This window comes from Xenopus laevis, chromosome 7L (assembly GCF_017654675.1).
Source record: "Xenopus laevis strain J_2021 chromosome 7L, Xenopus_laevis_v10.1, whole genome shotgun sequence".
Taxonomy (NCBI): Eukaryota; Metazoa; Chordata; class Amphibia; order Anura; family Pipidae; genus Xenopus; species Xenopus laevis.
Window position 1 is genome coordinate 63,872,716 of NC_054383.1, and position 72,089 is coordinate 63,944,804.

A 72,089-nucleotide genomic window follows, 5' to 3' on the forward strand; every position below is an offset into this window, starting at 1 on the left:
GCCATATTCTGCCCTAAGCTGCCTGTGTGTGCCATGTGGGAGGTGAACCTGATGTGGGTTTGTTAGCATTTGAAAATACTTGTTAGGGGGTCCCCAAGGTGTTTAATCGTGTTCTGGGGTTTGCTGTGAGGCATATGATTTTAAGGGTATGTTTTACTATTACATAAACTTTGTACACATGAGTGATATTCCTGCACTGTACACCAACCATTTGTTTTTTTTTATGTGTTACCTCCATTAATGTGGGTATCATCTTAACATTTCTTGTGATAACATGGGTGTGTTTTAAAAGGGGAGTGATCACACTGGCTTTCATTATTGGCCCTGTACGACGTAGGCCAGAAAAAATCCTGCCCTCAGTACCACAGAAGTTGGACAGCACAGATTCAGAGCTTATTGCAGGAAATCAGGCAGCATCAGCATCAGGCATCTGTCATGATTGCTTCATTCTTGTCCAGGAGTATGTGATTCTTTGATCTGATGGATTTGTCCAGAGGAACCTTTTAGACACTTTGCAACAGGGAAGATGTTCTTCAAGGGGATGTAAAACATCTGGACCCCAGCAGGCTGAGTCTCACAGCTTGTAACTTGACATGGAAAGCCTTTTAGGTCATGGTATTTTGGATGAAGTTGTAGAAACTCTTATTTTTCCAAAGAAATCTTCACCATCTGATATATAAAGTACAATATATAGCAGAGTGTGCAGAATCAAAAATGGTGTACAAAAAGGAAGTTATTTGCAAGAAACGCTACATGTTTTCTTCAGTTCATACATGAGGGTTTTTCCAAAGTCCTAAAACCAAACACCATGAAGCCTTTTCTGCAATTCTTCACAAGAACATAACAGTTCAGCCACTCATAAAGTCTTCAGACTGAAACCTAAAGTATCTGTAGTTGTGGTGTCACTGGATCTTAATCTTGTGCTTTCAGCACTTTGTGCACACACTTTCAAGCCTATACAATCAATACCCATCAGATGTCTCTCTTGGAATACAGCTTTTTGGTAGCATTGACCTTGATGAGTAGAATCTGGGAACTTTAAGCCTTGGGAGCAGTTAATGATTTCACTGTATTTTTCCCTGGTCTTAGTGGTCTTAAGAACACTACATTTTTTGTACCAAAGTGAACAAACAACTGAACTGAAAAAAGTGTTTGGAAGGTGAACAAACCCTTTAAGCTACAAAATTTGATAGACATAGGTGTATCTCTGTGTACATTGAAAAAACATATTTTTGTTCTGTTTGCCTATAAAAAGAATTGGGCTCAAGGCCTCTAAACCAACAATTGCTGCTTGCAATAAAAAAACTATTTGTTTAGCTTATTAATTAGATGGGAAAGATCCCACTGAACATTTGAAGGCACGCACTACAAGGGCTATGTCTACTTCTTGGGCAAAGGGTATGCATTGAAGACATCTGTCGAGCAGCAACTTGGTCATGTGTGCATACTTTTGCCAAGCAATAAAATTGGACGTAGCAGCCTCTCGGAATGCAGCCTTTGGCAGCAGAATTTTGGAAATGGTTCTCAAAGTTCTATGATCCCACCCAAGATGCTTAGCTTGCTACATCCCGTGTGCTGACTGTATGATGTAAAGAAAATTGTAAATATTTTCTTACCTGAAATTTTCCTTTTTTTTAGTCCGAAAGGTAGTACAAATTTCCCACCATAATAAAGTGTTTTGCATTATGTGTGTTTTCCTATGTAAGCTTTGAAATAAACATTTAATGAGGGTGTTCTTTTCTGATCTACCAGATTTGGGGCTAGATTGCTATTATCCAGGCATGTGCTGCCTTTTGGACTAAATAAAATAAATTAATGTAAGAGCAAATTTCCAATATCTATGCTGCAGCTGCTGTCTGTTGTAGTATGCATAGAATCTCTGAAGCAAATAAGAGTACTTTTGTGTGTGTGTACCACTGCCTTTTGAAGTTTCTTACATAATGACAACATTCAACCCTTTCTTGCCTGAACCAGAGATATTATTTTTTTTAAAAAACTATCCAAGTGTGAAATCCACATTTCCTGGCACATTTACTAAGGGTCGAATTTCGAAGTTAAAAAATTTCAAAATTCGACCATCGAATTTGATAGTTCGAAAAAAACGGGGTTTTTGATCTAAGTAAAAATTGTTCGATCAATCGGTTAAAGGACCAGTAACGTCAAAATTTTTATTTACAAAATTCGTTAGTATACATCAAAATATAAACACCAACACACTTTAAAATTTTAAATTGCAAAGCCTTTATTAAAAAATAACTTTCTGAAACTCCACTTCCTGTCCTCTTCAGAAACGGCGACACGGCGACCATCCCTCCTGCAGCAGTTTATTTCTTCTCCCTGGCTATCTCTCCTGGCCACCCTATGTCTGCCGCGCTCTGCTCTGCCAGCAAGATTGACAGCCAGCTTCTTCTTCTCCTCCAGTCACTTCTTGATGCAGCCGTACTGGTCCTGGTGGTGATCATCTATGGGGCAGTTGTGGTTGGCACGAAACCCGCGTGCGCTGGCCTTCTCCCTGCACACTCGGTGTGCTGCTGCCTGTTGTTCGAATCGAACGATTTTACAAAAAAATACTTTGACTACTCTAAACTTAGCCAAAGTTTATAGGAGGTCCCCCATAGGCTAAACAGCAATTCGGCAGGTTTAAGGTGGCGAAGTGTCGAAGTTCTTTAAAGAGACAGTACTTAAATTTTCGAAGTTTACGTTTTTTCAATACAAATCAAATTTTGGCCTATTCCATGGTCGAAGTACCCAAAAATTACATCAAAATTCTACGTTTTTCAATTCGAAAATTCACTTCAACCCTTAGTAAATGGGCCCCTTAATGTGTGCAATGTGCCTTAAGTGTTCCCACAGTACTCCTGATGTGCTTGCAAAGCCTTAACCCACAGTCTCTCTTTATATAATGATTGGGGTATCGGTACTAACCCTTTGTTTGTGATGCCTATGTCCACTGCCTTTTGTTGAATGATGTGTTTGATTTTCTAACTGATCTCTCATTATTAAAGGGGCAGTACACCCCTTTTTCAACATCAGTTCAATGGATATAGCTTGTGCTGAACATACTTCTACGTTCTACTTCCTGTTCTCAATGAAAAGAGCAAACAAATCAGCCTTCCCTTTATAAATAAACTGCTCCTTTTGCCCAGCTATCGAACCAATATTGAAAAGTGGGCATAGAGTGGTGGGTGTGCTATGATATTACTATTATATTAAGTAATGTGTACAATAGATCCTACCCAACCCCTCCGTTTAAGATGCTCCTCCACTAATCCTGCAGGCTCAAACTGGCAATGAACTACACTTTCAATATCCTCAGAAAGGCAAAGGCTGTATGAGAATAATAAAATATTAATTTAAACAGTGTTTGGTCCTCTAAACGGTGGGAAACTGAGTGGACGTGCATGCACAGACTGATGCATTCAGATGATCTTACGGAGTGTGCATACACTTCTTGAGAAAAGCAGACAGTGCAGACTGCAAATAGGTCTAGAAATGTGACCTCTTTGTAGGCTTCCATTTTTCTCCTGCCCCTTTCCTTAAAGGGATACCGTCATGTATTATTTTTCAAAAATAATAATGTTGCTCCAGCAGAATCATGCACTGAATCCATTTTTCAAAAGAGGAAACAGAGTTTTTTATATTTAATTTTGAAATCTGACATGGGGCTAGACATATTGTCAGATTCCCAGCTGCTCCCAGTCATGTGACTTGTGCTCTGATAAACTTCAGTCACTCTTTACTGCTGTACTGCAAGCTGGAGTGATATCACCCCTCCTTTTCCTCCCAGCAGACCAACAATAGGACAATGGGAAGGTAAAACACCATTAACATACCAAAAAACAAATATACTACTTTTCTTTTAAATGGTTGTGGGGTCTGCTTCCTATTTTGTTACACCACTTTTTAGGATCACAAACAAATTTCATGTGCCGAGAAAGTAATCAGCCAGACAGATATTGCTGTCAACAGTAATTACATTTACTTAGTAATTACATTTGCTTAATCAATGAATAATGGTAATTTTATTTGAATTACATTTACTTTCAATATACAGAAAATGTGAAGGACTCCTTTATTAAATAGAAAATTGCACTGCATTAAGTTTGTAATTATCCCAAAAGGTAGGGAAGAAAATGAAAAGCTAACATCTTCAATAAATTGCTTTAGTCCCCTTTTAGCATATATAATATTCAACTTCTTGACCTCAAAAAGTGAGAATACTGTGAATATAGCAAATATAAATAATTACTGTACAGGCATTAACAGGACTTTGACTTTCTTTTACACTGGAATGCTTAAATAAGAATGCATCTCCTCTGCAAAAGGAGTGTCATATCCTGTAATACACTCACATACTTAAAGGGGAACTCCAAAAAACATAACTAACGCTTTTTGAAAAGTAAACAGAATTTCAAGCAACTTTGCAATATACATCATTTAAAAAATATGCAGACTTTTCAACAGTGTTGTCCACTCTCAGTACTATTATTCTTCATCTCCTCACTCATTTTTTTTTACATTCTATACTCTATTTAGCCTTTTTGTTCTCATAGAAATAAAGAATGACCATGAAATAGGCCAAATGTTTAGCAGCATGAGGGCCCACTGACACCTGAGCTCACCGGGAGTTTTCCTGGTATCCCGGTGGGCTAGTCTTACACTGATTTTAAACTGTTTCTGACAGTTCCCTAAGCCTAGCCCCCTGCTCTCCTGCTGATCTCTCTGACTACTTTGCTGAGCTGGCTGACTACTGCTACTTGGTATCAACAGCCAGCTGTCCTCAGCCTACATCCTCCAAACCCCACAATTCCCTGCACACGATTTTAATAAGGAAAGGAACATCACAGTGCAATGCATTTTGGGTTATGTAGTTCCTGCATGTTGTCTGTAAGCTGTGGAGTAGTGGTTAAAATTCGTAAAATCAGTGTTTTAGTCCCTCCTTCCCTGCCAGGATTTCAAATGAGACATAACAGAACTTGTCATAGCACAAAGTAAGAAAGGTTGGACTATTAGTTATGGAATACACAAGAACCAGGAGAACAGGAGATGAAATACAATTGGGCTTAACTAGACAGAACTGACCACTCTTACCACAATATTGGCATAGTCCAGTGGATCTTCTAGGAGTTTTTTTCTCTGAGGACAGACAAGTAGCTTCAAGCTGCATGGGTTCTTCAACTTGGAGGGGGTGACCCAAAAAGTCAAAAATGAGTATTGGAACTAGAACAGGCTTACAGATACATGGCTTCTGTTACTGCCTCTCTTTCATTCTAGTGTCACAGTTCTTCCAAGTGTGAAGGCAGACAACTCGGACAACTCATCTTTAAAACATTTGTTTAGACCTTATCAAAAAGCAGCTACTAATGCATCATTATTCCATGAAAATAGCAGCTAACATCATCAGTCATTGATCTTGCAACCACAACCACTGAAGATCTCTCAAAGGTAGACACAAAATCAGTGGAATTTTTGACGAGGTTTGTCCCATTCCCATAATGAAGAAGCCAGGGGCTAGCCCAGAAAGCATTGCAATGAAGTAGGCAACCTCTCTGTGTGAAACTGTTGAATCTTACAATGATTCAAACATCTGTGTTAGGTGTCTGAATCTCCCCCCATAATGCACTGGTGCTGGAATCTTGACTTCAGCAGCATGAGACACCACTGCATGTGTAACACCAGTGGTGTAGTAGCACTCTGGAGAGCATCAAAATGGGCTGCTAAGCCTGCAATAGATGAACTTGCTGAGCCTTTACGATCTTGAATTATTAAGGAAGTGCTTCAAATACATTTAGAGGTGCCTGGAACAGCAGCAGCATGAGAGCTCTATATAGGCCCACGCTAATTGTAACTCACTGTTAAGCAGGAGCTCTGGGACTGCTGAGGACACCTTCTTTAGTGAAGCAAGAGACCCCTTCTGACACCAGTCTTCGCATATTGCCTTTTGGGGCCATAGAACTTTCAGCACAGCAGAGATAATTCCAATAACAAGGTACAGTCAAGGTCATGAGTCACAGTCAAGAACAAGTACAAGGTCAAAAAATGAAGCAAATACAGGAACAAGGCTTAGACATGGAGAATAACATAGAGCCAGCTTGGGCCATGAATGGAAGCCAAGCGTTTTTGGTACCAAAGTGATATCCCGAAGCAGCATTTTGTGTCAGAGCATGCTTCCTGTCTCCCAGAACACATTTGGCAAGGAAGATATAATTAATAACTGAGATTTATAAAATCTATACCCTTTCATAAACTCTATATTGAAACCCGGTTTGCATGTTTGTGTTGCTGCTCCGACAACGATGGATGTTTTAATAAAACATAGAATTTTGGTTTCATATTTAAAGGACAAGCAAAGGGTACTAAAGAATTAATCCCCTCTAGAAGCATACCTCCAGTGGTGTCATCGGTGCACTTAAAGGGATACTGTCACGGGAAAACATGTTTTTTTCAAAACGCATCAGTTAATAGTGCTACTAGGATGGAACTACTTTCTGGCAGGCTGTTATCTCTCCTACTTAATGTAACTGAATCAGTCTCAGGGGGACTTGGCTTTTACTATTGAGTGTTGTTCTTAGATCTACCAGGCAGCTGTTATCTTGTGTTAGGGAGCTGTTATCTTGTTACCTTCCCATTGTTTTTTTGTTAGGCTGCTGGGGGGGGGGTAAAGGGAGGGGGTGATATTACTCCAACTTGCAGTTGTAATAAAACCTACCTGCCCTGGTGGTCTAGTGGGGTGGCAGGGACGCCCGCCGCACCGCCGTGTGGCCTCTTCCTGCGCCATCTCGCCTTCCTTAGGGCGCGCCTGCATGTTGTTTATCAGCGCAAACACGCTGGCGTGTTTGCCCCAGTGCGTTTTGGCGCGAATGTGCACGATTTTGACGCGAATTCTTTCCTCAATAAAGCCCATTCTGACTGCAGACAGATGCCCATGATAGAACTTGGTTTCTAGTGGTTTCCTGAGCCTTGTGCATCTGATCTGAATCCTGTTTGTTTGATTACCCGTGTTTGACCCAGCCTGTTCTTGACTACTCTGCATTCCGTATCCAGACCCTTGCCTGCCTACGACAACTCTTCCAGCTTAACCCCTTGATTGACAACCCGGTTTGACCCTTGCCTGCCTGACGAATCTGATATCCACCTGCCTCGACCCAGCCTGTCTGACCATCCTTCTGCCTAATCCTTTTGTACCGTGACCTTTGGCCCAAAAGACTTTGCTAACAGCCGTGCCCCTTTGCCAGCCAGAACATGTCGCCTTGTACCCCTCGTTAAGTCCAGGTGGCACCCAAGTAAGCTGAGGGCTCCTCCCGAAGCCCAGCGGTGGTCACACTACTGGTGAAGCCGAGACCAGGGTTCTTGGCACTTGTTCTGGTATTGGGTGCCAGTCGTGACAGCAGTACAGCAGTAAAGAGTAACTGAAGTTTATCAGATGCATTTTGAAAAAAACATGTTTTCCCATGACAGTATCGCTTTAAGTCTGTTTTCCTGATCTGTAGCCACATACAAAAAGAAATGCTAAGTTCTTTAATGGAAATATCCATAATTCAATGCTCCTCCACCAAGACCAAGACTGGTGCATGCACAGTATCAAGTATTTGTGAGCATGCTTTCACAGACAAGGAGAAATAGCAACAAAGATGGTTGCTATGGTGACAAGTGAAACGCAGAAGAGGCATATACACACCAAATGGCTAGTGTGAATACAAGCTTGTGTGCTGTAAATTTTTCTATTTGTTACAGCGCATGATAATCTCAAGCATGCTCAGATCTAGTGGAAGGCAGAAAATTGGTGCATGCGCATTTAGGTACACAGCACCATGTTCATTACATCTGAAGATCCAAGATGGTGGGTGCAATGGAGGGGGAACAGAGGAAAGTTAAAAGTGCACTGAGGGAGAAGGGAGAGTTATTCAAAAAGGCAGACAGGCACAAACCAAGTAACAGAAAAGGCTTCAAAACGGGGTCACAATGTGGGTAGGAACAGATTAAAGCTGGCCATAGATGTGCTGATTATTAGGTTATATTGGACGAACGGACATCCGTTCCAATCTTCCGACAAGCAACTAACCATTTAGATTAAAATAAAATAGCAAAGAGAACAAATCAAACGATGCTCAGGCCATTAGTTGACAGACATCAATCAAACGAAAGTCTGCCATTGATGTCGTCAGATAGGCAATAGATGAAGAGATATTATCGGTACCCGATATAAATCTTTTAACCTGTCCAATCGACTGAACAACCGATTGTACGAAAAATGTCAGGACAATCCACACACGGTTATCATACAAATCTTCATTTCAAAGTATTGTTATGTTAATTTTTTTCCTTCCTTTTCCTACTTCAACACTGTTTTTACATTTTCACTTCTATTTCTTCCTTCCTGTTTATGGCTAGAAATATTAATATATAACTAAAAAAAGGTGTATGCTGCTCTTCCAAAAAGTAAAGAATTACTGATCATATAAAACTCCACCGCATGGGTCAATTAAATCATCCCCAAATCAAGCAGCAGAAAAAGTAACTCACTGGCTTTTATTAAACAACACCAAGACACATTAAGGACCTAAACCTCCAGATGCTTAGACTTAACTTAACATGCATACAGTATTTATTGTTAAAGGGAAAGGAAAGTAATTTCACACTAGGGGGTGCCAAATGTTAGGCACCCCAAAGTGAACGTATTTACTTACTTGAAACCCTGGGCTAGTGGTCCTATCAGAAGAAAACTGCACCAGCCCGGGGTTATTCCAGTGAGCACCACAGAGCAATCCTCTTCTGGCTTCTTCTTGCGGCTGTGCATGCACATTAGAGTGAAAAGCTGAACTTTTACTAAAAAATTGGCTTTTCCATTTTACTGCGCATGCAACTGCCCTGGGAAATTTTAAGAAAAAAGAAGCTGGAAGAGGAGAGATCCGAGGTGCTCGCTGGAATAACCCGGGCCGGTGCATTTTTCTGCTGATTGGAGCACTGGCCCGGGGTTTCAGGTAAGTATATACATTCACTTGCGGGTGCCTAACGTTTGGCACCCCCAAGTGTGAAACGACTTTCCTTCTCCTTTAAAGAAAAAGTCAATTACAATTAAAAAACAATTATACCTTTAGCCAGCATTATTAAAAACACCCTAACCTATAAAAATAATGACAATGCAGATTAGATCAAGGGGCCCCTAGTATATATATATATAATCCCATTTAGATATAAATTAGTGAGTCATAGAATCCACTGTTAAAAGCTCCCAATTTCAATACCAGGCGATATTAGATGTATAGGTCTGATTCTGCAGATAAATTTTGTCCATTGGTTGATTCCAAAAGGCAAGTAGTAAATATGTATATACAGCAAGGATTTTAATGTAACATTATTGAAATCTTGACGTCTAACATCTTTATAGTTGTAGTGGTAATTATGTGGTCTATTTTAAACTTCGTCCACCAGTGCCAATTGCCATCCAGATAATATGAATAAACCCATTTAATGTGCTGTAGTTGATGGAGCAATTAGTAAATAAAAAAACAAACAAATACAAAAAGTATTGTAGAAATTATACCTATATTAGCTAACAATAAAAATACACTGCAAGCTTTCGGAGCACCAAGGCCCCTTCGTCAGGCAAAATACAAATGAAAGCTAGAAAGGCACAGCATACATACTGTTAGATCAGTGAAAGGTATTCGTGGGCAATAAATTAGGAAGTTACAAATAGATGGAGATTAAATGTAGAGATAATACATAATACAGGTCAGACTATGTGACCTGACTGAATCCAGACTCCTGGACTATTTACAACCCACCCTAATTCATTGTATTACTTCTACTTTTAGGGGGTTATTTACTAAGCTCCGAATACCTGAAATTCCCCGAAAACTGAAAAATTTGTGATTTTTTTAATAAAATCAGACTTTTAAAAAAATCACAAATTTTTTGGAATTTATTAAACCCCGAGGTCTAAAAAGCCAGAATATAAAAACACGGCATTTCAAACCTGTCGAGGTAGCATAAAAGTCAATGGGAACAGTCCCATTGATTTTTGGTTGTGTCGGGGGTTTCGGGCAATTTCACAATGTTTTCGGAGCTTTCGGGTGAAAACTCTGAAAAATATCGTGACAATCTGAGCTTTTCCCGCAAAAGGTGATTTTCTGGAAAATGTAATAATAAATAAGCGTTAAAAACACGACCGGGTTGCGGTGGAGTTTGTAGCAGCCGCCATTGAGATAAATTGGGACTTTGATAAATAACCCCCTTAATCTCTATCTATCTTTAACTTCCTAATTTATTGCCCATGAATACCTTTTACTGATCTAACAGTATATAAGCTGTGCCTTTCTAGCTTTTATTGGTATTTTGCCTGACTAAGGGGCCTTGGTGCCCCAAAAGCTTGAAATGTATTTTTATTGTTAGCCAGTATAGGTATCTTTTCTACAATACTTTTTGTATTTGTTTGTTTTTTATTTGTTATTTTTGCTACTGGCCAACACAGTACTGCAGTTTTTGTTTTGTGCTGGAGCAATTAGGAAACCTCAGTTCCCAGATACAATTAGCTAGATTATTATAGTTACAGTTAAAAAACCCCTACCCTACATAGACCCCCATGCCTCCCCCACAGCCTATATGCTACCCCGGACAAATGCCCCTAAGTCTTTACTTACCCCTCAGTGCAGATTCTCTCCAGCTGAGTTCACTAACGCCATCTTCAGCCGCTTCGGTAATCTTTGGGTCTTCTCCCAACGCTTTGGCAATTTACGTGAGTTTTGTCACATGCACAGTTACGAAACAGAAAATTGCTCCAACTGCACATGCGCAGATATGGCACTTTTGGAGCAATTTTCTGTTTTGTGACAACTGTGCATGTGCCGAAACTCACAGAAATTGACAATGCATCGGGAGAAGACCCGAAGATTACCGAATCGGCTGAAGATGGCGCCCGTGAACTCTGCTGGACAGAATCTGCACCGAGGGGTAAGTAAAAACTTAGGGGCATTTGCCCGGGGTAGCAGTTAGGCTGGGGGGAGGAGGGAGGGGGGTCTATGTAGGGCTACCATAGGTGTCAAAACTATAGAAAATGCCATCCCCTTCTCTAGAATCTATGCTATTAAATTACATTACTCACATCATTTGGCTTTGAATTCCCAAAATCCAGATGCCAGGGCATGTAACACTAGCCACAAAAGCTAGATGCAGCATTTGCAAGCCTTTGCTCTAAAGCCAGATACAGCACCTGCAAAATTCTGACACACAAGCCAAATACAGCTCCATTGCTGGTACCACTTACAGCAGTGGCACCCTCTTGTCAGCGTGCAGATGGTGTGGATTTTGGCCGAAAATGATCACTTTGCTTTTACTTCATTATGCTAATGACACAAATCTTATTTTCCCACCAGTGATGAAAATATCAAAGCACTCCTGACATGCACTCCTGACATGCACTCCTGACCTGCACATCTGTTTTTAGCACGGACAGGGATGGCATCCACCTGTCAGCACGCTCATGGATGGTTTTGCCTGAAAACAATCAAGTGTGCATTTAAGGGCCAAACATGCACACTTAAACTCCCAATGCACAGACTTGCAGATGGATGCCATTCCTTTCTTTGCTGTTTACCATGCTGTGGAAAGAAGCACATTGGCATTTTATCTGCTGGAAGAAAACCACAATGTGTCATTAGATTAATGATGTAGAAACAATAATTTAGATTACAGAAAAATTGGCTATATAAAGAAGGGGTGGTTCACCTTTAAGCAAACTGTTAGAAAATTATAGAATGACTTTTTAATTGGCCTTTATTTTCTTTTTTCATTTGTTTTAATGTGTCTTCTTCTTCTGACTCTCTCTGACAACTTTCAAATGGGGGTAAGGCTACAAATTTAATGTTTACTTTTATTACTCATCTTTCTATTCAGGTCATTTCCTATTCATATTCCAGTCTCTTATTCAAATCAATGCATTGCTGCTAGGGTAATGTGGGTCCTAGAAACCAGAAATTGCAAACCGGAGAGCTGCTAAATGAAAAGCTAAATAACTCAAAAACCACAAATAATAAAAAAACAAAAACAGTTGCACATTGTCTCAGAATCTCTCTCTCTCTCTCTCTCTCGCTCTCTCTCTACATCATACTGAAAGTTAATCTAAAAAGTTCAACAAATAATGTTTTACCTTCTGCTTCACTTTGATAAATGCAAATACTTATTTATGTCATCTTACTGTACTTACCTTAAAGACCTATAATATTGTTAATACTCTGGTTTAGTCAGTCAGACCTTGTACATAAATACACTCCCAGCTGACACAATTCAGTTTGAGTTTTCCCAAGGGTTTAAACAGCAATTTCTAATTTATGTGTCTCAAAAGGCACAGAATATTGACAATGGAAAGATGATGGGAAAGTGGGGGAAGTTCTGGGCTCTGTGCTGGTGATAAGAGGTCACACTGCCCCCAACTCATTAAGGATCTGCAAAACTCCACTTAGCTAAAATATTCTACAAGCCTGAAAGAAATGGGGGAGGACATGAAAGGGAGTCACAGGGTTTGGAGAAAAGGTTACAGAAAACAAAAAATGGCCTGGAACAGTTAAGAATGAAAGGGTTTTCTTTAAAAAAAAAAAAAAAAAAAGACAAATGAAAGAATGTGTTTGAATGTGTGACAGTGAGTAGTGAGCTGTGGGACTGTGTGAAAGTCAGAAAAAGTGACAACTTCACCATTTCAAAATAAAAAGTGTTGATGGGTAAGGGAGGAAAAGAATATTAATAAAAAGAAAGAAATCAGAGAAAGGGTTTATATAAAGAGCAAAAGTAGTAAAACTAATGTGAAAAAAACCGTTTAGGAGGAGCTATTGACCAGTAGGAGACAGAATACACAAAAGGCTTGGCAAGATTTGTCCTGGAGCCCGGGAGGAGGAGGGGGCTTTTAGTGAAAAGGTTTTGAAAAAGTCAGACCCTCGTCTGTCGCCTTCCCCCACTCCTTGTAGAGTTTAATAGAATGTCTAAGATTCAGCAGCCCGTGGCACAGTAGACACTATACAAATGACGCTCACCGAGACAAGAGAGAACGCGTCTCAGGCAGACCGTGTGGGTTACAAATGAAGGATATATCAAACATTTATTGCTCCAGACCCGGAAATTCTGGTTCAGAGGCTTGTGAGCAGATATGAGTGTGAGATTTGAGAAGAACTTAGAGTATGGGCAAAACGTCAATGCTAGCTTGCGTAAGCCTTTATTTCTAAAAGTATGGGCCCGTCATTAGTCTGGCAACACGCTAGGGTTTGACGGCCGGAAGAACTCGTTGTTGTAAAGTCCCATTTGGCAAAGAGGGCGAGAAATATTCTTCTGTGGATCTCTCAGTAACTACCACACTAAAGATGTTGGACCGGGGAACAGTGGTGGTTTGGGAATGGCAGGACGAGACATTTTGGAAACCTTACAGTCCACAGGTTACATCCTACGTGGAGCAGGTGATACAGGAGACGCCGCGTGCAACCTCTGTTAGTCTGGGAGAAGCAGATCCACGTTTGACCTCCTACATCCTGGACCTCATTTCGATGAACCAGTTTAAATTGGATACTGGTAAGTAATAATAGTGACCACTTTATTTTGGGATAGCTGGTCTGGCTACTATGAATAGTATAACAATGTGATGGATGTGGGACAGGTGTACATGTATATAGAGGTATACATATATAGATATATAGAGGTATATATCGCTCATGGCGCTTCGAAATGTTCGAGTTACGGAATTTTCGCTTGTTGATGCAAATAGATGCTCTATATTATCAATTACAAATGGCAGTTGTTTAAATGTGCGCTTACCTTTTTTATATAACAAACTGTTGGGGAGCTAGCAACTGGAGCTGTGATTATTTCCAAAATGTTAATGAATAAAAGGGGGAAGGGGATTACTAGTAAACTTGTTTATAGTGTTTCTTGTCATTGTGTGTTTATTTTTCTCGACTCCTGCATTGTATATAGGAAGGTTTATGCATAATGGTCGTGACAGCCTTTTGTGTTAAAGGGGCAGTTTACCTTTTAGGATGTTATAGAATGACCATTTTTAAGCAACTTTTCATTATTTATTTTGTATAGGTTTTTAATGATTTGCCTTCTTCTGACTTTTTCCAGCTTTCAAATGGGGGTCACTGGCCCCATCTAAAAACAAATGTTCTGTAAGGCTACACATTTATTTTTATTGCAACTTTTTATTGCTTATATTTCTATTCAGACCCTCTATTATTCATATTGAAGTCTCTTATTCAAAGCAATGCATGGTTGCTACGGTAATTTGGACCATATATTTTAGTTTAGATAGCACCTGTAACCCTTAATGTTTGTTTCTTCATCACAGGGAAAAGACCATTTGCAATGTTTTCTTTCCTAGAATCTTTTAAAACACAGTTCTGGGCAATAGCTTTTATTATTTGAATGCCACCAAGGCTATTTTTTTATTATAATATTTTTTTTTTTACCATCTAGTATAGTGCTTTATGCATCTGCCTCTTTTGGGCTGGTCAGAGATGCATTCACTGACAGGTAAAGCACTGCGTATCTTGACAGCGCTATATAAATAAATGATGATGATGAGGTAGGAGTTGTGGCATATTGATCCCAAAGTAGGATGTACTGACTGTACATATGGCACTTAGTGAAATGTGGCTGGACCATTTACGATACTTGTCCACCATTCAGTGTTTCACAGAAGTGCTATGTGCACTAGTTGTGTTTGTGTCAAAGATGTGTGGATACTCTGTACATTTTTTATTGTATATCCATGTTATGTACATTTATTGTTATATGGAGCTCTATGTTACAATGAAGTGGATATACAGTCCTGGGGATTTAAGAAATTGGTGTATATTTACTATGGATTAGTAACCTATAGCAACCAGTAGATACAGATAATTCCATATAATTATCAGTAAATCCACCTCAGAAAGACAATTGAAAGCAAAATTTAGATTTTCTGGTATGGGTTACCTCTCCAGAGTTAAGCTGACACCAGTTTATGAAATGTACACCATGTGGCAACACACAGTTTAGCATTCATAGCTCTACTTATTTTAGTACAACTTAGCCAACCCTAAGGCTTTTAGCAGGAATACAGTGTGCAAAGTGCCAAAAATGGCTGGCTGCTGCCAATTTTGCACTTTGCACACTGCCTTCTAATAAATTACCCCTATTGCGTATTTAAGCATTTACGATTTACGGCATGCAGATGTGTAGCAAAAGCTTCAAAAGAAAATAGTCATCAAATAAACAGATCAGATCCAAGGCCTAAGGGCAATGGCACAGGGGGTTACTTGTTGCCTACCTGCAGGCATTTTTAATGTAATGTGAGTAGTGTTGCCACCTTTTCTAGAAAAAACTACCGGCCTTCCTATATATTTATCTTTTTTCCCTATTAATAACATTGGGATCAACCATAATTTTTACTGGCCAGGCCGGTAAAATGCCAGCCAGGTGGCAACCCTCATTCAGTGCAATGATTAGGTGTTTTTCCCCATGTGCTATTGCCATAACAAATATTTTAGATAAGGGTTTGTTTATTCACATCACTTTATCTCCCTCTGAATAATTTACTCTGTTTATAAGGAGAGAAGGGTTGTGAGTTTAGTAAAAAAAAACAAAAACACAGTATTCCATTAGTGCTTTAAAATGGCAAAATGAATTATGTATATTTTTAATTGAAAGACTAGGCATTATACATCTCAAAGGTGTTTTAAGTATACTAAGCTATACTACATCTAAGTTTTTTTTTATGTGACTATTGTCTCTGAATTTGTTTTATTAGGGCATAACATCAAGAAAGTTGAAGCTTTCCTAATTTTGTTCAGGTAGAGAATCCATTATCGGGAAACCCTTTATCCAGAAAATTACGGGAAGGCCATTACCCATAGACTCAGTTTTAAGATAATAATTAAAAATTTTTTAAAATTATCTACTTTTTCTCTGTAATAACAAAACAGAACCTTGTACGGGCAGTCCCTGGGTTAAGTATGAGACAGGGTCTGTAAGTTTGTTCTTCAATTTAATTTGTATGTAAGTTAAAACATATACATTTACTTATTGAATGCAACTTAGACAGATGTTTTAACATAGTATTTATTTTTACCTTTCTGTGCATATTTATTTTTACCTTTCTCTGCTCCGCAGTAGACAACAGGGCCGGAACTAGGGGTAGGCAGAGTAGGCACGTGCCTAGGGCGCAAAGCTGAGGGGGCGCCAGGCACGTACCTGCTCTGTCACCTACCCCGTGTCCGGTCCCGTCTCTCCCCGACTGCCACTGGTGGCTTGCGCATAAATGCTATTCTGCGCATGCGCGGACACATTTTGCGCATGCGCGGCGGAGCGTAATCTCGCGCATGCGCGCCGGTGCAGTCAAGCGAGCACAGAGCCGGCGCCGTGGCCCACCAGGTTGCCTAGGGCACCTGGTCAGGTTGACCCGGCTCTGGTAGACAACACATAGAGGGGATTTGGGCAGGTGGTTTATTAAAGCTAAATGCTAATAAAAGTCAAGCAAACCATAGTATGTTACTGTAATTGCCCCCGTTTATGTGAGTTGTATGTAAGTTGGGTTTACGTAACTCGAGGACTCACTGTTCTTGATACCAACAAAGAAACAGTTAATCCACACTGGTAGCAAAACATTCCCATTGGGTTTATTTAATGTTTAAATTATTTTTTAGCATACTTAAGGTATGGAGATCCAAATGAAAAAGTGAAATGTGAAAATATCCCTACTCTGGATTTCCCCAAGTCCCAACCATTGTGGATAACAGGTCCCATACCTGCATTTAGTACATAAAGATACACTTTTTTTTCCGGCAGAAAATGTAAAAGCAGTAATACAGGGGGAAAAGGCTTATATGCAGAGAGGTGCAGCTTGTGAAACATAAGTGGAATCTTTTGTCTGTAACAGAGGTGAATACCTTGAGTTCTGACTTCGACTTTTATAGATGCTGGTTATAAATCCATCCAGAAATGTATCTGGATTTCTATGCAGTGTTCATGGAAAGTCATTTCTGTTTGAGGTCAGGGCAGGGGTCCTAGACAGAACAGCTGTTCCTTTATTATTCACTAATGTAACAGTTCAGTCCCAGCTGCATGGAAATCAGTTTAAAATGTATGCACCCCTTCTAAACAGCACAATTCAGATAACCACAGCAAATGCAATTAAGTTTTCCTTATGTATAGAAAATACAGAACACACTATTGTAAAAACTAAACCTATAGGAAGCCATAAGGATGTTCCCTTGTCGTATAAAGGCACAAGGCCACTGATGCATGGAGTGAGTATTTGGATTGAGTGTAATTTAGAAATTTGGAGACTGTAAGATGTTTTCTCCTGTCAGTGGGTCACAAACTTTGGTGCAAATTTAGGTATCACTGATTTTGATACAAATACTGTTGTCTCCATCATATATAAAGTTAGTTTTGAAGGGCACAAATTGTACAAAACTTGTTTCCTGGAGTTGAGGGCTAATAGAGCCTGCACTCTGGTTGGGGAAACAAAAGTATTTTACAAAGAAAACCAACCTCGCTATCGCTATGCCACACCCACTGGCAGTGAGCTGCTGGTGTGGGCGGCCATGTTGGGGTACATGAATTACAGCATTATCGCCAATCATACATCATGCTCATAATTTGTGAACTAAGAGACTCACTGATTATGTATGCTGTGCCCCAACATAGCCATCTGCATCCGAGCTCCCTTCCACTGCAGGCAGCAGAGCACTAGATGTGTGTGTGTGTGGGGGGGGGGGTTCTTTGCCTGCACTTAGGGTAGGGGAAACAATACATGATATATGATGACCTTTAAGGTGACCAGCTTGTTGCGCAAACAAATACTGAGCCAGACTTCAGGCAGGCATAAGCAGAGAGGCATGCTAAGTAACAAACCAGACATCAGGGCAGGTGGCAGGCAGAGATGCAAGTCTGCTGACAGGCCACAGGTTAAAACAAGTTAAACTACAGAATAAAGCAAAAACAAATAAGCTAGATAGTAGATCACTTGGTTAACACGTGGGTGTTCTTCATGTGGTGCATCTTTCATGCTTTCCATCACACAAATGCAGTCCTATAGTTATCGGATAGTACACCTAGTTCCGCAGTGAATCGCTAAACGCAGTGCAACACTGAAGCTGAATACAATGAAGATCTTGTGTAGTGGAAACTTGTATTGTCCAGGTTCTAGGCCTAGTGAATCTGAAAGATTGTTTGCAATAAGGGCGGAGTTCTGGAATAGAGTCCTGCGCGGGTCCATTTTTTGGGACCCGTACCCGTACCTGAAACCTGCAACCCGGACCAGCAAACCGAATTCTTACCCGCTTGGACCCGCAACCCGACCCCCAAGTACCTTATCCGCAACCCGCTGACCATCAAGAATCAGGAAGTGCTGTCATTGCAAACCGGAAATTACATCATCGGAAGTAGCCATGACCAGAAAAAAAGGAGTGAAACAGGAAGTGCTGTCATTGTAAACCGGAAGTGACGTCCAGGGGCGATCTGTGGGCTGCTGCCGCCCCCTCTCCCGCTCCGCGCTTAAAAGTTTAGGAGCGGGTCAAAAGGGGCGGTATCGCTGGTGCAATCAGTGCGTACTGTGCTTTCTGCACTAGCCAGTTTTTTGCCGCTCCTTGTAACTGGCCGTTTACTGCCGTCTAAGGCAAGGTGCTCACCTTGCCTCGTGGCAGGAACGGCCCTGGTGACGTCATCGGAAGTAGACGTGACCAGAAAAGTAAATATCTCTATTGAGAAGACCCGCAGAACTGCCGACCCACGTCTATACCCACACCCGGAACTTCTATCCGCAACCCGCAAGGTACCGCAGGTTTTTACGGGTAACCCGCTGGTAACCGACCCGCTGCAGGACTCTATTCTGGAATACACTTACAGTGGTAAGACACTGGCTTCCATTTTGATAAAACATAACCAAATACTGCCAGATCATATATTCATTATGGACTGACCAAAAGAAAACAAAGGAGGAATGGATTCAATTGACTTTTTTGGTGGTGGTGGTGGGGGGGGGGGGTTGGTAGCATTTCATTCCTCTTTGAGGCTTTATTGTCTGCTTACTGGCTGTGGTCTTTGTCTTTCTCTGGATTAACTTGTAGGGGTATATGGAGGTTGTAACAATTTTGAAGAAGCATTAGTGGAGAATAGTTTTCAAGATTATTCATTATTCATAGTTACTGTACTTTTTTATGAGTCATACTAGCATAACCAACTAGCATATTAAGTTGCAAGTTCTGGAATACAATTAATTTAACACATTTTACATCTATGACAGTGTACAATAGCTATTGTGCTGTGCAAACAGATTGGGAAACTTAAAGCATATTAATATAGATTTTCAAATGCTAGTGTGGTGCTCTAAAAATATAATCCATTGTGTTTTATGTTAACATGCATTGCTAGTGATATAAGTAAGCACCCATGCCTGGTATCCACCTGATCTGTGGATAAAGAAGTAAAGGTGTCTCCATACACAGGCCAATATAATCTACTGACAGCTTAAATCATTTATGTGGCCCTCGATCCGACCATCCGTATTCACCTCGTTGTGAACCAATCGTTGGGCCCTAGGCCCACAATCGGAACAGCCCGATACCGCCCACCTCAAGATAGGTATATTTATAGGCTGCTATTAGTCGTCATCTACACATCACTTGTATTTCCCTTACTTATTCTGTAGCTAACTTTTTAAAAACTAGAATAGATCAATGCAAAGTGTTGCTGTATTTAAAAAAAAAAAGCAGTGAAAAAATTTGATCTGTATTAATGGGATATAAATTCCATTGAGAATTTAAAAAAAGGCCCTTGTACACATCTAAATAACTCAATATCCCTTTATGACCCAGTATCTTAGGAACCTGTGCTGTGCGATTGTTTATTACACAAGAGCTGTGAGTAAACATTAGCTTTACTCTTTATGATATGGCAAATAGAAAAACATTAAAAGTAATTTTTTTTAATGCTGCGTGTAAGTTGTATTCATTACTATCCTTCTTTAAAGGACATACAGGTCTCCATCGGTCGTCATCAATTCGGGGGAGGGGAAGTTTGACCTCAAGGTCCCAGTCGCTGGGGGGACATAAAGGAATCTGGTGTGGAGGGAAAGCAGCTGGGGTTTGAATAGAAGACAGACAGATGCCCTGAAAGAGAAAGGCGAACTGAAGAGAGAGGGGGTGGGGAAAGGCATAAGGAGGGTGGGGGGTTCACAGACAATAAGTAGCGTTAATAATGTCCTGGGAAAATGGACTTTTCTCACAGCCAGAAGGGACCCTGGCTATTATACTCTGTTATGGAAATACTGCTCATGTCTAGCAAAGACTTCCCACAATTAATATCAGTCTTCTAGATTGCTACACCTGCCCCCTTCATATGACAGTTCAATAATATTTGTACATTTTCATAAAGACTAAATCTGTATCTAAGATATTGTTACCTTATTGTAAAAATAGTGGTGCTATCTTCTGTTTTATCACTGCACTGCTTGACTATAAAAAGCACCAGGGAAGCCAGTATCCATGAGTTAAAAAATTAAAATCTATTAAGTAATCATTAAAAATCACATCAGAATGCCTCTAATGTGGGCTACCCACTTTACACGTTTCGTGGCTCCCGACACTCCATCAGAAGCTAAAAAAACATACCCTATAGTTTCAGACTATCGGAACTTGCTCTCTACGATACATATGGCATTTCAACTGCTGTTGTGCTAAGGCAAAATATATTGACATTTAAAACTCGCATATCACCTGTCACTGTTTTCTTTAGAGCAATATGGGAACACATTGCCTAACTAAGGCATATATAACCATTACAGGCAGCATCTCTTATTTTTGTAATTGCTATTTCTTACCAGGGGCCCACCTGTCACTGCTACACCTGCTTTCGGCAGTTTGTCTCCTATATATCTCTGGATTCCCTCACAGATAATTATTTTGTTTATCTAAATGCAGCAGTTAATAGCAATTATCCATCGGAGTCCTGTACAGAAATTCGTTTGTAAAAACTGAAAACGTTGTCACAGCCCTTATGGCTAATACAGGTGTTTATCAAAATGCTCTTGGGTTTTTATTATGAAAACTGATTGTATCTGCTGTGTCTGGCAATTTAAACTGACATAAATAGGAAGAGGCATGGGTGGTATCAGAAATCTCAATGACAGCTAAAACACACTGTTGAAAAGCCAGTAGCTTATTTGGGGCGTGCGTGTGTGTATAGCACGTTTTAAATAACGGTACCGTAACTTCCAAGTACTACGCCTCCAGATCCTAAAAACATTATACAGAGAGAGGCAGATTGTAGCGACTCCCCATATACTTTAAATACATTGAGCGGCCATGGAAATTGATGTCCCCCAAGCTCTCCCTGACACCACTACTGATGGAGAAACTGTCCTATGTTTATCCTGTGGAGAAACAGCCAAAACTATCCATGCCACAACACAAGATAGGGCTTTATGTGGATGACCTGATAATAGCCACAACAGACCTGCAAATCTTAATCCCACATATTATCCAAATCTTATAGGACTTTGCAGCAGTCTTTTACTACAAAATGAATACTGACAAAATGCAAGCCCTACCTATAGATATTAGCCTGGAGGCGCTGTTTGTCCTGAAGCAGTCCTATGCCTTTGACTGGCGTACAGATTACCTTGACTACCTGGGAATTAAACTAACCAGATTGTTCCATACCCTCCACAAATGCAACCACAATAAGATGTTTCTCAAACTTTCTTTACTTACATGTCTTAGATGGGTAAGAAGCATATTACTTTTCTTACTAAGGTCAATTCCTTTACTCTCATGTAATGCTTCTTAAAAGTATTAAAGAATTAAAAGAATTGCTAATGACCCACTATACCGGCCCATTGATAAGTGTGGCCTGGGAGTGCCTAATATACATAAATACTCTATTTTAGAAGCAATTAAGTACTTCTCTACCAAACGATATCTGCAAATTGAAATACAAGGCACCCTGCCACAACATCTGGAATGTTTGCTTTGGGACAACCCCGAGCGAGCACCCCACAGATACCCAACGCAGCTCCAGACAGTCTGAGATCTACTCTGGGTATGGATTAAAAAGAAACCTCAATCTTTTGCCTTTCGTTCACTCCACAATCTGTTGATAACTGTTGACGACCCCCCCAAAAAGGGAAACCCATGTTTAAATGTGGAAAAAGATCTCCATATTCAGCTAGATATAAAGAACTGGGAAGCAGCATTTAGAGGTGTCAAACAAGCCACAAAGTATGCCAACCATTTGGAAAACAGCTCGGTGTTGTTTTTGAGTAGGTACCTCACCCCACAATTGATGGCCCACATGTACACTAAAGCATCCACTATGCTGGCGACTGTTGTGGCCACAGGCACAATAGTACATATATTCTGGGAGTGCCTCTGTATTCAAAATCTCTGTCGAGAACTGTCCCATTACATGTACATTCATGTTTTTGTTTTTTTTTTAATTCTGAGATATTAAGGGATACATGTACTGTTAACATGTGCACAGCGACACCTGATGGTCAGTTTCCAAACTTTCTGACCACCAAGTAGTCAAGGAAGTTGTCAGGAGAAAGAAAGAGGGCTGGTCTGATTTTCTTATGGTTAGAAAAAAAAATTAGAAACCTTTCTCAAAACTTTCCTAACCAGAAGAACATCAGACCAACACTTTACAAAATGTATTCATATTAACAGTACTTGTATCCTATTATTTAAAAACAAAAACAAATGTACACTGCAAAAGTTCATAGAATATCACCCTCATTAAATTTACATTATCTTATTTTAACGGTTTACTTATCATTTAAGAATCACCCGCACATTTCATTTTGAGAGCATGCATGGAAGTGAAGCCAGCCAATTTTTAGCACAAGCTTAGCAAATCAAAAGAAACGGCCTCTCAGCAGTTTTAAATCTTACAGAAAACTGCACTAATCTGAAGCACATTTAAACACAGAAATATTTTTATTAATGAAAAATTGTGGAAAAATTATAACCTTTGCCTGTTCCCTTATTCTCTGCAGGGATTTTGTTTCCGGTTAGAAGAGTGATTTTCCCTATATCCAGTGCACCAGGACAAGGTGTCACATGGGAAAGAGAAGTTAATCCAACACAATGGGTCCCATTAGAAACAAGATTATCAGCTCTGATCCATCAGGCACTTGAAAGAAAGCAGCTAGGAGTTCATCTTGGAGAATCCTGCACTGGCTCCCATATTTGCTTCCAAACAATGACCCACTTGGACTTTGCATCACAAAAGAGGGTAAGGGTTCGAGTCCGGACCCATGCCTCTTATCCTTCATCAGAGAAAAAATATGGAATAGCAAAATCCAATTTTGCAACTGGATTTTCGAATAGGATCAGAAACTGTGAAAAAGAAACATTTTTTAACTTAACACAAGGGAATCCCAGCATTGGACCTAGTTTTGGACATGGGAAAGCCAGCTCAAGTGAACCATACAGGTCAAATCAAGAAAGGGTGAACTCAAGCCTTCTAAACACTAACCAGGTTCTAGTGAATGAAACCAGTGGGGAAAATAACCTGAGTATTTATGGAATTGCAAATCTCAAAACTGAAGTAATGAACCATAGCCATTTACCTTTAAACTTTAGTAATGGACAGGCGAATGTCTGTTCTGGTCCAGTGCCTTGTAACGATGTCATAAATGGTAATGGTATATTTGTGACTTCCAACACTAACCATATGCACGCTACAGCAAGACTCTTTAACTCTGATCATGAACAATCTAATAATCAGTCCAGAGCATTCAGTCCCAGACCCATACGTCCTAACTTGAACCCAATACTAGTGAATTCTGAAGGAAAAAGTATGATTTCTAGTAGAGAAATGGTCAGAGTTTCAGTGGGTGGACCTAACAAAGTGTCTGAACCATTTGTTTCTGACTCTAGAAATGTCTTAAAGCCCAGAATGCTCAGGTCAGACTATAAAATGGCAGACTGTAGAGTAGATAAAGTAAATTCTGAATCTAATTATAATCCTTTTTTAGTAGGATTGAACACTGAACCTGGCTTATCCAGGTCTGACTTTAGACCAGTTGATCAGAAGCCTGAATTGGTTAGGTTAGGTTCTACACCAAATGACTCTTGTATTGAACTAATTAGGCCTCACTCTGGAACTGAGGTTTCTAACCCTGTATTGAATAGGTCTAATTATAGACATAGTCACAATCAACTTAGATATGGTAAATCTGATTCCAGATTTGATGATGCTAAGTACATATTGGATACATCTTTCTATAAATCAGATGATCAGAAACGCATAGTAGAAAACAACCATGGAATTCCGTTGGTTATTCAAAGTTCACCTTGCACTTGTCCTCAGTGCATTTTAGTACACAGTATAAAATCATCTAGCTGGCCAGTACAACAATTAAACACGAAGACTATAGGAGTCCAGAAGAGTAATTCCCAACGTACAGATGTAGCCAAAGGAAAAGAAAGGTAAAGATGCTTACTTTGATGGCTTTGACAGCTTAAATGAATGTCAATTAATACCTTATATATATTTATTTATTTATTTACTTATTTTTCTGTGATTTCTTTTAACAGAATCCTCCCAGTACCTCTTTGCAACATGAAAGGTTCGGGAATTATCAAGCCTGCACTTGCAGGTAACTGGGCAACAATGGTTTATATCAATGGTTTTGATTTGTGATATATGATCAGACTTAAAATCAAAACCTTGATTTGAATCACATAGTTATAAATCTGTTTGTATTTCAGGTATTGGTGGCCTTTTAATGAGTTCAGCAGGGTTTCCTGTTTGCCTTTCTATTTCAAGTTCTCCTGTGTTATCCCCCCCACGTATACGAAATAAAGACATCAAACCTGTACCAGGTGTATTGGGGACTTGTCGGAAAGTATATAACAAGAAAGGTGAGTATTAATTTCTGCTCCTTTTAAATTATGGCTTCATTGCTTTGGCTATTCTTAAGGGTAGGGGCACACTGGGCGATTCGGGGAGATTTAGTCGCCTGGAGACTAATCGCCTCGTCTTTGCGGCGATCAATCTCCCCGAACACCTTCCCTCTGTCTTGCGCCGGCTATAATGAAAAGTCTCCTGCGGCATGGCACACGCGGCGCTTCGTATTCCGAATTTGCCTCATGAGGAAACTTCGGACGACTTCGGAATACGAAGTGCCGCGTGTGCCATTAACAATCAGTACTACATCTGTTTTACTGTCCTTAAAGTGGTGGTTCCCTTTTAGTATGATATAAAATGGTCAAAGCAACTATTCAGTTGGTACTTACTTTTTATAGTTCTTTATTGTTTTCTTTAAACTTTTTCCAGCTTTCAAATGGGGGTAACTGACCCAATCTAAAAACACATGCTCTGCAAAGCTACAAATGTATTGTTATTACTCATCTTTCTATTCAGGCCCTCTCATTTTTTTATTCCAGCCTCTTATTCAAATCAGTGCATGGTTGCTAGAGTAATTTGGATTCAATCAACCAGATTCCTGAAATTGCCAACTGGAGAGCTGCTAAATATAAAGCTAAATAACTCCAAATCCACAAATAATAACAAATGAAAACTAATTGCAAATTGTCTCAGAATATAATTCTGTACAATATAATTCCCCTTTGTGTGGCCCCCACATGAAAGTCTGCCTGCTGTGCCTGCTTACCTGGTATAAGATTTTAAAGATGTCCGTACTGAGATTAACTGGCCTCTGCATTGTTTACACCTCAAATTCATACTGTAATCCCCCCTGCATTGTTCACACCTGTAATTCCCTCTGCATTGTTCATACCTCATACAAACTGCTTTTGGGGCACCAGCATTGTGTCACTGTATGTAGCCCAGTATGAAAAATTCATCTTAGAGTGGTCCTGAGGTTTCCCTGTCTTGTGTTTTATTTTGCCTTTCTATGCTACCTTTGCATGCCATACTCTGCCTGTCCTATGCTCCCTGTGTGTGCCATACTCTGCCTGCCCTATGCTCCCTTTTTGTGCCATACTCTGCTTGTGTGTGCCACGCTCTGCCTGCCCTACTCTGCTTGTGTGTGCCACACTCTGTCTGCACTATACTCTGTGTATGTCATACTCTGTCTGCCCTTTGCTCCTTGAGGGATGTGAGCCTGGTAGGGTTTGTTCTGGGGTATTGTTAGCATTTGGAAATTCTCGTTCGTGTGCCCTTAGATGTTTAATCATGTGCTGGGGGTGCTGTGTTATCCACAGTGGAGGAGGAGGCATACAGTATGTATATAAGGTTTTTTTAATATGACTTACAATTTTCAATTTAAAACATGGTCAGTACAGCACTAGCTTCCATTATCAGCCCTCTACCACGTAGGCCAGAAAAATTCTGACCCTCAATACCACAGGAGTTGGACAGCACTGCTCTACATCATACCAAAAGTTATCTCAAAGGTGAACAACCCCTTTCATTCAGTGCTGGCTTCTGATTAAATAGTGCCCTGGGGTGCTTGGCAATGTTCTTCAGGGTACTGACACTGTCCAAACTACCGTGGGTGGAGACCTCTAGGTCTATAGAAATACCCTTTTCCGTTGTTCTTATGCTCTTCCTTTTCTTTCAGGCAAGAAGCCAGAAGAAATAATCAAGCAGTTTTTGCAGAAAGTGAAGATTCCTTTAATGGAGGTGAGAGACAGTTTCTTTAAATACCTAGAATAAATTGGTGACCTGTAAAATCTGACTTTAGTTTGATGGCACACTGTAAGATTTGTCTTCATGAGTAAATCGCGGAACCACAGATTGTCCAGAAAAAGACTTTTCATGGTATAACACTAAGATCACTGCAAGTAAAATCTATTACTTGCAGCAATGCGGCTTAATCGAGTGAAATTGCCTTCTTTTGCATTTTCCACCGATTGTTGGATTACTTGCCATGATCTTGATGTTTTGTTTTTTTTTCAAGAAATTTTGCTGCTTATAGTATGAGGTGCAATGGTTATGGAGCATGGTGCAAAATATAGAACCTACCATTATAATTGAACCTGTTTGGAGAACATACTGTAACACAGCATACAAGGCAGCAATGCCAACCAAAATTGTGTTTTTATATACAGGGTAACCGTAACAATGCTGAATCCAATTTTTTTGGGGATAATATTCAGATAAATTCACTATCTTTGCTGGACTGACACTTAATCAGTCTTTAATGTACCTGTGTGTGATTTTAAAATAGAGGTATGGAACCTGGGGTTTTCCAGATAATGGATCTTTCCATAATTTGGCTCTCCATTACTAGAAACTCATGTAAACATTAAATAAACCCAATAGGCTGGTTCAATAAGGATTACTTTTATCTTCGTTGGGACCGAGTACAAGCTACTGTTTTATTATTACAGAGAAAAAGGAAATCATTTTTAAAAAAGTTGATTATATAGATAAAATGGAGTTTATGGGAGACAGACTTTCCATAATTAGGAGCTCTCTGGACCACGGGTTTTCGGATAACGGATCCAATATAATAATATTTTGAATTGTAATTTTAGCCCTTTTAGCCCACCAACATCTGGGAAACCAAGCTTAAAAAGCAGTGATGTAGCCCAATAATAAACACTGAATACTGCAGTAATTCTTTAATGGAGAAGGAAAGTCTAAGGGGCAAATTCACTAAGCGCCGAACGCTAGCGTTACTTCGCTAGCGTTACTTCGCTAGCGTTACTTCGCTAGCGTTTGTCATTTTCGTTACTGCGCAAATTCACTAACGAACGCTGGCGTAGTTTCGCTAGTGTTACTTCGCACCCTTACGCCTGGCGAAGTTTCGCTAGCGACGTAACTACGCAAATTCACTAACGCGCGCAGTGTACTGAACGCTACCTTTTACGCTAGACTTCCTTCGCCACCTCAGACCTGGCGAAGCGCAATAGAGTAGATAGGGATTGTTTCAAAAAAAGGCAAAAATTTTTCTAAGTCCCAAAAAACGCTGGCGTGTTTTCTACATTATGGGTGATAGGCTGAAAAAGATCGAAAAATTTTTAGGGGCTCCCCTCCTTCCCCCCTACATTTCCTGACTCATGGCAACTTACCTAGACAGTGGGCACATGTGTAGGGCAAAATAAAAATTTTATTTGATGATTTGAAGGTTTTCTAGCCATTTGTAGTGCTGATACGTATTCCTCCATTGAAATTTGAATTTCGCGCCGTATGCAAATTAGCCTTCGCTAGCGTAACTTCGCTTTACTTAGCAAATCAACGCTAGCGCAACTTCGCAACCTTACGCTACCCCTGAGCACAACTTCGGATTTTAGTGAATTTGCGAAGCGCTGGCGAAACTACGCCTGGCGAAGTGTGGCGAAGTGCGGCGAAGTTACGCCTGGCGCAACTACGAATCTTAGTGAATTTGCCCCTAAATCTCTGGGGGGGGTGATAAAGTCTTAATTGCTGGGAGGTGCCAATTTTTAGATTTCCCTCAGTAATTGTAATCACTTACCTGATACTAGGGGCAGACAATCCTTCCCAGGGTACTTCTCACCAATCACCATGGAGCATTCTTCTTCTGTTGCTTCTCTGTCTTCGATTCCCCCCAGCCAACGCGTGCTCGCATTTTTTTAAAGTGTGGAGAGCACTAGCAGAGCTAAATTTCCATTTTAAAAAATGGAAATTCAGCTCTTAAAGTTACCAGACGTGTTCTTTTCCTCGCCTGGTAACTAGCCGCTCCTTGCCACCCTGAGGCAAGGTTCTCACCTTGGCTCACGGCAGGAGCTGCACTGTTGGCACCCCCCAGTGATTTAGGCTTTAGTCATGCACAGGTCAAGAGTTTTTGACCTGCAAAGATTGTAATCCACCCGCTTCCAACCTGGACCTGGACCTGGTCCGACCTGCCATGCTGCAATCCCTTATATACCCCCACGCACCATGCTGGTGGCCCCATGGCTGACCCACTTATCTCTGATGTCACCAGAGGGGGTGCACAAGCATATAAATTAATGTTGTAGGTGGTGTTGATCCAGGGATGCAAATTGAAGGGGGCTGGGGCAGATGATTCTAGGCCTACAACCCACCCAAGAAGTAACTTTGTGTCCCCACCCTGTGGGTCCCACCAATATATCTAGATATTTGTGTGTAGCAGACAATAATCCAGTTTCTGTCATAGTAACCTCACAAGCCTAGATCTTCCTTACTAGATCTTTAGCCTTCTCTTTAAACTATGAGGCTGGCCTTCCTGGGGAGGGGGGGGGGGTGCTATAGTAGTAGCTGGTGGGGCTAGCCTAATAGCTAGAAAGTAAAAGAGATTTAATTTTTAACGCTTGCTATATAGATATTTTGTAATTACAAAAAATAGAATAATGAAAAATACTTCAACTAAATGTATTATACTGCTAAACTTGTGTTTTCTAGAAAATTCTATATTTTGTCATTAAATATTTCTCTTTTTCATATCAACACATATCAAACTTTGAAGCTTAGCATTTGTCACACTCTTTAATGTTTCTATTCAATTGCTTGTAGGATTGTGTTTTGTGTCTGAAACCTCTAGCAGATGGGAAGGTGGGCAAGTTATATCGTTGCTCTCATAGCCATCATGTGCGCTGTCTGGCCCAATTGTACAAGGTAGGTAGTCATAAGCAATAAAGAAAAATTTAAAGCATTTAAAGTATCACTAGCATTAATACATGTAAAAAAACATATCTCATGGAAGTTTTTGAGTGTCAGGAATTGAATTAAGAGATCATTTTGTCACACAAATGTGTTAATTCTGAATTCATATCAGATGTAGATATAGCTATATTATCTTTTATATGTAAAAGTTATTTACGTTTTTGACTAGTTCACCTGTTGAGATGTGGCCAATTTGGATCATAGGATTTTTTTTAATACTGATGCCCCCTAGTTGCCATACATTTTGGTCAAGCGTTATTTTTCTCCTCTAAAGGGTTACTATACACCTTATACAACATGAGTTCCATTATCTTTTTGAATTCATGCTGAACAAGGGGCTATATTACCCCTTAAGTTTAAAAATGATATATTCCTCAACATTAGCCTTTTAATTATTGGTGACTACATTGTGAAGAGTTGTTTAAATTCTACTACTTGCTCCAGCTCAGACCTTTTGAACATTATATAACATATATAAATAAATTACCCTTGCTGTATGACTACATATCATTTAATGAAAATCATTGTTCCACAACCATCTGTGTTATGGGAAGACTATTTAACTAACCAGGTTTGTGACCTGACTTATATCAAATGTATGAGGTAATACAAAGAAGTATATGGAGCCTCAGGTCTGTAGCTGGACAGCACAGATCTAGACAATTGACAGTACAGGTGAAGTGGGGCTAATTATTATGGAAGTTGTCATTAGGACCACAGAAACCCTCCAAGTATCTGTCTTCCATTTGCTGTTTACTGTGTAAAAGTAAGAGGTTGTATGACTTTAGCCTGCCCAAAACCTCACACGTGATTGAATGTGGACCTAATGGATTCATTATGGAAATTACATGTAACGAGGCATCTAAGATCCCACCTGTATTAGCAGATGCAGACCAACATCAAAACATATTGATTGGTTATTTTCCAGTATTTTAAACGACTTTAATGTTTCAGTATGATACTGGGTCTAGTTTGATGAAGATGAAATGTAACTAGAAATGCTGAAATCCTTTAACAGCAACTTCACCCCCTGACTACAGGATTAGTTACTGCAGCTATCTCTGTTAGGGCACCTAATCATCAGGAGTGACTAAATATATATTGTATATATTGCTTATGGAATAGATGCACCTTAGTGCTTAGCTCTAACACCTCATAGCACAGAATGAAGTAGAGTTGAACAGATTCCTCCCTTTTTTGGATCAGGCAGGTTTCACTTGCCAACTCGAAGAATATGTGTCACTATGAGCCATCAATGGGCATGGCACTGTGTTGGTGGGGGTGAGAATCAAGATGCTGCTCAGGTGCTGGTGAGATTGGGAGAAGCAGTATTGTGTAGGGAGTTATGGGATAAGCAGGGTGTTGTGGGGATGAGCAGCGGGCAACAAACTGTTCTGGAAATTGAATTTTAGTAGATTGGAGGGAGAAGCAAGGCAGAGGCAGCCACATATTGGTGCAGGGTAGAAGGAACTACTGTGCAGGGTGTTGTGTTAGAAGGGTGAGGTACAAAACATGTGTTATTGGAAGGGTTCTGTGTGCAGATAATGGATGAAAGGGTAAGGGGCCCAGTTGGTAATGCGTTAATGGGTGGAGAATAGGTCTAGACTACGAATCAAAATAATCCCTGGCTTTTCAGATACAAAGAGGCCCTAACAACCACTCACCATCCCAATAGTGACTGTCCATGGCAATTTACAGCAGTCCCTCTGGCGTTTGCCAGAACCAACAGATTGCCAGTCCGGGCCTGGTGGAGAATAGCATAGCACCAATAGGCAGGGAATTGTTGTGGGTTAACGAGAAAGGCAACAGGGATCTGGGAGTGGTTGTAAGGGTCAGTAATAAGGCTTCAGTGGGCAGGAAGTTATTGGGGGTAAGAAAATTGGCACTCACAGTTAAATCTGTGCTACCTTGGGTGACGAATCTCCCAGAAATGCAACCCCCTTCACTAACATTACTCACTGCAATTTGGCTTAATCACAGGAACATGATGGGTGTATTTAGCATTTCAGAGAACTATTCGGTAGGCAGGGATTTCAGCATTCTGTGACAGTGAGGAATTGCAGGAATATGATAAAGGGAAAGTGTACAATAGTGTTTCTTGTGACAGATGCGAATGAACCAGCAGAGGGAGAAAGTCATTACTGTAACGTCATTGTTGCCCTCATGCCTGCACTCTACAACAATAAATACAAACAGGGATATTGTATGTTTTGTATTGTAAGTTATGAGGATAATTGTCTTTATATTACTCTTAGGATGGAATGCTAAGATGTCCATCTTGCCAAACTCTCTATGGTTCAAAAATTGGTTCTCAACCCCCTGGAAAAATGTGTTACCATCTGATTCCGTACTCTCTTCCGGGTCACGCAGACTGCCAAACCATCCGCATTATTTACCACATCTCTCCTGGCATTCAGGTAAGAATGAAAGAAGCTTGAAATAGACATTTTATAGTTTTTTGCCTTAAACCCACAACACAGTTTCCCTTTTTAAACCAGTATAAGCTCATGACTTATTGCTTATTATTATGTATTGTGCACTTCTCTGTGGACTGTGTGGTAATTTGTCTTTCTACTCAGTGATTCTGCAAAAAAGAAACTGAGAACAAAATAAAGTGAAAGTGATTTAATTTTCTTGTGCAATGCAAAAAATAGCAATAACCACAGACATTTAATATACAAAAAGTATGTTCAGCACAAACTAATATAAGTGTACTAATTGAACTTCAAATATATATATGCATTGAGGGTGCTCAGTACACAGGAAGCAAGAGTCTGTTAACAGTCCAGAAGTTCAAGGGCAGGTCAAGAAACAGACAGTACTCAGGAAAGTGTGGCTTCATTACAAAAAAGTTAAGCTTTTCTCTTCAGCCCGTTCCAATGTCCAGTGACACGACTGTCTGAAGCGAACACTGCATGCTGTGTCTTCATCTAATGAAATTAAACTGATGTGGTGCCTGACCAACTTTCTCGTTGAAGTACAATGAATGTCTGATATAAATGCATGAACAAAACATACCATCTGATTTAAAATTATAGTTATGTGGATCAGATTTTGGAGGCTCCTGTAAAATCTTGTGCTGTTGCATGGTGTTGCATGACAAGATCAGATACAATCGGATCCACAAAATATGATCAAAATCTCCCATGTAGTGTAGCCCTTAATGTTTAACCCTTTAAGTGCCAGTAGAAGTTCTCATTTCATTTGCATTTAGCGCCAGACGTTTTTTTGAACATTTTGTCCTCTTTCATTTTAAGGGCATTACCTGTAAGGGATTATAAGTTTACCTAGTTTAAACTATAAATAGTTTTTTTTTTTTGGTTTTTTTCAGGAGAACCTGAACTTTCTAAATCTAAACGTTCCACTTCTGGAACAAGATTTAGAGCACTGAATACAAAAAAATTGAAAAATTGCCATTTTTGACAATATAGTGATTTCTACCAGAAATTTTATTTTATGCACAAAAATTTCAACTGATTTGGAAAGCCTCAAGTGTTCCGAATGTGGCTGCTAGTGATGTGCGAATCTGACCCGTTTTGCTTTGCGAAATGGTGAAAATTTGCCAAAATACATTGAAGTCTATGGGCATCAAATTTAATTTTTTTTATGTGTGGCGCATACATTTTTTTTTCACCCATTGGAATATATGGGCGTCCTTTTTGCAGTGAAACTTGGCTCATCACTAGCCAATACCACAGGTGTATAGTTTTACGAAGATTTCTGACATCTATAGATCAAAAACTCCCAGCAATAAATACTTTGGATTCCAAAGCCAATAAATCCTGGAACAGTTAGTTCACCCCATGAAACCATATATATTTGAAAAATACAGATGCTGTTGAATCCAAAATGGGCGACCATGTCTTTCTTCTCCTAATTACCAAAACATCAAAGCTTTTCTGATCTTAGTGGTTTCTATAAAAAATTATTAAATTCAGAAAAATCACACCAAAACTTTCATTTTGCAAGTTCATACTGAAAAAACATCCCAAATATGAATGCCAGGGGTCCACTTTACCGTTTGATGCCCATTGTGCATAGGATTACCACAGTATCTGGTGTTTAGAGAGACCAAATTGAAGTTAGCGCATACAACTTGTCCTGGAAGTCACTACCGAATAATCATAACATTTACAGCATTATTTGTGTAGTAAAGACACAAAAAAAAAAAAATTGACCCCCCCAAAACCAAATATTTTTGGAAAGTACACATCCAGCTGAATCCAAAATGGTTAACCATGTCTTTCTACTCCAAACTATTGAGTTGTGATACTTTCCCAAAATTCAGTTTTGATGGAATAGCTGAAAATTGCCTCAAAGCTTCTTAGCATCTTACAGTATCTCCCACATAGCATTAGTTACCAAGAAATATCCTAAAATATGAGTGCTAGGGGTCCACTTACCAGTTTGATTCCCATTGTGCATAGGATTACTAAAGTATCTGGCAAAATGAAGATAGCGCATACAAATCTTCCCGGAAGTAAATTCAGCTACTGAATATTCAACAAATTTACCATATATGTTGCAGGGTAAGAACACAAACAGATATGTTGACCCCCCAAAACCATATATTTTTGGAATGTATGCATTCAGCTGATTCTAAAATGGGTAACTGACTTTCTACTCCAAACTGTGACAATGTTTCCCAAAATTTACAGTTTTGATGAAATACCTGGAAATCGCATCAGAGCTTCCATTGTCTAGTATCTTATCTCTCACATAGCATCAGGTACCAAGGGCTACTGGACAGTTTGATGCCCAATATGCATAGATTTACCAAACTATGGGGGCTTATAGGGACCAGTAATGAAAACCATGCATATGACTTTTCACTGTTGACACCAGCCATCCAACCCCTTCTTAAAGCTATCTAATTTATCAGTCAGTACAACTGATTCAGGGAGAGAATTCCACATCTTCACAGCTCTCACTGTAAAAAAACTCCTTCTGAATATTTAGGCGCAACCTCTTTTCTTCTAAATGGAATAGGTGTCAGGCTCTTTTGGAGACTAGAGTAGGAAGAGCAGTTAAAACTGCTGTTAGTGTACAGCTCGCCGGGTTTGACACGATGAGACGAGTGCAAGATACAAAAGCGTGGTCGAATTTCAGGCAAGGGGTCAGTAGGCAGGCAGCAAGTCAAACGTAGTCAGGGACAGGCCGAGGTCAGAGGCAGGCAGAAGATAATCGTATCGATAAACAGGCAGAGGGTCGGTAGGCAGGCAGAAGAGAATCGAAGTCCAAAGTCAGGCCGAGGTTGGTAACGAGAAAAGCAAATCCAAGCGTAAACAGGAGACACAAAAACGAGTATAAGCAAGGGAAAAATCACCAAGCACTGTTTGCTCTTGCTGACGTCTATTTACAGGGACAAGTTTGGCGCCAAAGCGTAAAGACGCAGTGTTAGCGCGCCCGAATGAACGGACGCGCGCCCGCGCAAAGACGCCCGCGCAGACGGCAGAATGCCGAGAACACACTGCGGTTACAGGAACCTTACATTGCCCCCCCCCTGAGGGGCGGCCTCAGGACGTCCTTAGCAGGCTTCTCTGGATGACTCCTATGGAAAGCTGACACCAACCTCGGAGCATGAACATTCTCCACTGGTTCCCAGGAGTTTTCTTCGTTAGGAAATCCCTTCCACTTGACAAGGTATTGTAATATCCTGCGCCGAAGCCTCGAATTCAGGATCTTCTCAACTTCAAATTCTGCTTCACCTTGACAAGAAACCTCAGGAGGAGGAGGAGGAATACGACCAGGAAAAGTATTAGGAAAAAACCCCTTGAGTAATGCAGAATGGAACACAGGATAAATCTTCAAAGATTTTGGTAAATCAAGTTCAAACGAAACAGGATTGACAACTCTTTTAACAGAAAAGGGTCCCAGAAATTTTGGAGCCAGCTTCTTAGAAGGGTTAGAAAGGTGTAGATTCAAGGTAGAGAGCCAAACTCTATCACCCACCTTAAATTCAGGATCCTTTCCTCGTCTTCGATCTGCGAACATCTTAAAATTCTGTTGGGCCTTGCTGATGTGTGTCTTCAAGGTCTCAGAGTTCTGTTTTAGAAATTCCAAGCGATCCTGAAGCGAAGGAAGAGTTATTTCAGGCAAGATATCAGGAAACATAATAAGATGGAAACCCACGTTAGAGAAAAATGGTGTTTGACCCGTAGAAGAATGTATTGAGTTATTATAACAGAACTCTGCACAAGGAAGAAGTGAAATCCAATTATCTTGGAGATATGAAGAAAATGTACGAATATATTGTTCTAGAGTCTGATTGGTTCTTTCGGTTTGACCGTTAGTCTGTGGATGATAGGCAGAAGACCGGGATAATGAAATACCTAGAGACTTACATAAAGCAGTCCAAAACCTTGAAGTGAACTGTGACCCTCGATCGGAGACAACTTCTTTGGGTAGACCATGTAACCTCACGATCTCTTTAATAAACACCTCTGCGGTAACTGCTGCCGAAGGTAACCGAAGAAGAGGGATAAAGTGAGCCATCTTAGTGAGACGATCTACTACCACAAAAATAGTGTTATAATTGTTAGAAGGAGGAAGTTCCACAATGAAATCCATCGAAATAGAACTCCACGGTCTCTCAGGTAATGGTAATGGGCGAAGTAACCCTACAGGTTTGTTGCAAGATGGTTTAGACCTAGCACAGGACTCACAGGAACGTACAAACGAGACACATTCCTTTACTAAAGAAGGCCACCAAAAAAATCGTCTTGCCAAATCTAAAGATCTTCGAATCCCAGAATGTCCAGCCAATGGATGGTCATGAATAAGTTTAAGAGCCTCTAGACGAAGATTAGGTGGGACAACCAGCTTGTTGTTTCGTAAAAGAAGATTATCTTGAAGAGACAAGTCATTAACCCCAGGATAATCTGCTAGAGACTGAGGAGTGTTTCTTAAACTTTCAATAAAAGAAGATTGTAACAGTAAAAAATGCCCAGGCAGAAGAATTGTGTCGGGCAACAAATTATTCTTTTCTACAGGAAAAATTCTAGAAAGAGCATCCGCCTTCATATTCTTAGAACCTGGCTTATATGTGATATGAAATTGGAAACGGGAGAAGAAAAGTGCCCATCTTGCCTGACGAGGATTTAATCTTTTTGCTGTGCGTAAATATTCCAGGTTCTGATGGTCAGTAAAAATGATCATTGGATGCACAGCCCCCTCCAAAAGATGTCGCCATTCTTCCAAGGCCCCTTTAATGGCTAACAGTTCACGATCCCCTACGTCATAATTCCTTTCAGTAGGAGACAATTTTTTAGAAAAGAAGGCTACTGGGTGTAAAATATCCTTAGGACCTGTGCGTTGGGAAAGAATTGCTCCAATGGCCACCTCCGAGGCATCGACTTCAAGAATAAAGGGTTTGGATACATCAGCATGAACAAGAATAGGGGCAGAGACAAACAGCTTCTTTAGGCACTCAAAAGCTTGTTGAGCAGCAGGAGACCAAAAAAATTTAATCTTATTGCTTGTAAGATCGGTGAGAGACTTGATAATAGTAGAAAAGCCTTTAATGAATCTTCTGTAGAAATTGGCAAATCCTACAAAGCGTTGAACGCCCTTACGATCCACAGGAGGGGGCCAGTTAACAACTGCCTCGACTTTCTTGGAATCCATCTTGAAACCTTGGTCGGAAACTAAAAAGCCCAAAAATTCAATGCTGGTCTTTTCAAACTCACATTTGGAGGCCTTGGCATACAGTTGATGTTGTCTAAGGCGCAATAACACTTCCTTCACATGAAGACGGTGTTCTTCCAAAGAATTAGAAAAAATTAAAATATCATCTAGATAAACAATGACGAATTGGTCCAACAAATCATGAAAGATGTCGTTGACAAAGTGTTGAAAAGTGGCAGGGGCGTTGCAGAGACCAAACGGCATAACGGTATATTCAAAGTGACCATAACGAGAACGGAAAGCAGTCTTCCATTCATCTCCCTCACGAATATGAACCAAGTTATAGGCTCCTCTGAGATCAAACTTTGAAAAGATCTTAGCACAACAAAGTCTTTGAAAAAGATCAGGAATGAGGGGTAAAGGGTAACGATTCTTGACAGTCACTTTGTTGAGTTCTCGGAAATCGATGCATGGTCTTAAAGAATGGTCTTTTTTCTCAACGAAAGAAGATGCCTGCTCCAGCTGGGGAAGTGGAATGTTGAATAAAACCCTTAGCAAGGTTTTCATCGATGTAATCCTTTAAAGTAGCCAGCTCAGGTTCAGATAAAGGATAAATTCTTCCGAAAGGAATGGCTGCACCGGGGAGTAAATCGATAGGACAATCGTAACTCCTGTGAGGAGGAAGAGAATTTGCTGCTTTCTTGCTGAAGACATCTGAAAAATCATGATAAACACGAGGGACCAACTGAAGAATTTCATCATCGACAGTGGTAAGGCCTAAAACTTGCGAGGATGGAAGACAATTTTCACGGCAGTAGTTAGAATTGAAAATAAGTGTCCCAGACTGCCAATCAATACAGGGATTGTGACTTCTTAACCAAGGAATTCCAAGAATGACAGGGAAGAGAAGATTTTCCATAACATCAAATTTTAATAACTCAAAATGCCCCTGAACAGAAAAAGTCAACATATGAGGGGTCTCCAAGGATACCGGTCCAGAAGAAACAAAATTTCCATCCGACATCTTGACAGGAACTGGCTGGACCTTTGGAATGAGTGGAATTAGATGAAGACTTGCGAATGCCTGATTGATAAAGCAACCACAGGCTCCCGAATCCACCACGGCATCCACTTCAACTCTTCTTCGATTCCACTGAAACGAAAGGTGAAGTAGAATATAAGATTGCAGTGATGGAAAGCAAGGCAACTTATACGTCTGGGACGAAGGAACTTTAACATCAGGTCGTGTGGGACAATTCTTAAGCAAATGCCCCGCCAGGCCACAGTATAGGCATAGATTTAGGCGTCTGCGCCGAAGTCTTTCTTCCGCTGAAAGTGTCTTACGAACCACACCGAGTTGCATGGGTTCTGGGTCAGAAGGAGAAGAGACTGGGAAGACCGGAGGAGGAGCAGTAGGAAGCACCCATTCCGGAGAAGAAGAGCTGACACCTCTTTCTTGGCGCCTCTCCCTGAGCCTTTTGTCAATCTGAACAGCGAGGGAAATCACTCCTTCCAGCGAAGAAGGTAGACCAACCCTTGCCAACTCATCCCTCAGGGTGTCGGATAGTCCCAAACGAAATTGATGTCGAAGGGCTCTATCATTCCAGAGGGTATCTGGGGCCCAACAACGAAACTCGGCCACATACTCCTCCACTGGGTGACGGTGCTGGCGAAGGTTTCGTAGGGTTGCCTCGGCTGTTTCTATTTGGTGAGGGTCCTCATAAATCTTAGACAGAGCTTGAATAAAGGAATCCGTCGTTGCTAAGAGAGGACTGTTCTGCTCCAGTTGGCGATGAGCCCATGCTTGAGGCTGCCCCTGAAGCAGAGAAATCATGACTCCCACCCGGACTTGATCAGTAGCATGAGACTGTGGTTTCAATGTAAATAAAAGACGGCAACTATTAATGAAAGTTCTAAAAGTCTTTCGGTCTCCAGAAAACTTGTCAGGCATAGCTACCTTGGGTTCATGGGAAGAAGAGGAAGAAGCCGCTTCTCCGGCGGCAGCTACCGACTGCCCAGAAGTGTAAGCGGCTGGAGGAATTGCAGACATCTGTAAACCTTGCAACTGTTGCTGCACATGCAGATAATCTCCCCGGAGTTCTCTCACCACCTGAGTGAGTGAAGCAATTGAACGGACGCGCGCCCGCGCAAAGACGCCCGCGCGGACGGCAGAATGCCGAGAACACGCTGCGGTTACAGGAACCTTACAATAGGTGACTTTGTGTCAGCTGGAAAGACCTACTGGTAAATAAAGCATTAGAGAGGTTATTATATGATCCCCTTATATATTTATACATAGTTATCCTATCACCCCTTAAACGCCTCTTCTCCAGTGTGAACATCCCCAATTTGGCCAGTCTTTCTTCATAGCTAATATTTTCCTTACCTTTTACCATCTTAGTTGCCCTTCTCTGTACCCTCTCTAATACAATAATGTCCTGTGCTCTATAAAGTGGAAGAATGACCGCTTCCAGCCGAGAATCAATGCCCCTTTTAATACAGTTTAAAACCCTTATTTACCCTTGATGCTGCAGACTGCCATTGCTTGCTACAGCCAAGTTAATCATCTACAATGACTCCAAGGTCCTTCTCTATAATGGATTTGCCTAGTGCAGTCCCATTAAGGGTATAAGTGGCTTGGATATTTTTTACATCCCAGGTGCATGACTTTACATTTATGAATATTGAATCTCATTTGCCACTTAGCTGCCCAGATTGCCAGTTTGTCAACATCCTGTTGCAAGGATGACACATTCTGGATGGAATTAATTGGGCTGGATAGTTTTGTGTCATCTGCAAACACTGATACATTACTTACAATACCCTCCCCTAAGTCAATAACAATAATAAGCCTTCAAATAATTTGCCCATCACAGATGGCAAATTTACTGGACTATAATTGCCAGGCTAAAATCGTAATCCCTTTTTAAATATTGAAATATTGACATCAGCTTTTCTCCAATCCATAGGTACCATACCAGATGAACGTGAATCTGAGAAAATCAGAAATAGGGTTGGTCTAAAACTGAACTAAGCTCTCTTAGAACTTGGGGATGTATGCCATCAGGCCCTGGAGCCTTTTTCACAATAATTTTTATTAAAGCTTTATGGATCATATCATGAGTCAGCCACTGACTAGATTGAGCTGAGCCATCAGTGCAGCTATGAAGTGAGCCTGGGAACTCAGACTCCTATATTGTATTCACTGAAGAAAAGAACTGATTTAGCACATTTGCCTTTTCTGTATCTGTTACAACCATGCTGGTACCATTATATAATGGAGCAACACTCTCAACCTGCATCTTTTTACTATTAATGTATTAAATAAAAATTTGGGGGTTAGTCTTAGCCTCTGCCGCAATGCACTCTTCATTTCCTTTCTTTGCCTTCCGGGTTGCGGATTTACAACATTTATTATAGTGTTTATAATCATTAAATGCAGCTTCTGTCCCAACAGACTTGTAGTTTTTAAAGGCCTTTCTTTTCTTTCATATTAACTTCTTTACTCCTATATTAAGCCACATAGGGTGGTATACTATTACTACTATACTCCTACAATTGACTTGACTTTTACCTTACAATCTACATATATCTGATTGATTCTGGCTCTAACTCTTTTTGTTCCTTAGGGTCCAGGGCAACCAAATCCCGGAATGAAGTTCATAGCTCCTGATTTTCCTCTGCACTGTTACTTCCCTAACACAGATAAAGGGAGGAAGGCAAGTTTTATACCAGATTTCAAAAATGTATCCGAAGATTGCCTCGTCTGTGTACAGAAAAACATTTTACACTATTAACCATAACATATTTAACTATACCACAGATTTAAATGTAAATCTTGTGTTAATATATAGGGGAAATTTTGACCAAAACTAGTTAGCATTATGCCATTATGTTGAATTATACGTTTTAGAACAGAAGTATATGCCAAAAAACGTATATGTATTTCAACCTTTCCAGGTTAAAGGGGTTGTTCACCTTTAAGTTAACATTTAGTATGTTATAGAATGACCAATTCTAAGCAACTTTTCAATTGGTCTTCTTTATTTTTTAGCTTTTAATTATTGACTTTTTTCTTCTGACTTCCAGCTTTCAAGTGCAGGGTCACTGACCCCATCTAAAAAAACAAATGTTCTGTACATAGTTATATAGTTAAATTGGGTTGAAAAAAGACAAAATCCATCAAGTTCAACCCCTCCAAATGAAAACCCAGCATCCATACACACCCCTCCATACTTTAACATAAATTCTATATAGGCATACCTATACTAACTATAGAGCTTAGTATCACAATAGCCTTTGATATTATGTCTGTCCAAAAAATCATCCAAGCCATTCTTAAAGGCATTAACTGAATCACCCATCACAACATCACCTGGCAGTGCATTCCACAACCTCACTGTCCTGACTGTGAAGAACCCCCTTCGTTGCTTCAAATGAAAGTTCTTTTCTTCTAGTGTAAAGGGGTGGCCTCTGGTACGGTGATCCACTTTATGGGTAAAAAGGTCCCCTGCCCAGAATTAGAATATTTGTTATCTACAAAAACCCCTAGATCATTCTCATTTAAGGAAACTCCCAACACACTGCCATTTAGTGTATAACTTGCATTTATATTATTTTTGCCAAAGTGCATAACCTTGCACTTATCAACATTGAACCTCATTTTCCAGTTTGCTGCCCAGTTTTCCAACTTAGACAAATCACTCTGCAAAGTGGCAGCATCCTGCATGGAACCTATAGTTCTGCACAATTTAGTATCATCTGCAAAAATAGAAACAGTACTTTCAATGCCCACCTCCAGGTCATTAATAAACAAGTTGAAAAGCAAGGGATCTAGTACAGAGCCCTGCGGTACTCCACTAACAACACTGGTCCAATTAGAAAATGTTCCATTTACCACCACTCTTTGTAGTCTATAATTTTAGCCAGTTCTCTATCCAGGTACAAATACTATGTTCCAGGCCAACATTCCTTAATTTAACCAGTAACTTTTGTGTGGCACTGTATCAAATACTTTAGCAAAGTCTAAGTAAATCACATCCACTGCCATCCTAGAATCAAGGTCTCTACTTACCTTCTCATAAAAAGAAATTAAGTTAGTCTGGCAAGATCTATTACGCATAAAACCATAAGGCTAAACATGTATTGTTCTTGCTACGATTTTTCACTCATTTTTATACTCACCTATTTATATTCCAGTCTTTTATTCAAATCAGTTCATAGTTACTAGAAAAAATTTGGACCCTAGCAACCAGATTGTAGAAAGTGCAAACTGGAGAGCTCCTGAATACAAAAACCAAATAACTCACAAACCACAAATAATAAAAATTGCAAACCAATTGAAGATTGTTTCAGAATATCACTCCCTACATCGGGGGTCCCCAAAAGGTAGATCGGTAGATACCAGTAGACCTTTAGCTGATGATCAGTAGATATCAAGACACTGTCAACAAACAGCTTGTCTAAATTACCCTCATATTTAATTATTTTCATTCAGATATTTATTATGCTATGGTTACATAAGAAATAGTTTAAATGTTGATTTTTGCATAAATCTTTTATATCAAATGTATAAATTAATACTGAAGTAATATTTTCCATGGAGCAGAATGCTAACAAAGCTTTTATGGATGTAGATCATAATGGGAAATCGTACTAAAAGTAGACCTACAACATACTAAAAGTTAACAGAAAAGTGAACAACGCATAGGTTTATCAGCTGCAAAATCCCACCTGCCATGTTGGAACTTCCTTAAAATACATACAAAGAATAGCTTGATTTCTGGAGGACTTATAAAGTATTTTCATTCCCAAAATATAGCAATTTTATGCCATTAAGTTCATAACAATGTACAGAATTATTATACTATGTTTTAAATTTTGTGTTAACATGCCCTTTAATCTAGCATCCTTTTTACGAAAGTGATACCACTGCATCTGTAATGTTGTAGAATTAAAACCCTGAAGTTGCACATACATTAGCTCCCTGTTTCGTATACTTGGGTCCCCAGATGTTGTTGGACTACAACTTCCATCATTACTCTTTGTATAATCAAAGGTTAATACATGCTAGGAGTTCAGTAATACCTGAGGAGTCAAGGTTAACAAACACTGCATTTAAGCTTAAGGTTTGGATGTCTTTTCAGCAAACACAAATAAATGGGTACTGATATTTATTATCACAGTGCTGTTCCATGAACTAGTCTGATTGCCCCTTTAGAGATAAATTGGAGACAGTTTCAGGTTTTTCTTCCCTTCTCTGTATCAACTATCTGTTAGGTTAGGGGTCTCCAACCTTATTTACCGTGAGCAACATTCAGATTTGGGGAGCAACATAAACAAGAAAAATGTTCTTGTGGATGCCAATTAAGTGCTGTGATTGGCCATTTGGTATCCCCAATGTGCACTGTCAACCTACAGAAGTCTCATTTTGGCAGTACACCTGTTTTTTTGCAACCAAAACTTGCATCCAAGCTAGGAATTCAAAAATAAGCACCTGTTTTGAGGCCACTATGAGCAACATCCAACATGTTGCTCATGAGCCCCTGGTTGGGGATCACTGTGTTAGATAAAAAGTTGAACTTTTGTGAAACTCTTCTAGTAGAAAAATACAGTTTGTCATTCTTTTGAGATATGTTTCATTAGTTTGTTAGTGCTCAGGTTCCATTTGAGCAGTACACCAAATTTTCTAATTTTTCATCCACTTCATTCAATCTATTCAAAATAGATTTATAACACAAAACATATACAGAAACATCAAATTATTTTTTTCAGTTCATTGCAATTCGCTTTGTTACATATTGGCCTGACCAAAAAAAGTGCAAAATTTAGGAAAAAAGTGTAAAATTCATGCTCTTTTCACTTGAATGGATAAAGGTGTTAATTTCTAAGTAATTATCTAGTAAATGCTAAGAATAAAGCCCATTTGCTCTTTTCGTTTCTTCTCTAATGCTTTTACTGCATTATATTGGTTATCATTTATTACTCATTTTATTTTTACTTCTCTCTAAACCTCCTGCTTTCTGTTAATGACAGGTCCTGCGTCTCCTCATTCAAGCCTGGGAACGACGCATCCTTTTCCCAGTTATTCCATCAAAAGAGCCTGGAGTACCAGATTCTGTTTCCACCTCTAGATTTCCCCTCAAGACAGAATTTGGCTCAAACTTTACAGGAAAGGGCTTTCCAGACTCTCAATATCTGGATAGAGTTTTAAGACAGCTGCAAGACTGGGGTGTGACAGGAGATTGACCTGAGTCACTAGGTGTAACAGAGCATCAAATATGCTCACCATGGTTACATTAACCGATCAAGCAAAATGTTTTCTGCTTTAATGCGGAATAAAGTAATATTTATATGTATTGTCATATAGGTTTTGAAGTGTGTTCTTTTATTGCCCAATAAAAAACACAGCAAGTTAACGAAAAACCTTATAGGTGTTTCCAGTACATCTACACATTTGTTTGTACAGGAGTGTAGGTGCAAATTTGAACAATGGCAAATGTGATTTTTCGAATCTTATTAGTCATTTTGGTTTTTAGTAGACCTATGCTGGCCAAAAAAAGAAATCTGGATATTAATCTAAATAGCTGTTTAGAACCTGGAAACAATTTGTCCACTATTTTGTAGCCAAGATTGAAAATGTAGGGGATTATTTATCAAAGATCGAGTTTGTGAGTTTTTTTTCTACCTTGAATAAACTCACAACTTTAATGTTTGCTTATTTATGAAAAACCCCAAATGTCAAAAGAACTGGACTGAACGCAATCAGGGAAAAAACTCAAATACCTTGAATTTATAGGCTTAAAAACTTTGAATACCTTGAAATTTTCAAGCACAAACCACAGTAAAAAGCCTGAAAATCATGAAGGCAAAAAAACATCTTGAAAAGGGACCACTGCCTTGACAGGTTTTAGCTGGAGTATTTTTGGATTCTGGCTTTTAGCAGCTTCAGGCATAATAAATCTCAAAAAATGTGAGTTTATTTTTTTAATGAAACAACCCTCCAAAAACTTGAATGTTTTGAGAAAACACAACTTGACCTTTGATAAATAACCCCCTTAATTCCCAAATCTAGTCTTTCATGAGACTTTTGTGATTGTGATCATCAAATCACAAACTGATCAGCCCATTACTCACACATGTTAATTTAGATTAAAACAAATTCTTATTTTAATATTACAATACATTTAGTAGAAATGTATTTTAGAGCGTTACTTTTAAATGTAAAGATAATTTTGTGCACAGGTTCAAAAAGCAATACTTTTATGGGGAAACAAAACCTTTGTGCTGACTTTGCACTGTACATGATCTATTACATGATCTATTATTCTAGCTTTTCCCCAACTCACCACCTCCATTACTTTATTGGCTGTTGGGTTTACCTCTTGTATATATGCAGTTTGATGGCTGCCTTATTTGAGTGCTTTACATAAGTGCTCGCCTAGTACTAGATCAATGCAGTCCAAGCTGGCAATGTGTGTGTTGTATTTATATGGCCAAACTCAGCAGCAACCTGCCTTTCAAAGTGGCAAACCAAGCAACAAGTGAGGGGGAGAAGGTGTTTACATCACCATTCTCTGTTTGCCACTTTTAAAAAGCATAGTCAACCTGTATGTGTCTAAGTGGCAATTTTTACTCTTGTTTTCAAGTAACATTTTACTTGAAAACAAAATGTAAATTAATGTATGCTTGAAAGTGTTCTCGGAACACTTAAATGATATGCTGGTATCATACCTTTGTGTCTCCAAAATGCATAGGTGGAACGTATAGGTGGATGTGATATTCTGTTTATGTTTGCAAAGCTCATTAGCCTTTGTTTCATCTGCAAATAATTCTCTCTGTTCTATGAGAAGTGTGAAATGGAAATGTATTTGGTTTATTTGTTTAAAACCAAACATATAATATTGTTGAAAAAGCCATTGAGTGGCTTTGATTCATTAAAAACATTATTTTGATATAAATCTCAAAACATTTCTGCAGGCATTGTGGAAATATTACATTGTGTTATGTACACAACAATTGTACAATTGCAGGCAGTGTGATACATATCAAGGAGCCAAGGAAAGACTTGGTGATATGTTTATCAACTTTAATATAATTAATGTAATTGTTTATCAACATGTAATTAATGCATTAAAGTTAATGCTATTTTCATGTTTTTTGTTTACATGGCTACATTATATTATATGCTTGATAATTTTGTCAACATATAAGGGGGAGTGTAATTAAAATCGCAGGCAATCTTTAAAATCGAATTTTTGCAAATGTTTAGCACTGCTCACAATTTACAATCATTCTGTGGCAAATATTACATCACTCATTATCGCTAAGGAAAGTTTAGCATTAAGACCTATTTTGGAGTTTTGTTAAATCTAACGCTTTGAGATTGCGACATTTTATTACATACATCACGCATGTTTGCAAAAGCCATTTGTTCTCAAAATCTTGGTTGCTAACTTTCACAATGGTTTTTGCAAATGTTTTTGCCAACGTTTTTTTGCAAACAGTTTTTGCGTTAACAAAATATATTGTATTCCCCCATGAACTGTTTTTCTGTATCACCGAATCATGTATTTTATTTTTCCTGTGTAATATTTTCTTATTCACCCTGTATAATATTTGTGTTATCTATAAAGCAGTGTACACCTGTTGGATTACTATCTCGACTAACTATACCTGAAAATGTATTGTGAATAAAAACTGTATTGTATATGTTGCTGGCAGTTAAAGGGATAAAAACAGGGTTTTTTTCTGTAAAAGATAAAGGGAACATGTTACAAGTGAATATTTTAACAACATTGCATTTATGTAATGGGCATCAGGAGATATGCTCTTATTATTGTTGACTTTTGCTTTTTTTATATGTGTTTATTTAGCTAACCTAATAAATGCAGAGACAGATACAGATATTGGCACAAATGGACTTAATGATCCTTTGTTCACAAGGCCATGTATTATATACAGTAAAGAGCCCATACAATACAACACAATGGGATTTCCCAACTTTCCTAATCAATATTGTCCTGTCCTGATACATGGGTCAATTTGTTTGCAAGAGTAGAAAAGCAGCCAGAATCTGTCCATGTATGGTTCTACCTGCAAAAAAAAGGGAGGGGATTGTGAATTGGATAAATAAAATAAGATTGACAATGGCGATGTAGAGAGAGAATGTACTGCTAAGAAAGGGTTGGTTGTGAGTTAAAGGGGAGAGTAAGAAAAAGTGAATGGAGAATAGAATAAAGCAAGAAGGGAAGAGGAAGTAAAATAAATGAAGTGATTTTTGGAAGCGCAATAATTGAAATATTTCAGGATATGAGAAAAGGAATAAAAGTAAAATGCTTTGTGATTACATACAAAAGGATAAAAAAAACAGTTTATTATCCTGTATATAATGTATATTTATTGACCACTGTTACATTTATTATGCTGTTTCTCTTGAAAAAAAGAGAATGTAATGTAGTACAATAATTCCTTTGTTTCAAAGGCATTTACAGTATGGCATTTTTGGTTAGGGGTGGGGACTATATGTGACTGACCATATTGGAAAACAGATTTGAAAGCTTAGAAATGTTACTTGTTATTATTTTGTAAGGATTGTTGGCATTTAAATATTTTTGTACGGTATAGGTAAGGTCAAAATAAAATTAAGTGTAAACCTGGACTTTTTTTAATACTTTCTTATTCTGCTAGTTAAAAGTGATCCTGTGATTGGAAACATTTTATTTTTTAAACATATTAGTTAATAATGCACCTTGAGTAGAATTCTGTACCAAAATGTACAGAGCAAACAATTTTTTTTTATATATTTAATTTTGAAATTTGATACAGGGCAAGCCATTTTCTTACTTTCCTTACTTACTAATGGTGGCCATAGACGCAATGATAATATTGTATGAAACAAATTTTCGTACGATATTCGGTGCGTTTGATGGGAAACATGCCAATATTGGCAGAAGACTTCGATATTGGTCGGCTCGTTGATTGGGCTGGACAGAAAACTTTGATCGGATGCCTTTGAAGGCACCCAAACATCGGCCATTGTTAGTGCTGAATCGTCAGATACAGGTAGAATTCTATTGTTTCTACTAGTATATCTGATGATTGAGCTCTACATGTGTATTGAAACGAACAAACTTTTTTGTATAGATCTTTTCAAAGAAAGATCGTAATTGTTACGTCTATGGCCACCTTAAGGGTTAGTTCACACGAGGAGATTCATGGAGATTGTCGCCTGGTGAATAAGCGCCTCGTCTTCTGAGCGACAATCTCCCCGAATTGCCTCCTTGTGTCTTCCCATCCACTACAATGAAAAAGCACATACGGCGCTGTGTTTTCAGAAGTCGCCTGAAGTTGCCTCGCGAGGAAACCGGGCGACTTCGGAAAACGTTGCGCCGTGCGTCTTTAGCGCAGGCGACTTTTCATCTAGAAGACGATGCGATAAGTCGCCAGGCGACAAAATCTCCCCTAATCGCCTCGTGTGAGCTAACCCTCAGCTTTGTGCCTTGATAAACTTATATCTGTTTTTACTGCTGCACTGCAAGTTGGAGTGATGTCAACCTGCTTTTTCCTCCCACATCCAATCAACAGAACAATTAATTAACAAGATAACCGTTCTCCCTAAGGCCAATGACATAAGGAGATTAGTTGCCCGAGACAAATCTCCTCCTCTGCAGGCAACTGTGGTGGCAGACGGGGAGACAAATCTCCTCTACTTTGGGCAACTAATCTCCCTGCACTGCCTTCCCGCCGGCAAGAATACGAATCGCCGACGTGATTGCTTCGGATTTGCAAAGTTGTCCAAGTAGAATACAATCTATGCTATAATTCTTCCTCTTATATGCATATTTAAATGGATATTTGATGAGTGGAGTGTATATGTTTGCCGTGTTTCAATTGCTTTATCTAGTGAGTAGTTAGACTCACTGTGTACAGATTTTAAAATTGTTTTTTCCACCTACCTCCAACTATCAATACATCATCTGGTATTTTAAGTGACACACATTTTGGATGCTCTGGATAATATTGTTGAGTGACTCACAGCACAATTAGGCCCAGCAGGTAGTAGTTTCCTCCCTCTTAAAAGCATTCGGACAAGATTAGCGCACTGTAGCTTTTTCTGGGAAGGTGTTTTTTGCATGTACCTGTTTTACTTATGTTAAGTTTATCTCTGCTTGTTTAACTTGAGCTTTGTCTGTGGACAAAAGCTCAAGTTAAGAATAGATTATAGGACGGAGTTGGTATCAGAAGTTACCAATGTCTTATGAATTCTGGATTGGAATGAGTGGGTTTAAAAAAAATCCATGATTTAGATGGAGGTGGAATATAGAAGTTGATAATGGTTATAAGCAGGTTTACCGATATGTTATGTAAGACATTAAAGTGACTATAATGGTCAGTCATAACAAGCTCAAACGGGGTGCCCTTTCTTTCCGCAAAGAAACACCCAGAGAATACCCAGGAACGGCAGGTCCACCCCAGCCCTGGGTGCTTAATAAATAGGAGTATTTGTCCAGTCAAATGTGTCCCCTAGAGAAGGATGATGACCTACAGTGTGCACAGGCACAGTGTGATGGGTGTACCATTGTGCACAATGGGGCTCTTTTTACAGCTCCTTCACAGTCCCTGTGATGGAGCATTCAGCAGTGGGAACTTAGTGTGCCATTTCAACTACAAATGTGCAGGGGAAGGTTTCCTAGTCCAGTGTATCTATCCATTTTCTATGTAGAGTCAGGTAGGGCCACTATGTGCATTTTACTCCATCGGAGCTTACTTTTTAGGTTGTTCAATTTTTCTATTTCTAACTTGAACTGTTTCTTCTTAGTCTGGATGTTGTTTTAGACTAAAGGCAATGCACTTGTGTTGTGTAATAGTGACAAGTCAATTTTAATTCCTTGTAGTTACCCAGTAGTGGTAGTCCAGCAACTTTAAGTTATGGACCCCATTAAATCATTCAGGGAAGAATAAGCTTCTACAGAAGGAGATTGTGCTGGTAAAGCTGGAGGGGGAAGGAGATTAGCAGTCCAGGCTGGCCTGCTGCAAGGTGTGTGCATAGCACTCTAACCATGTTGCTGTGTCTGAGAGTGCTTTTCTCTAGCGGCCCTACTGTCAGGGCAGATGTCGTTGTGTTTTGTCTTGATTCACCTCTGGAGGCAGGACAGAAAAAACTGACCTACTGGACTAATTTGTTTTTTCTTCAGTTCACTCTTTTTTCCACTAGAAACTAAAAATGGATAACTAGAACTATGTGACAATACAAGAAATCAGGAGGACTATGGAACACAGATATTCTCAGGAAGAGACCTACTAGAGTATGCAGAGCTACTCACATAGTGGTCTACTACAGGAAAAACCCTAGGGTACACAGAGCTGCCCATACAGGGTGTAACTAGTAAGACACGCAGAGCTGCAACAATCTCAGAACCAGGTAACTATAAGAGAATGCCTGGGGAATTGCCTCACGTATACACATGGAATGATTTACAGAGTGATGGGCTGGGCTGCTATAAATGGCAGGCAAGAGGGACCCGGGATTGGAGAGCTCACAGCTTCAGAGGTAAAAATTACCGGGACAATTATGTGCACTAGGCGTTGCTAGGCAATGCAATCGTGCGTGCGAGAAAAAGGCAAATGGCCACTTCCGTGCATAAAGGAAAAGGTTGCGATGACGTCATCAGACGCGTGCCATTTCCACACACGACAGCATATCGCTCACTTTCATGCCTAAAGGAAGGGCTCACATCATCCAAATTATGATTATTAGCATTAAAATACATGGGTGAATCCCTATTTGTTCCAGATTTAAAACAAATCGTCACTGGAGCGAAGAGTGCATTCTTACCTACAGGAAAGAGAACGAATTTTGACTTCCCCAGGTCCTCAACAAGGAGAAGCTGGAACTCACAGACCAGAACCAATCATCCTTTCGGACCAACTTCAGGGCCTCCCCAATGGAACAGACCACCAGACGCGGTAAATCAGCATGGCAACAGAACAACCGAATTTCAAAAAGCACAGTCAGACGGTAGGGGGGCAGACTTCAAAAATTTCTAAGGAATTGGCAATCACATATAACAGACACCTGGGTTCTAAAAATAATCCGGCAAGGCTACAGAATTCCCTTCTTCACACACCTACCGCCAACAAGGTTTTAAGATAAGCAAAGAAACAATTGTAACTATTTAAGATGAGCAAGTCTCTTGGAAGAACTGAGACAAGCAGCTTAAAGGGCAATTCACTTTCATTAGCAATACTGTTATAACACATAAAACATTGCACTAAAACTCCCAGAAATGTGTTCAAACTTTCATAACTTGCCAAATTTTGTAAAATGGTAATTAGGGAGGGTCATAAAATTGTCATGGCCAAAAAATTTCACTGCACTCTTTTCTTTTTTCAAATGTTGGAAGGTATGCATTCTGTGTATCCCTAGTACCAAGAATGTTTGTCTTTCAGGGTACATAAGTCTTTGTGACCTATACACAGATAAAAATTTACAAAATACTCTTTTAAAAAAAAGAATGAGACTAAAATCTGTTTTGTGCACAAAAGGATATCATTATATTACAAGCTCCATTCTGTAAATCTTAGGAATCTGTCTCACAAATTTATAACTTCTATGTAACAGACACAGTTATATGTAAAGTTACTTAAAGAATAAATTATTAAAAAAAACTTGGACACAATATATAATGGTGTAACTAACTAGTGCATACCAAGCTAGATTGTAATGACAAAATAGATATTGGGAAGAAATCCAGCAGCACACTCTAATTGATGCAAAAATCCGTAGTGTTTTATTAGCCCATATATGAACAGAAAAGGGGCAACGTTTCGGACCCTACTGGACCCTTTATCAAGCCTAATGGGATTACTTTCACCAAACAGTTATATACAACATCAAGGGGGGTGTAGTCACAATCTCCTCCCCTTCCTCTGTAACATCATTAATTGACATGCTATATTGTGCATTCACACATTAACCATGCGTGATTATTAGTCCATATGTTGAGTCCATAACAATCTTCTTAGGACAGTCAAATATTATATAGTTATATAAACATATTCTGATCTTATATTACCTGAGATGCTGTCACGATTTACATTGCACTGGGTCTCATACCTTTGTGCACATTACGCAGTCAGCACTAAGTATTGTTTGTAGATCAGTTAGTAAACTTAAAGATTAAAAGAAAAATGAATAAGTAAAACATGAGTATGAAAGATACAAAAGTAATCAAACATTAAATCATCTTATGTTCATATTTCCCTACTTACTTAAAGATGAACATTGCAGGTGTGTAATCTCTATTCAACCCTCGTGGCGAAATCGTGTCGAGTGTATGTATCCAATACATTTCACATATTTTAGTTGTAGTAATCTGTCTCCACCCCTTCTTGGTATCTCCACAGTATCAATTATTTGAAATTTTAATTGGCTAATGGCATGTTTAGTCTGGTGGAAGTGTTGGGGGACTGGCAAAGTTGTAATCTCCCTACGCATGGTTTATGATTTATGTTTTGAGATCCGATCATTGATCTTTTGGGTAGTCTCCCCCACGTAAATTAAACTGCATGGACATTTTAATAGATATATCACATAAGTAGAGTCAGATGTGAAGTAATTTTTGATTTTTGTGAGGGTGGTAGAAATAGTTACCTTTAATCACTGAATTACATTGAGTACAATTAAGGCAGGGAAAAGTTCTGCATTTTGGATTCTGTAGGAAACGTTGTTTATACACTTTTTGTGGCCCTATATCTGCCTTGACCAATTTATCCCGTATGTTATTTCCCCTTTTGTAGGCAATGAGGGGGGGTTCACCAAATTGGGGTATATGTGTTAAACAATTTTGTAATAAGTGCCAATGTATATGAATGATTTTTGAAACATATCTACTAGCAGTTGTAAATTTGCTCGCAAAGACCATCCGCTGTCCTTTTTTTTATTGGTCGCGTTCGGTCTTAAGGTGGCCATACACGGATAGATCCGCTCGTTTGGCGATGTCGCCAAACGAGCGGATCTCCCTCCGATATGCCCACCTTGAGGTGGGCAATATCGGGCTGATCCGATCGTGGGCCCTAGGGCCCAACGATCGGATCCTAGCGTTCGCCAAACGGGCGGTCGGATCGCGGGACCGCATCAACTAACAGATGCGGCCGCGATCCGACGGGATTTTTAATCCCATCCGATCGAGATCTGGCCGACTTTCGGCCAGATCTCGATCGGGGAAGCCCGTCGGGGGCCCCCATACACGGGCCAATAAGCTGCCGACACGGTCTGTCGGCAGCTTTTATCGGCCCGTGTATGGCCACCTTTAGAAGTTGCTCACTATCCTTATCTTTTACTACGTCTAGTCCTTCCTCCAATATTCTATTGGGGTATCCTCTCTGTAGAAATCGATCTGTCATCTGTGTCAGTCGTGTATTGCAAACTTCTGTGTCACTAACTATGCGTTTGACTCTTGTATACTGTGTGGAAGGCAAAGATTTCTTTAAAGATAACGGATGGAAACTTTGATAAATTGTTCCTATCTGTTTCTTTTCCATACAGGTCTGACTCCAGTTTCACACCCTTTCTAATTAGCCTTACATCAAGAAAATTTAACTTCTCTTTGTTTTACAGTCGTGCCCCTCTGCCTATCCAGAACCTATAGCCTTGCACCTCTCGTTTAAGTCCTTGTGGCATCCAAGTAGCTGAGGGCTCCTCCCGAGGCCAAAGGCGGTCACACTACAGGTGAAGCACGAGCCAAGACCAGGGTGCTTGGCATTTGTTCTGGTGTTGGGTGCTGACCGTGACAGTTTCGTAGTATCTGTTTTTTAATTTGTCAACATCCTTGGTTACCAGCTTAACATAAGCCTCAACCACATTGTCAGTGGAGGGCGGTATGTATTTGCTAGTATTGCGTAAACCCACATTTTTAAGGGACAATTGGCCAAGACCACTGTTGCTATACTCGTGTATTCACTGGCATTTTAGAAAAATGGCTTTTCAGTCTTAGGTTGCAAAAAATCTTTGTAACTCTATGTCCAGATTAAAAGTGTCACAGCAATAGGTGGGACAAAATGAAAGGCCCTTCTGTAATGCGGATAACTGTGTAGGAGACAAAATCATATCAGACAGATTGTATACTAACGTGTCTGTCGTTCCACAGGTGCTGCTGGGTAATGTATGCGTCTCTCCTGATGTCTCCGCCCGTCGGGTGCTTCTCCTGTTGCCTCTCCGCATTTTCTTGCGGTGTCCTGTAGAGGTTCTTCTAAAAAAGAAGAGCTGGTGGATGCCGAGCTATCAGGGGCCGTGGATTCCCACGCGGTTTCCCTTGGAGGTTGCCTCTCTCTCTCCCTCTCTCTCTCTCTCTCTCTCTCTCTCTCTCTCTTGCTCCGATAATGGTAACCTGCCAGCGTTCTCTGCAGATCCTGCGGTCTCTGGCGTTCACTGAGATAACCCGGATATTCTCACAAGAGCTGACATCCACTGTTGCAGTGCTGAAATTTACATGTACATCAGACACAGAGAAGTTAAATTTTCTTGATGTAAGGCTAATTAGAAAGGGTGTGAAACTGGAGTCAGACCTGTATAGAAAAGAAACAGATAGGAACAATTTATTGCACATTACACAAAGTTTCCATCCGTTATCTTTAAAGAAATCTTTGCCTTCCACACAGTATACAAGAGTCAAATGCATAGCTAGTGACACAGAAGTTTGCAATACACGACTGACACAGATGACACATCGATTTCTAAAGATTTCTAAAGAGAGGATACCCCAATAGAATATTGGAGGAAGGACTAAACGTAGTAAAAGATAAGGATAGAGAGCAACCGAACGCGACCACTAAAAAAGAAGGACAGCGGATGGTCTTTGCGAGCAAATTTACAACTGCTAGTAGATATGTTTCAAAAATCATTCATAAACATTGGCACTTATTACAAAATTGTTTAACGCATATACCCCAATTTGGTGAAACCCCCCCTCATAGCCTACAAAAGGGGAAATAACATACGGGATAAATTGGTCAAGGCAGATATAGGGCCATAAAAAGTGTATAAACAACGGTTCCTACAGAATCCAAAATGCAGAAACTTTTCCCTGCATTAATTGTACTGAATACAAGAAATTCCCCATCAAAAATTACTTCACATGTGACTCTACTTTTAAATTACAATTTCAAATAATTGATACTGTGGGGAACAATGCTTACTGCTCTGTAACAAACTAGATGGAAATTTGCCAGCTCTGCTCTGCAGCACTACATCATAGGATACTAATCTGGTCTGGAATAGAGGGCACCCTCTAATGTCCCCTGTGCTGCATAGACCCGTGCCGATGATGTCACAAAAGGCGAACAGTGCGTCTTTAAAAAAGTAAGCCGGATGTCGGCAAATGGGCGTGCAAAGTGGCCCGAACCCGCCCGACCGGCTGGTAAACCAGCCCGCACATCACTACTGCATAGCAATAAACATGAACAAATGTGAATGTCAGGTACATCCCCCCCTGGCAACTGCAAGTGCACCTGCATCATGGGGAAAAAGCTGCATTATGGAAAAAAATGGCAATTGTGGTTGTAAATGACCCCCAAAGTCTATGTAGTACAATGTCTAGCCTTTGTGATTAGGGATGATGTATAATTAATTCTGCCAAATATGAACTGTGCAGCTCTTTGCCCAGCGGCACTCTAGATGCTTTTCATACAACAATAGAAAAACAGTATTTTCAGAGTTCAGAATTTTATAATAAGACTGTGCTGCTGAACTCCATCCGCAGCTGACTCACCTGCGCTCAGGTAGCTGAACTCAGCTGCCTTACTGAGCCACACATACCACATTTTGTTAATCAGGGATACCATCCACAAGTTATTGATGATCAAATCCACAGAGCAACTAAAATACCCAGAGACACACTCTTGGAATACAAAAAAAAGACAGAAAACACCAGGGTACCTATTGTAGTTACCTACAACCCACAACTGAACATTATTAGTAAAATAGCCAGAAACCTGCAACCCATGCTCCATAAAGATACCAGACTAAAATAAATATTCCCGGAACTACCTCTCTTGTTTTATAGACAACCACCTAATCTGAGGGAAATGATTGTTAGAAATGCTCTTCCTAAAACAACTAAAGCAGATGAAGTTTATTAGCGCACAGTCAGATGGATGAGGGCACTAAGGAAAGTAAGGAGATGGCTAGCCTCACATCAAATGTTATAATTGAATATGAAAAACTGTTTCAAAAAAAGCATTCTAGTACTGAATTCTGCTGGAGGAACACTAGTATATAACTTTTAAAAAAAGTTTTCCTGCGTTATAATCCATTTTATTACAGCCCTTGTCATGAATGTATGTATAATTTTATTTGTAAAGTGCTGTAAGGACCCACAGCATTGTACAATATATAAAAGTACAATACACACAGGGAGAACCAGTAACAGAATACATACAATAAATATACACAAAGTCCACAGAGTTTATATAAGAACATAGATCTTAATTGTCATGTGGTAAGACTGACAGAAGGAAGTCTAAGTATATAATCTAATTACCTTCTCTAAATTATCTCTGTTTTGTCTCCAGATTATAAAAAATCTAGCTCTACTATGCACAAAAAAACCCTGGACCCTCAGAGTACAAAAAAAAAATAAAGATTACTTAAAGATTGTCAGGGGCTTTGCGGCTCCAATAGCAGAAGAGTCCAGACCAAGGAGGAAGTCCAAGGGTTAAAATCCGATTTGCGGTATCCAAGAGGGTTAGGAATAAACATGGTCAGGTTCAGGAAAAAGTTCAAAGGCAGAATAAAAGTCAATGGCAAGAGTCAGAAAGTCCAGAGAATGATTAATCATGAATTTAGGAACACCCAGGAACATCAATATTTGGGACCTATATTCAGGCATTGAACCAGCGTCATGGGCATCTTTGTATTTTCAAATTTTTGCACCATCTCTTTGCCTGAAGCACATAATTCACTTTTATTTCTGCACGATAACTTTTAGTATGATGTAGAGAGTGATATTCACTCTCAATTTGCAATTGGTTTTCATTTTTTATTATTTATTTCCATTTTGGCACAGTCGTTTTTTGGAAGGTTGCCTTGAAAATATCTTCCACAAAATGGCATGTCTTTCTAATGGTGGATTCCGAAAGAATGAAAGAAACAATATATAATTAATATAGTTTATGTAAAGTTTATTTTGCATGCACTTTGCACCTGCAAACCTTATTCACATAAAGCCAGCACCCTCTCTGCCTTTCTCATGTGCTCTCTGGAATGTACGGCCAGTCTGCAATAAACTCACAGCAGTCCACGATCTCTTTATATCAAAATCTCTTCACCTTCTCACTGAAACATGGCTCTCTCCGACAGACACTACTTCATCTGCTGCCCTCTGCTATGGAGGCTTCCCACTAAGTCACACCCCTAGACCAGATGGCCGTCGTGGCAGTGGGGTAGGATTTCTTCTCTCCCCCAAATGTAGGTTTCAAAATTGAACCACACCAACTTCTATCTCCTTCACTTCTTTTGAAGTCCACAGCATACGTTTGTTTTCTCCAATCTCTCTGCGTGTTGCTGACATATATTGTCCCCCTGGTCCATACTCTACTTTCTTGGATCATTTTGCTGCTTGGCTTTCATACTGTCTCTCCAGTAAGACACCTGCCCTCATTTTAGCTGACTTCAGCATCCCCACTGACAACTCTGCTTCTCCTGCCACCTCTAGACGCCTCTCTCTAACAACTTCATTTGGTCTCTCTCAGTGGACCGACTCACCTATCCACATCGAGGGTCATGCTCTTTTTTTTTTGTAATTCAATGTTTTATTGACCTTCATTTCCAAAAAAAAAAAAAAAAGGTAACAGGTACAATAATGATGCAAGAAAGTATTCAAGGGACTGTATCAGATGTCACACAACAGAATATAACACCTCAAGTAGCTTAGTCAACCCTTATGCACCACATCCTGAAAACGGATAGCATAATAACGAAACAATGAATCCTCATGGAAATGAAAGAAGTTTTAGTAGAAATGTAGACAGAGAAAAAGAAAAATAGAAAAAGAGACAGGTCCGACTAAGTCTGGGGACGTAGGGAATTCAAATTAGTGCACGATACCTCGAAGTTGCAAAGTCTCCAGATGTTGAGACCACTCCAGCTCCCCCTCATAACTTCTATCATGAAGTCTGTTTCGTATGGATTCCATCGCTCTAATCCAATTTACCTTTGATACCAGCATTTGCAAGCCTGGAATCGTAGGTTTTTTCCAGTTTGCTGCCAATAAAGATCTTGCTGCTGTCAGGATATGAGTAGCTAATTTACGTGTTTGTTTCAATCGTATGGCTCTGATCTTCATCCCCAAGAGAAAAGTGTGTGGGGAAGGTTGTATAACGCAATGTAGAACTTCAGAGAGCAAAGTTGCCACCATTCTCCAGAATACCTGAGCTACTGTACAGGTCCACCAGGTGTGCAGGAAGGAACCCCGCTCTCCACATCCCCTAAAGCACTGTGAGTGATCCGGGTTACCGCTTAGTTTAGCAATGCGCGTAGGGGTGTAGTACCAACGAAATATTATTTTATAAGCTCTCTCACTAGAGGCTGCACAGATTGAAGTTCGTTTGGCCGTTTCCCAGATTTCTGTCCAGGACTTATCAGAAATTGTGAGGTCTAAATCCTCCTCCCACTTTAGCATGTAAGGCTGACGTGTGTCTGTATTGTCTGTCGCGAGGTTCATATACAGAAGTGAGATAAGGTGTGTTGGGTATGAGTGATTGTGACACATCCTTTCAAAATATGTAAGGGTGTGAGAGGTCTGGGACTTGCAAGCAGTTACCACATAATGCCTTATCTGCAAATATCGATAAAATTGTGCATGGGGAATACTACATTCTTCATGAAGTTGTTGAAAAGATTTAACTGTCTCGCCAGTAACGAAATCTAGTAGGGTTGTCAGATTCGCAGATATCCATATTTGAAACTCCATGGGAGTGTTACCTGGGGGAAAGGCTTTATTGTTAAAAATAGTCCTGTATTTTGTGGTAGTGCTGCTCAATTTCATCTTAAACGCTATGGAGTCCCAAAGATCTAGTGCTTGCTGTGACGGGGGAAGGAGATCTGGAGGGGAGTCCCTAGCTGTCTTAGGGATCCAAAATAAATGGGCGAGCTGTAGCGGGGCTGAATAATGATTTTCGATGGTTTTCCAGGGTTCCTCAGTTGATGCATGTATGTGTACCATTGCTTCAAACCTACTAGCAAGGTAATATCTATATAGATGGGGTACTCCCAAGCCTCCCAATGATTTCGGTTTGGTCATGACAGCAGCCTTAATTCTGGGCTTCTTACCTCCCCAAATGAAGTTCGATATAGCTTTTTGAAGTGAGGAAGCTACCTTTTCGGGGAAGTGTATCGGCAATGTTCTAAAGAGGTAAAGTATCCGAGGTAATAGTGTCATTTTAACAGCCGCTATCCTACCAAACCAGGAGAGGTGATATGAGTGCCATTTGTCCAGATCTCTCTTTAGATTATCAAGTAGTCTAGGGTAATTGGCCTTGTACAGGGTATCAAAAGAAGGAGTAAGGTACACTCCTAAATACTCTAATGAGTCTGTCTCCCATCTATAGTCAAAGTTAAGTTGCAATAGTTTGAGTTCTGGCTTGGACATATGTAGAGGCAATGCGTGCGATTTGGTAGGGTTTATTTTGTATCCTGAGATGAGTTGGAACTGTGTTAGAGTTTGTAATAAGTTGGGAAGCGTGGTTTGTGGGGCTGTCAGCGTAAGGATGATATCATCGGCAAAAAGACTGATTTTATATTCCCCTTCTCCAATTCGGATGCCCTTAATATTAGGGTTTTGTCTGATGGCATGAGCTAACGGCTCCAGGGAGAGGGCAAATATCAGGGGAGACATGGGGCAACCCTGGCGAGTCCCTCCTTTGATAGCAAAGCGGTCGGAAAGAAGTCCCATACTAAGCACTTGAGCCGAGGGTGTGGTGTAAAGTTGTTCAATCCCCGTAAGGAATGGTGTAGGTAACTGCAATTTGCTGAGCACCGCAAACATATATCTCCAATCCAATCTGTCAAACACTTTTTGTGCATCTAACGATAACAGCAGGGAGGAGGCGGTCTGTTTAGGGGCCCGGCAAATAAGGTCTATCGTTTTACGGATATTATCTGCTGCTTGACGTCCCGGCACAAAACCCACTTGATCGTGGTGTATAAGGTGGGGAAGAATTATAGATAACCTGTTAGCCAATATTTTTGCAAACATTTTAATGTCTGTGTTGATAAGCGATATAGGCCTGTAGCTGTCGCAATTGTCCGGGTCTTTTCCAGGTTTTAGTATCATAACTATGGTGGCTGTTTGCATGTGTGTCGTCGGGGGAGAGCCTTCAAAGAAAGATTGGAAAAGCTCTCTCAAGAAGGGGGTCAACTGATTCACAAAGGATTTATAATATTTAGTCGTATAACCGTCTGGGCCAGGTGCTTTGCCAGATTTAGAGTCTTTAATTACCCTCTCTATCTCCTCCTTGGCTATTGGCGCTGCTAGCAGCTCCTTATCCTCAGATGTGATGTCGGGAGGGATCCATTGCTTCACGATTTCTGACTCTAGTGCCTGTGACGCTTTAGGAGCCTTATCTGCAGCATATAAGTCTGTGTAAAAGGTCTGGAATGTGTGAAGTATTCTCTTAGTATCTCTAGTTATCGTCCCTGTAGGGGTGCGTATTGCATGTATGGCCTGGGAGGCATGTAGAGCTCTCAGTTTGCGGGCTAGCAACGTGTGTGGTTTGTTTGCATATTCGTAGTACAAGTGTTTAGTCCTTCCCAAAGCGTAGGCCGCTTTGTCCGAAAGGACTTGAATCAGCTGAGTTCTCGTGTCCTGTGGTGGGGGTTGGATTGCGTTTATGGGCTATAGCTAAATCGTGCAGCCTCTGTGAGAGTTGCTGGGTTTTCGTCTCCCTACTTTTTTTCCTAATTGCGGCATGTTTGATGAGTATCCCCCGGACCACTGCTTTATGGGCATCCCATCTGATCGCAACTGAGGTGTCCTCTAGGGTATTCGTGTTAAAATAATCCCTCAGTGTTGTGGAGACCTCAGCACAAATATCTTTGTCCAATAGCAGGGATTCATTCAGTCTCCAACATCCATGCCCTCTCACCTCATCCCAATTGGCAAAAACAGCTTCCACCAAGCCGTGATCAGACCATGTAATATCATGAATCTTAGCAGTACATACATAGTCCACAAGTGTGGATTTAGTGAAGATAAAGTCAATTCTGGAGTAAGAGGCATGGACGGAGGAGTAGTACGAATAATCCCTATCAATAGGATGTTTTTCCCTCCAGACATCCACCAAGTTGTCGGTATTTAGGCATCTGGTTAGGTATGTGGAATCATGAATTTGAATATTAGGGAGCGTTCCCGCCCGCACATCTCGAGACCTGTCCAGATTATTATTCAACGTTGTATTAAAATCTCCCCCTACAATCAGCCTACCCTCCGAAAGCTGTGCTAGTTTGTTGAAAATTTTTTTGAAAAAGACTTTTTTGGAAGAATTAGAGGCATAGACTGATGCTAACGTAGTGAGATGGTTCTGTAGGAGGCCCGTCAATATTACATAACGACCGTCAGGGTCCAAAAATTGCTGTTTGAGAAGGAATTTCACATTCTTGGCTATTAGGATTGCTACCCCTTTGGTTTTAGTTGAAGAACTGGCTAGGTATGTCTGTGGGTAGTGTTTCGAAATATACTTGGGTGTAGAGGAGTTGCTAAAGTGTGTCTCCTGCAGCAGCAAGATATCTATTTTCTGTTTGGCATAATCTGAAAAGGCCATTGTACGTTTCTGTGGAACATTCAGACCATTAACATTGTGGGAGCATATCTTTAAATCAAAGGGATGAGTGCCGGGAGCGGTCCGTGGGCCCACCATAGTCGCCATTATAGCAGTCTGAGTAGTGTTCAAAAAGACCTGTTTGAGAAGAAAATACAGTATAGAATAGATTAGAGAAAGAGGTAGCAGGGAGGGGAGAAGACAATGGGACAAAAAATACGTTCAAAATTTAGACAAAAATTTTTAAGGTTTGTCACGGGACGTGAGTCCACTAAGCAAATGTATAAAATTAACTTAAAAAATAAACACAGAATAATATAATCTCACTAAATTGGAGACTATTTAGGGGTTCCTAGAGGGGGGGGCAGTAAAAGTGCACCCCACTGGGAAATCCTTCAAATGCGGGGGGTCACGGATCAGAGCCTTAAAAGAAAGCTTGTCCGTCAGGCCCGCCAACTATATATATATCAGAAAATTCCTAATTCAAAATATAAAGCTACACATAATCCTAGATCCACAGACCTAAAGCCTTGCATAGATAGGTTAATGTACTGATTAACTGCATTTTAACTATAACTAAAACTCAGAGCAAACGGCATATAGAATGAGGTCAACTCTTCTGAGTGTGTTGCTTGTATCAACATAGTAATATGGGGGAACTAGTATCTGTCTCGGTTACAGTAGGAGTCCTCCGACACAAAAAGTCCTCCTGGTACTAGGCACAGACCTTCGCATAGTAGCGTAAAAAGTAGGGTACAGATCAGTTCGGTAATGACTGTTCTTATCCAGAAACAGGTCTGCAATAGCGCCGTATGGTTGGATGTAAAGAACATTAATGAAATGCCGCAACGGGTCAAGCCATTGGAACCACTGCCGCCGGATCTGGTGTCGCCGCTTCCAAGGGAGCCTCAAGCGGTTCCTGGAGGTAGTGAAGGGCATCCTCTATGTCGTTGGGATGTCTGACAGTATATGTAAGGCCGTTCTGTTGATAAGTGAGCCTGAAGGGAAAGCCCCATCTGTAGGGGATGTTCCTCTGGCGAAGGACATCCGTCAAAGGTTTGAGGTCCTTCCTTTTCTGCAGAGTTGACGAGGCTAGGTCGGCATAGATTTTGGGGTATATCCCATCGAGCTCCACCTGAGCTGTGCGAGACGCTCTCATGATAGTTTCCTTGGTCTGATAATAATGAAATCGGACAATCACATCCCTGGGGGGCATATTAGGTTTTGGCCGAGCCCGGAGTGCTCTGTGTGCTCTGTCCAGTAATAAAAATCTGTCTTCTATGCCCGGAGTAAGCGCCTTGAAAAATTTGGGTAGGAAGGTGTCGATATGCACAGATTCAGGTATATCTCTAAGACGTAAATTGTTCCGTCTAGTACGATTCTCTAGGTCTTCATGTGCTTCCTGAAGGTCTCTCACTTGAGTTTGGAGGTCCTGGAGCAAAACTTCCATGTTAGCAGAGGATTCCTGAATGGAGTCTTGAGTTTGTTCTAGCTGTAGGACCCTTTGGTCAGTTTTAACCTCAGCCAGAGAGTTCCTTATGTCATTTTGTATCTCGTCCTTGAAGCAAAGGAGGAGAGATTTGAGTTCGTTTATATCCTTCTTGGTGCATGGGGCATCCGACTCTTGTTCCATAGCGGGGCCGGTATTTTTTGCAGCTTTCGCAGTTGCAGATCTGCTTTTGAAAAAGTCCGAAGTCCACTCAGCAGGGGTATTTGTGGGCTTCTGTCTACCTCCCGTCATGGTGTTCGGATCTCAAAGATAGTGAAAATGTTTGACGGGGGGGGGTAAGTCCCGTAGTATAATAGTAGACCCTCCAAGAATTTAGGGCCGTTGGACTCCTGAGAACCCTCAAAATCGCTGTCAGTCCCTGAGCCGGTCCGTCAGCCGGCCTGTAATATGACAGGGGAGTTTGGAAGCTGTGGAAGACCTGTATTTGGTCAGGGGGCGATTCGGTGAGCAAGTGCGGAGAGTGGCATAGGATATGAAAGTTTCAAACAGATGCCGTAATAGTTACTGTTAGCTATGGGGAAAATGTCTCCGTAACCGACCTCCGGAGCAGCCCGGTTCTCGGTAAGAGCTGGTGACTTGTGAATAAGTTAGCCTGTAGTTGAAGTGGGGTTCTGGGAGCGGGTCCTCTGCCCCAACAAGTAATCCTGCCGTTCCCCTATGTGTAGGAATGCCTTCTAGTTGCCCGGGGTAAAACTGCAGACAGGGCCCCTTAATAGGGGTTAAAATGCCAGCTTGTGTCTTGAGGGTAATGAGGAGTAATCCCCTTCCAAAATGTCCCCACTCCTCCAATGGCGGAGGGTAAATATCTGTGCACAGGGTAAGAGCTCTGCAAGTACTATGACTTGCTATGGGTTACGTTGGAGGTATGCAGCTCCTCACTGCCCCTTAACAATGGTGAGGGTGTAAGGGAGCCCCAGTGTCAGGCAAGCCAGTGGGCCGTGATACTCAGAAGGGGTCTGACACGCATCAAATAAGTGCGCAACGGATCTGGGCCTGGAGACGCGATGAGTAGCAGGTCATCCAGGGCCGCACCACGTGCGCAGGCAACGGCTGCGGGGCTAAGGTCGGAGCAGGGCCGTGGTCGCGGTCAAGTCAGCGACTCCACTAACCTCCGGCTCAGTATCCACTGAACCGCACTGTATCCGGGGATCCCACCACTCTCCACCGCTATCACCAGCCTCACTGCCGAGCAAGAAGACGCGTCTCCAGCGTTCGTCCCCCAGAAACGTGCAGACTGCCGGTTGACATCGTGTACAGGTAGCAGGGAACTCTGTGGTGCTTGCGGGGATCGTAGGGAGTGTTTTTAGTTTGAATTAGGGTGCTAATGAATGCTCTCAGCGGGCCTTAACGGAGGAGCTAGTGGTTCACGCCGCCATCTTGTTCAGCGTCCAGGCCACGCCCCCGAGGGTCATGCTCTTGATCTTATATTCAGCCACTCGTGCCACCCATCCAACCTTAAGCAGGCCATAGACGCAAAGATTCGATCGCACGAATCGAGGATTCGTACAATTTTCGGACCGTGTGTGGAGAGTCCTGACATTTTTCGTCCGGTGGAGATCGGTTGTTTGGTCGATCGGACAGGTTAGAAAATTTCTGTCGGCTGACGATAATATCTCTGCGTGTATTGCCGATCGTACGAAATTCAGTGGGAGACTAGCTTTGTCGGATATAACTATCGTACGATTGCTATCAGGGGCAGAACATTGGCTGATCTTAACATTGGCTGTTCTTAACTATTTTATTTGATCTGAATGGTAAGACTTTTGTAATAAAATTACCTACGCGGCGGGGTCGGCCGCCGCTCCACCAGCGGGGACGCCCGCCGCGTGGCTCTTCGGCGCCCTCTTATTCTCCTAGGGTGCGCGCGGCACGCCTGCGCGCCTCTTAAAGGTACAGGCACTCTGGCGTGATTGCGCCAGCGCGTATTGACGCTTGTTTTGTCGCCAATTTTGAATGTATATAAGGTCCATTCATACTCCCAGCCAGTGCCAGTGATAGAACTTGTTTCTTGTGGTTTCCTGAGCCTAGTGCATCTGATCTGAATCTTGTCTGTCTGATAACCTGTGTTTGACCCTGCCTGTATCCTGACTACTCTGAACTCTGTATCCTGACCTTGGCCTGCCTACGACATCTCTCCTGCTTAACCCCTTGATTGACAACCCGGTTTGACCCTTGCCTGCCTGACGATTCTGATATCCGCCTGCCTCGACCCAGCCTGTCTGACCATCCTTCTGCCCAACGGTGGTCACACTACTGGTGAAGCCGAGCCGAGACCAGGGTGCTTGGCATTTGTTCTGGTATCGGGTGCCGGTCGTGACATTATCACGGGCCCTGGAGGACGACGGTCACGAAGCTGCTGCTGCCTCTGCTACACCTCAAACTTCCACTGAGATGTTGCTCACTACCTTGCTGCAACGTATGGAGGAGCAAGAGCAAAAACAGAATTATTTGCTTCAAGGGTTCCACAATCTGACACGCCAGTTGGGGCCTTCGCAGCAGCCGCCTAATCCTGTTCCTGCACCTCCTGTTGGTTCTTCTGCCAGTTGGGGTAACTCATCTAAACCCCATGAACCCAAGATTGTGTTCCCCGAAAGGTTCAGTGGGGATCGCACTAAATTTTTTGTTTTCAAAGAGGCTTGTAAGCTGTACCTTAGTTTATTTCCTCATTCTTTTCAATCTGATGAGGAGAAAGTAAGGTTCATAATGACCCTGCTTTTGGGTGACCCCCAAATTTGGGTCCTCAGGCTGCCTTCTTCAGACCCTGCTCGTTATTCCCTAGACACCTTCTTTAACAGCATGGCCATTCTTTACGATGACCCGGATCGTGCATCATCTGCCGATACCGCGATTCGTAAGTTGCGCCAAGGGAAAAGGGATGCGGAGGTGTACTGCACCGAATTCCGCCGGTGGGCAGTGGAAACTGGGTGGAATGATTTGGCTCTAAGGAGTCAATTCCGGTTGGGGTTATCCGATTCTGTAAAGGATAGTCTGATTAATTACCCCCTGCCTTCTAACCTGGATGGTCTCATGTCCCTACTAATATAAGATCCAATGTGGTGACCAATGTAAAATCTCCTAACTCCTTTATGCCTCTACCTCAGGAGGAGCCTATGCAATTAGGCATATCCCACCTAATTCCTGAGGAAAAGGCACGCAGGCATTCCCTGGGTCTCTGTATGTACTGTGGTGAGAGGGGACATTTTCTGAACCAATGTTCTAAGAGGCCGGGAAACTCCGAAGTCTAAATGGAGAAGGGGAGCTCCATTTGGGTGCAGGAGTTTCCTCTCCCCAATCTGCCTCTAAAGTTTTGTTACCAGTTAAACTAACTTGGCCTACCGGGCTCTGTCAAACTGTCCGCATTTGTGGACTCAGGGGCGGAGGGTAATTTCTGGATACTGCTTTTGCAGCTAAATTCTGTATCCCTGTAGTTCCTCTAAGTGCCCCCATGAGAATAATGGCTGTGGACAGAAGACCCTTAGGGTCAGGTGTAATCTCTAAGGAGATGGTAACTCTTTCCATGTGTGTTAATAATTTGCATTGTGAGGAGATAGCTTTTTACCTCATAGAGGGTGCTTCCTCTCCTCTTATTTTGGGGTTACCGTGGCTCCAGAGGCATAACCCTCTAATTGACTGGGTCTCTAGGGAGGTGGTTCAATGGGGTACTATGTGTGGTGGGGTATGTTTTCCCTCTGTAGTTGCAACTACATCACTTGAAGGGTTACCTGCTGCATATGCAGAATTCGCTGATGTCTTCTCTAAAAAGGCAGCAGAAACCTTACCCCCACACCGGCAGTATGACTGCCCAATAGATCTGGTCCCTGGGTCAACTCCTCCTCGTGGTAGAACCTATCCTCTTTCATTGCCCGAAGCCCAGGCAATGAAAGAGTAATATAAAGGAGAACCTAGAAAGGGGTTTCATCAGACCTTCTAGTTCAACTGCGGGGGCGGGCCTTCTTTTTCATTGGGAAAAAAGATGGTGGTCTTCGCCCCTGTATTGATTATAGGGGGCTCAATAAGATTAACCATAAAAAATCGCTATCCTCTCCTCTAATTTCTGAACTTTTCGATCAAGTTAAAAATGCAAAAGTCTTTACCAAGCTTGATCTTAGGGGGGCTTATAACTTGATTCGGAATCAGGGAAGGGGATGAGTGGAAGACTGCATTTAACAACAGGGATGGCCACTACGAGTATCTTGTTATGCCTTTTGGTCTTTTGTAACGCCCCCGCAGTGTTTCCAGGAGTTTGTCAATGACATCTTCAGGGACCTGCTGGGGATCTTTCGTAGTGGTCTACCTAGACGATATTCTTATTTTTTCCTCCAACATGAAGGAACATCAAAATCATGTTTGTGAAGTCTTACAAAGGCTAAGGGGGAATAATCTTTATGCGAAACTAGAGAAATGTACTTTTGGGGTTTCTTCTGTTCAGTTTTTGGGGTTTAACATTTCCAGCAAGGGTCTAGAAATGCATCCAGGCAAGGTGAGAGCAGTCCTGGATTGGACCCAACCCCTTTCGTTACGTGCAACCCAAAGATTTCTTGGTTTTGCTAATTATTATCGGCAGTTTATCAAAAATTTTTCCCTCGTTGTGGCACCCATCACTAATCTGACTAAAAAGGGTGCTGACCCCAGCATGTGGCCCCCTGAAGCCGTTCAAGCATTTGAATTCCTCAAAAAGGCATTCAGTTCAGCCCCCATTCTCAGCCACCCCGATACTGCACTAACTTTTGTTGTTGAGGTTGATGCCTCTGAGGTAGGAGCTGGGGCAGTCCTTTCTCAAAGGCACCCGACTACCAACAAATTACATCCCTGTGCCTTTTTCTCCAGGAAATTCTCACCTGCTGAGGTGAATTACGATATAGGTAACAGGGAGTTGTTGACAGTTAAGTGGGCCTTTGAGGAATGGCGGCATCTCCTGGAGGGTGCTAAACATCTGGTGACGGTCTATACTGGCCACAAAAATCTACTATACTGTATATAGAGTCTGCTAAACGCCTTAATCCGAGGCAGGCTAGGTGGGCTCTATTTTTCACAAGGTTTAATTTTTCTTTGACTTTCAGGCCTGGGACTAAAAACACCAAGGCGGATGCACTCTCTAGGAGTTTTGAATCCATTTCTTCTGACTCTGAGTGTACTCCCATTATTCCCAGAGAAATGATCATAGCAACCCTTGAATCTGACCTTTCCTCTTTATCGCTCCCTCTTCAATCTTCTGCTCCTACTGATACCCCTTCGGGGAAATGGTTTGTACCACAGGAGTTAAGGGAGCAAGTATTGAGGGAGGTTCATGATTCTAAAATGGCAGGACATCCAGGTATTGCCAAGACAGTGGGGGTCATTTATCAACACTGGGCAAATTTGCCCATGGCAACCAATCAAATTGCTGCATTCATTGTTCTACTTGCAACTGGCTTTAAAAAGCTATTCACTGATTGGTTGCTATGGGTAACTGCCCATGGGCAAATTTGCCCAGTGTTGATAAATGAGCCCCATTGTCTCTGTTATCCCGTCATGTTTGGTGGCCTTCATTCAAACAAGATACTCAGGCCTTTGTAAATTCTTGTCCAGTCTGCCAAAGGTCTAAATCCTCTCGGAAGTCTTCCCAGGGTTTGCTACTTCCCTTACCAATCCCAGAGAAACCATGGACCCATCTTTCGATGGATTTTATTGTTGAGTTACCTCCTTCACAGGGGAAAACTGTGATCTGGGTGGTGGTGGATAGGTTTAGCAAGATGAGCCATTTTGTACCCCTTCCACACCTACCTTCTGCTAAATCCTTGGCTGATCTATTTGTCACTCATATTTTTAAGTTACATGGTTTTCCTGAGAACATTGTTTCTGACAGGGGGGTTCAGTTTGTATCTAAGTTTTGGCGTGCTTTCTGTTCTCTGGTTGGGGTTGAATTATCCTTTTCGTCTGCTTATCACCCCCAAACCAACGGTCAAACTGAAAGGGTAAACCAGTCCCTTGAGCAATACCTCAGGTGTTATGTTTCGGATAACCAGTCCACATGGGCAGAACTTTTACCCTGGGCAGAATTTGCGTACAATAATGTGACCCATTCCTCCTCAGGGGTGTCCCCTTTTTTTGTAGTTAATGGGTTGCACCCCAAAGCATTTTCATTTTCTGGTTCTGGTTCCCCTGTTCCCTCGGCTAATTATTGTTTTGACCGCTTTTCTAAGGTTTGGTCGCAGGTTCACGACTCTCTGTCAGCAGCTTCCTCAGCTCAGAAGAAGGCTGCTGACAGAACCCGTAGAGAAGCACCCCAATATAAAGTGGGAGACTCTGTGTGGCTCTCTACCAGGAATATTAAACTGAAGGTTCCCTCTCTCAAACTGGGGCCTAGATTCATTGGTCCATACCCCATTTCTGAAATTATCAACCCTTCTTGTGTTCGTCTTAAGTTACCTGCCAATTTCAAGATTTCAGACTCATTTCATGTTTCTTTGTTAAAACCTGCTAACCACGTTCGTTTTGTTTCTGTTCCTCCCCCTATGCTAGTTGAAGGTCAGCCTGAATTTGAGATCCAGGAGTTCCTTGATTCCCGCCTTGTGCGTGGTAAATTACAATATCTGACCAGATGGAAAGGCTTTGGCCCTGAAGAGAACTCCTGGGTCTCAGTTGATGACGTCAGGGCTGACCGTCTCAGGAAGCAATTCCACCAAAAGTTTCCTGGGAAGCCTGGGGGTCCGGTGGCCCCCCCTGGAGGGGGGTAATGTAATAAAATTAACTACGCGGCGGGGTCGGCAGCCGCACCACCAGCGGGGACGCCCGCCGCGTAGGTAATTTTATTACATTACCCCCCCTCCAGGGTTCGGCGCCATCTTGATTCTCCTAGGGCGCGCGTGGCGTGCCTGCGCGCCTCTTAAAGGTACAGGCACGCTGCCGTGATTGCGCCAGCGCGTATTGACGCTCGTTTTGGCGCCAATTTTGAATGTATATAAGGCCCATTCATACTCCCAGCCAGTGCCCGTGATAGAACTTGTTTCTTGTGGTTTCCTGAGCCTAGTGCATCTGATCTGAATCTTGTCTGTCTGATGACCTGTGTTTGACCCTGCCTGTATCCTGACTACTCTGAACTCTGTATCCTGACCTTGGCCTGCCTACGACATCTCTCCTGCTTAACCCCTTGATTGACAACCCGGTTTGACCCTTGCCTGCCTGACGATTCTGATATCCGCCTGCCTCGACCCAGCCTGTCTGACCATCCTTCTGCCTAATCCTTTTGTACCGTGACCTTCGGCCCAAAAGACTTTGCTAACAGCCGTGCCCCTTCGCCAGCCAGAACATCTCGCCTTGCACCCCTCGTTAAGTCCAGGTGGCACCCAAGTATGCTGAGGGCTCCTCCTCCTCCCGAAGCCCAACGGTGGTCACACTACTGGTGAAGCCAAGACCAGGGTGCTTGGCATTTGTTCTGGTATCGGGTGCCGGCCGTGACAACTTTGATCTGAATGGTTATTGGCTGGTCGGGAGATGGAGAAGTCTGATTGCTCGAGGATTCGAACGATCGGATCTTTGCATCTATGGCCAGCTTCCCTAACTCTCCTTACCCCCTTTCTGATCACCACCTATTCTCCTTTCAGATAACACTTTCACCTGCACTATCACAACCATCTCTCTCTACCCACACATACAGAAACCTAACGCCTTTGATCCACAACAATTATCAACAGTATCAGCACAATCCATCTCTCATGTTAACAACCTTTCCTGTCCAAATAGGACAGCTTTTCTTTACTACAACAATGCTCTTTCAACAGCTTTTGGCTCCCTTGCTCCTTCTACCACCTGTTGCAGATGACCAGCTAAACCCCAACCCTGGCACAATAGTGTATCACGGTACCTCAGAAGACGTAATAGATCAGCTGAGCGATGGTGGAGAAAGTCACAAACTGATCCTGAATTCATCCACTTCAAATTCATGCTCTCCTGCTACAATCGAGCTCTATCATTAGCTAAAGAACAATACGTCCCTCCACTCTGTCCTCTAAACTGCAGCAACTGTTTGCCACATTTAACTCACTCCTATGCCCCCCTCCACCCATTAATGTAACCAGGGCCGCCATTAGAAATCACGGGGCCCCGTACAACAAAATTTTTGGGGCCCCTGGGCCCCGCCCACACTGACGACCAAGCTCCACCCCATATCCCGCCCACTCCACATCGCAGTTAAAAGACCACACAGACATCAGCGCTAAAAAAGGAACCCCCCCCACACAAGTTGTAAAAAGCTATTGATGATCAGGGCCCCCTTATTAAAAATTGGGGCCCCAAAAAAAAAAATTAAAAAAAAACATTGGTGGCAGGGGCCCCCTTATAAGTTAAAAAAAACTTGAGGCCCCAACAAAAAAAAATGTTAAAAAACACTAAAAAAAAAACCAAACATTGGTGGCAGGGGCCCCCTTATAAGTTAAAAACAAATTGGGGCCCCAAAAAAAATTTAAAAATAAAAAATTTTTTTTGGAAAAAAAAAAACATTGGCGGCGGCAGGGGCCCCCTTATAAGTTAAAAACAAATTGGGACCCCAAAAAAAATGTAAAAAAATTTTTTT

The 72,089-nt window shown here is 41.0% G+C and overlaps 1 protein-coding gene across 1 annotated transcript; it reads left to right on the forward strand.

The window, feature by feature from the left end:
* Positions 1–13,014: 13,014 nt before the first annotated feature.
* On the forward strand, positions 13,015–47,872 carry dtx4.L (deltex 4, E3 ubiquitin ligase L homeolog). Its single transcript, XM_018224770.1, has 10 exons — positions 13,015–13,059; positions 13,251–13,554; positions 23,021–24,458; positions 24,567–24,628; positions 24,741–24,893; positions 26,558–26,619; positions 29,437–29,538; positions 31,842–32,003; positions 40,842–40,931; positions 44,248–47,872. Exons 1-10 carry the CDS (start codon positions 13,015–13,017, stop codon positions 44,458–44,460), a joined length of 2,631 nt encoding a protein of 876 aa, XP_018080259.1. The 3' UTR covers positions 44,461–47,872.
* Positions 47,873–72,089: the final 24,217 nt, after the last annotated feature.

Excerpts from the sequence above, each read along its gene's own strand:
- dtx4.L (XM_018224770.1), top strand. The coding sequence starts at position 13,015 with ATGACGCTCACCGAGACAAGAGAGAACGCGTCTCAGGCAGACCGT. Across the intron at positions 24,894-26,557 it reads GAAAGTATATAACAAGAAAG|GCAAGAAGCCAGAAGAAATA; the intron begins GTGAGTATTAAT and ends CTTTTCTTTCAG. Across the intron at positions 29,539-31,841 it reads GTCTGGCCCAATTGTACAAG|GATGGAATGCTAAGATGTCC; the intron begins GTAGGTAGTCAT and ends TATTACTCTTAG.